This window comes from Lathyrus oleraceus, chromosome 4, assembly GCF_024323335.1.
Source record: "Lathyrus oleraceus cultivar Zhongwan6 chromosome 4, CAAS_Psat_ZW6_1.0, whole genome shotgun sequence".
In the NCBI taxonomy this organism is placed as follows: Eukaryota; Viridiplantae; Streptophyta; class Magnoliopsida; order Fabales; family Fabaceae; genus Lathyrus; species Lathyrus oleraceus.
This window is the reverse complement of record NC_066582.1, coordinates 279,488,201-279,560,289: the sequence shown is the minus strand read 5'-3', so window position 1 is coordinate 279,560,289 and position 72,089 is coordinate 279,488,201. Positions and strand designations below refer to the sequence as shown.

The 72,089-nt window shown below is 36.5% G+C and overlaps 1 protein-coding gene, 1 long non-coding RNA gene, 1 other non-coding gene and 1 pseudogene across 4 annotated transcripts; all 4 read right to left on the bottom strand.

Annotated features, from left to right (window-relative positions):
• Window positions 1-29,962: 29,962 nt before the first annotated feature.
• Window positions 29,963-32,075, bottom strand: LOC127075099 (probable xyloglucan endotransglucosylase/hydrolase protein 33). The gene is made up of 4 exons (XM_051016549.1): window positions 31,691-32,075; window positions 31,508-31,608; window positions 31,212-31,420; window positions 29,963-30,671 (listed from the first exon to the last, which is right to left on the bottom strand). Exons 1-4 carry the CDS (start codon window positions 31,929-31,931, stop codon window positions 30,272-30,274), a joined length of 951 nt encoding a protein of 316 aa, XP_050872506.1. The 5' UTR covers window positions 31,932-32,075; the 3' UTR covers window positions 29,963-30,271.
• Window positions 32,076-41,204: 9,129 nt separating this feature from the next.
• On the bottom strand, window positions 41,205-43,450 carry LOC127075098 (uncharacterized). 2 transcript variants are annotated; one of them, XR_007786207.1, is made up of 3 exons: window positions 42,217-43,450; window positions 41,539-42,094; window positions 41,205-41,446 (listed from the first exon to the last, which is right to left on the bottom strand). It is a non-coding gene; the product is annotated as an uncharacterized LOC127075098 (long non-coding RNA). The 2 variants fall into 2 exon arrangements; XR_007786206.1 differs by lacking the exon at window positions 42,217-43,450 and having other exon boundaries at window positions 41,539-42,170.
• Window positions 43,451-45,114: 1,664 nt separating this feature from the next.
• Window positions 45,115-45,221, bottom strand: LOC127077689 (small nucleolar RNA R71). The gene has a single exon (XR_007787473.1). It is a non-coding gene; the product is annotated as a small nucleolar RNA R71 (small nucleolar RNA).
• Window positions 45,222-55,107: 9,886 nt separating this feature from the next.
• LOC127077232 (uncharacterized) lies at window positions 55,108-55,207 on the bottom strand (annotated as a pseudogene).
• Between the last annotated feature and the right edge of the window lie 16,882 nt (window positions 55,208-72,089).

The following is a 72,089-nucleotide window of genomic DNA, read 5'->3' as shown; positions in this document are numbered from 1 at the left end:
TTTGAGGCTTTTAAAACCTAGGTTACAAACTGCTATTTATAACCTAACCACCCAACTGGATTTGGGCCTTCAGAAATCGCAGCAAATCTTTCCTTTGCTGTTACAGAGCTGGCAGAATCCTTCTGCTACAATAAGGGTCTTCAATCTTTTATTTCCTAAAAGATCTCCATATTTGGAAACTGTATTTTCACCAAATATATTCACCAAATATTCTGATTGAATCTTCAAGATCTTCACATAGGAGTTAGGATATTCACGAGATCTCCTAATCGATCACAAACCAAACCAGAATTAACTGATTCAGTTTTATACACATGTGAGATGTCACAGTCCCGATGTCGTGACATCTTACATGACATGTTGGTCCAGATGTTGAACTTCTTCAACCCAACATATTAAAACAACAGAGGTGATTACATTATTTGTTTTACAAAATTAATGCCAATCTTAAGGTACTAACAAGATGCTCTTATGATGTTGGCTTCAATGATTGTGGTGAAGTATTGGAATGAAGTTCCCAATCTGAGTGTGATGCGTCTTGATAGGCCAGCGCATGTGTTTGCTGTTGAGGAGATCAAAGACGAGAAGCCGTGGTATTTTGATGTCAAGTGTTTCCTCCAAAGTCATATTTACCCGCCTGGGGCATCTTTGAAAGATAAGAAGACTTTGAGAAAATTAGCTGGCAACTTCTACCTGAATGGTGATGTGCTTTACAAGATAAATTTTGATATGGTTTTGCTCAGGTGCGTGGATAGACACGAAGCAAACCTATAGATGGCTGAAGTCCATGAAGGTTCCTTTGGTACTCATTCCAATGGACATGTTATGGCTAAGAAGATGTTAAGAGCATGTTACTATTGGTTGACAATGGAATCTGACTGTTGCAAGCTTGTGAAGAAATGCCACAAGTGTCAAATTTATGCAGATAAGATTCATGTTCCTCTGAAACTGTTGAACGTCATTTCCTCCCCATGGTCATTCTCCATGTGGGGAATTGATATGATTGGCATTATTGAGCCCAACGCGTCGAATGGACATCGTTTCATTTTGGTGGCTATTGATTACTTCACAAAGTTGGTTGAAGCGACATCGTATGTGAATGTAACTAAGCAAGTTGTTGTGAGGTTCATCAAGAATCAGATTATATGTCGTTATGGTGTGCCAAGTAAGATCGTTACTGATAATGGTTCAAACTTGAATAATAATATGGTGGAAGCTCTTTGCAAAGACTTCAAGATTGCACATCATAATTCTTCTCCATACAGACCTAAGATGAATGGGGTTGTTGAAGCCGCAAACAAGAACATCAAGAATATCATTTAGAAGATGGTTGTGACGTACAAGGATTGGCATGAGATGCTCCCACTTGCTTTGCACGGGTATTGTACATCCATCCACACTTCAACAGGGGCAACCCCGTTCTCACTTGTTTATGGCATGGAAGCTGTGCTCCCGGTAGAGGTTGAGATCCCATCATTGCGTGTGCTGATGGAAGCCAAGTTGACAGAAGCCTAATGGTGTCATACCAGGTATGATCAGTTGAATTTAATAGAACATAAGAGGTTAACTGTCATGTGTCATGGTCAGTTGTATCAGTAGAGAATGAAGAAATCTTTTGATAAGAAGGTCAGACCTCATGTATTCAGAGAAGGTGACCTTGTGCTCAAGAAGATCCTATCTTTCAAACCAAATTCTAGGGGAAAATGGACTCCTAATTATGAAGGTCCATATGTTGTTAAGAGAGCCTTTTCAGACGGTGCTTTAATTCTTACAACTATGAATGGTGAGGAGTTCACTCGTCATGTGAATGCCGATGCAGTCAAGAAATACTTCGCCTAAAAAAAGAACAGCTCGCTAAGTTAAAAACCTGAAAGGGCGGCTTAGGAAAAAATGAGCACCTCGGTGGATTGAAAAACCGAAAGGGCGATCCAGGCAAAAGTTAGAGACATAAAACAGAAGATAGTTATCCCGATAAATTGAGTACCCCACCTTGGGGAAATTTATGCAAAAATTAGGGATTATGGCAAGTAACTGCAAGCTGTTGATATTCAATCTTGAAGACTTTCTTGAGCACAATGTTCAATTCTGATTCATCTTCAGCCGAAGCTAAGAGCACAGTGGATATTGAAGGTGGTAGAAGGATTAGTGATCATTGTATTCAATGTAGCCCTTTTCCATGTAAATTACCACTTTTCAAACTTTTGTAAAGATTTATGGAGTCTTGTCATTTACAGACTACCATCCTATTAAATAAAGTTGAGCTTTTTATCCAATTGTTTCTACTCTTATTTATTAAGCTAAATGGAATTAAATTTTATTGTGATCATTTTGAAATTAAAGTTTTAAAATAAAAAATCATGTTTTCTTAAAATAATAAAAGCAAATACTTTTTAAAGAGCAATCGATATCATTAAAGGATGTCCATAGCGGTCCAAGGACAGGTAAGCCCTAAAATGTGAAGCATTGTTGTTTTTCCCCAAGCTGTTGGTGTGATCTCTGTTTCTTCCCCAGCAGCTTTTCAGCTTCCAATCGAGTTTTGATGGTTCCCTCAGCTGAGTTCGTAATTGCCTCCCTCGAGTTGCAGGCGCGTTATCGCAGCAGGTTGCATAGATTCAACAATTTTGTCTCCCCTCAAGTCGCTAGCAGAGTTACCCATGTCCCCTGTTAGCCTTGATTCTTGAGCATTATTTTCAGTCTTCTGCAAGGTTGTCGCCTATTTGATATGGTGTTGACCTAAAATTCCCCTTAGAGTTGATAGTGCAAGTTTTCGGTAAACCTTTTCCTTCTCCCCAGCCAGGGTTGAGCCTTTGAGGTATATGATTCCTGTTTGTCCTTCGCTACCCTTTTTCTCCAGTAGACGCTTCCCTCCTGTAAGGATTGGATGAGTATATATTGATGCGGACCAGTGACATTTGTATCCTTTGAGATCGTTTTGTCAGCATAATCATCATATATATACATATACATTCATAGATTTCATCATTGCATTAATAATGCACTTTATGATTCACTATTTCTCTGATCCTCTGCTACGGTGGTATCCTTTCCCTCCATGCAAATTTGGTGCGTCTGTCCTCTTTCAATTATAGAGTGTCATCCCCTTAATCAGAAATAATTTAACCTTTCTCTTTCCCCACTGAGTTACTTCCTCGTGGATGATCATTATTTCAGTTTCCTCCCCAATTGATTGGCGGGATGGAATCACTCCCCCTGAGTTATATCCTCATTGGGTTGAGTCTTTGATTGACCGTTCCTTTCTAGATCTTACCTAGATAGATGCTTTTGGTCCCCTGAGAGTCTATTACCCAGTAACTGGTAATATTCTTCTCAATTTGCAAGTATTTCACTTCTTCCCCAATACCAGGAAAAAGTAACCTTTTTCTCCCTAGCGGATTCAGTTTCATGTCTCCCAGGAAGTTTATTCTTGATATGTTCATCTTAACCAATGACGAATACTCTTTCCCTTCTGAGTTTATCCTTGATATGTTCATCTTAACCGATGACGGATATTCTCGTTTTGGTATTCTACCTAGTAAAAAGGGTAGTTGTAATCCCTATTTTATTCCCCAGAAGGTTAATCCTTGATATGTTCATCCTAAACAATGACGGATTTCCTTTTCTTTGCGGTCTTCTGCCCAATAACCGGTAGTTGTAAATCCCGTTTCCCCTTTCCTGGAGTCTATCCTTGGTATGTTCATCTTAAACAATGACAAATATTCTCTTTTCGGTATTCTATCCAGTAACTGATAGATGTAATTCCTATTTCTCCCCTCAGAGTCTATCCTTGATATGTTCATCTTAACCGATGATAGATATTCTCTTTCAGGTTATCTATCCAGTAGCCGATAAATATAATTCCTATTTTTTCCAGCAGTCTATCCTTGATATGTTTACCCTAACCGGTAACGGACATTCTTCATGATGTCCCCAGGTGAGTCTATCCTTGATATGTTCATCTTAACCGATGACGAATATTATTCCCTTTTAGGTTAATCCTTGATATGTTCACCTTAGTCGGTGACGGATATTCTCTTTCTTTGTGGTCTTCTGCCCAATATCAGTAGTTGTAAATCCTATTTGATTCGGCTCTTTCCTCAGCGAGTCATCCTTGATATGTTTACCCTAACCGGTAATGGATGTCCTCTCTAACAGATTATGTTATCCCTTTACCCAGTAACCGATAATGGATATTATATTGTTTTTACTCCCATGTTGAAGTTCTTTCTTCCCCAGTTGGGTTTGTGCGTATTTCCGCAGTGAGATCGCCATTTTTTGCCCGGTTTGAGTATTTCAGTTTTATTCTGATCTATCCGTTTCCCTGCATATTGTTCCTTTTATTCCTTGGCTGAGTCTTTCCATTAATTTATTTTCATGGAATCCCTCGAGTCCCCCAACAGTTTTTAAAGTCATAGCCTGGCCTACACACAGACTTTTATCCCCCAGGGTCTCTGTCTCCCCAGTGAGTTTCCCTTGCGGAATGCATTATACTCCTGCGGACTTTCGGTCTCTCTGGATTCTTTTCCTTTGTGGCAACATTTTCCCCACAAAGATTATTTTAACATTCATATCATATGCATCATGAGGTCTATTAGGGACCAAAATTTGTTTCTATAGGTTGTTATTTAAGTACATTCTACTGAGTCGATATGAAGATTTTAACCTTCATCTCCTCAGCTAGAACATCCTTAAATAGGGGAAGCTGTAAGACTCCAATTTTGACCCTAAGATCCCTCATGCTATTCTCATCATATGCATTAGCATTGGGATCACAACTTGGCATCCTCCTTACCCCTCATTCATTGGGTTTGCATTGGAAGAGATCACCAAACACCATGTGATTGTATCATACTTTGTTTTTCTTTATTTACTAACCAAAATACCAAAAATATGTCGTTGTATAGTTTAACTGCTTTTGTAGGTAATGTGCATGCTCACATATTCTCTATCAAGCTCATATCTAGAGTTTGAGGCCCTCAATGCAAGGAGCACAATCAAGAATTGGTCTACATTATCTCTAATTATCATATATTGATCCTAATTATCTTCACATGTTATTTTGATCTAGAAATCATCAAGAGTTTGGAGTTTGTTTGCCTTGGAAACCCTAATTCATCTGGGTATCTTGTGTGACTTTTTAACAAGTTTCTTAAACAATTGATCAAATATTTCAAGGGATACTTCACATTTCATCATATTATGCATATATTGTCCTCCATGAGTCCCAAAAGTCAAGATAATATCAAGCTAGCAAGTTGGTTCATGATGGTTGACCAGAGGAATTCAACTAGTCAAAACTGGGGTTCCCTAGACCCTATCTCCTACAATTTGTATCATATAAAAATTATTACAAGATAAAAGTTACTCTAAATTAGATTCCGAACAACTTTCATGTTGAGGTCAAGAGCTAGTTTTGCTTGGAAAGTCATTTTTTATGGTGAAAGATTATATGTCATTTTGTCTAAACCCTAGTTTGGAGGTCAACTTCCCAAGACCATAACTTGCTCAATTTTTATGCGATGATAGCCATTCAAATTGCATGATCAAATTCAAGATGTCTAATTCAACTTTTATGTTTGGAGGAAGTGCAAATTCAACTTGCAAATACATGTGATAAGAGTAAACATTATAGGTCATTTTGGGCCAATACCATTGAACAAGTGATTTCCCTCAACTTCTAAAATGCATAACGACTTCATGCTAAATCAAAATGAGGTAACATTTGTGACCTAATTTAAGGGATTTGAAAGAGATACAACTTTGATGAAGGAACATTTCTCATTTGAAGTCCACAGAAAAAGTTACTCAAGGTGGAAGAAGTGAACATATAGCTTGGTACTTAGATTTTTTTTGATATGTTTGATTTTCCAAACTTCCACCTCAAAATTCATCATGATCCAAGATTCAAATGAAAAAGTTTTCAACATGAAAGTTTTTCCTCTTGATCTAACCTTTCCAAAAAAGTCCAAATTCATCTCATTTGAACAAAGTATGGATGACTTGGCATAAAGTTGAAGGACCATTTGGATAATTTGAGGTTCCACTTTTGAGATTGAAAATCCAAGAGTCCTTCCCTTTCCTTGATCCATTTCCACTCCATCAAGCATCTGAAGCAAGGCCAAGCATAACTGAGAGAAAGATCGTGCCAATCTGAAGCTACATTGAAGGTGATTTTCAGAATTTTTCATCGCTTTGATTCTCACTCAATTCTCCACTATTCTTGTTGATTTTTGGTTGTTTGAGTCCTACCAGTATAGGCAACAATATTGAGTTATTTAGAGGTCAAATCGAAGCAACTCAGATCATGATCCTCAAAATTCAACTACCTGTATCTTTCTATATACTTGGAGTTAGACAAAATTGAGGCCATATTCGAGCTCCTGGGCATTTTTTCTTTAAATTCATGTCCTCCTTTTTCATTTTGGTGATGGTTGAAGGTGGACCAGTCCGGTGAGGTCCACCGGAGCTCTGGCTCCGGCGATGTGTTGGCACGCTTATGAACCACATGATCCTTTCAAATTGTTTTAATCTCACGCGTTGGTTGTAATTACCATCCCTGCTGCGCTGTTGACTAATGACCTTGTGGAACGCGCGCTTGGAGCCACTTGATTTGCCACCTCAATTAATGAGGGAGATCAAGTGGTCCACGTTTTTTTTTTATTTTTTGATTTTCTATTTTAATTGCTTTATTTTCATTAATTCATATTAATTTTAATATTGATCCAAAAAATATGGGACTTTCACAAAAAAAAAATCAAATATTTTTCTCTTTCATTTTCTGAATTAAATTGTTTTTATGCATATTTTTAATTGGTTAAAAATACTTTTAAGTTTCCAAAAATTATGACTTTTTTTGTCCAAGGTCCTTTGACCTTCATTAACCTAGGATAAATCTCTTGGCCATTTATTTGGTGTTTTGGAGAGATTTTAGGTTTTTGATTAAACATATTTTAATTTGATGTATTTTTTAATTGATTTTAATTTGTTTAATTGTGAATAAATTGTGTTGAGATATTTTTATTGACTTGTTGAGTTTGACTATGTTGTTTGGGCCTTGGTCAAGGTTGATTTGTCTTTGTTGGATTAAAATTATTAGATTTAGGGGATTGATGGAATGTACATTCCATCTCCCAAAATGAATGAATGATTTTAATTTGATAAAATCCTTCCCTTTCCGAATTTGTATCTGTCTCATTTCCCCTCCCTCTTCATCTTCAATCCCCTTTTTATCCCATTCATTCCACTGACCTATGATATCTCTATATCCAGAGGTTAATTGGTTGATAAACCAATACAAGTATGGATGAGATTAAGTCCACCCTTTTGCCATTTTATTTTAAGTGTGGTATGTTTTAGGAGTATGGTTCATTACACCATATCTTTAACATGCATTAACACTAAAATTTCTATTGCCCGACCTCAGATCGTTGTGACTTCTACATAAGTCCAATTACGATTGCTTAACATAGCACTAAATTTTGACCCAAAGGCATAACATTATAGTAAGTGAGATTGTAAGTCTCCCCCCCTTTCATGGTATTGTATGGAAACTTGGCCTTTTTCCCTTCCTTTGAAAGATGTCTTGATTCAAGGATTCATGCTTGTGAATAGAGGGTTAAATATTCTCCAAAGAATGAGTTAAACAATTAAAAATTAAAAACAATACTAACATCTAATCAATTAACATTTGACTAATTTTTAATTTCAAGTCATTTACCTTATGCACTTTAAATTCAAGCCATTTATCATTTGTCATTATACATATCATTTAACTTGTTTATTTTAATGTCATTTTTACTTTGCTCACTTGAGCCATATGCTATTAATATATTGTGATTGTATATACTTGTCTTGTACCTTGTTTGTGTTTGTGGTCTTAGGACCTTAATGTACATAATAACAACAAAAACCCATAAAAAATGTTTGTGAGGACTGTTGGATTTGATCTGAGACTTAGACTTAGAATTAGGCAACACTTCCTATGCAAAAGGACTTGGCCAATGCCAACTTTTCTAAAGCCAAGCCATTGTGAATTGAACTTTCATCTGATGCAAGTATTGGGATCCACTTGAGTTCATTTGCTACATGGTCTTGATGCAAATGTTACTTTGAACCTGTGTCTAATGCCTATTTCTGAGCCATTCAAGAAGTATGTCATCTGATACATGGGGAAGATTATGAAGAAGACTATGGAGTTGTTAGCTTGGATGTGGATATCTTTATTTGATGCCTTGTTCTTCTTTTTGCTTGCTTGTTGATATTGCTTGATTTTAAAGTCCAAGGGAAAGTGAGTTTTCTATATGAAATTCTTGTCTGTTGGATTGCATCTCATTGGTCAGATCTTTTCAACTATTAACTTTTAATTTTATTCTTAAGATTAGTCTCTTCATCTCCTTCCACTTCTTAAATTTCAAATCTCTCCCCTCTTTCAAAATCTTCTTTGCTTGTTTTTTTCTTTTAAAGCTTAGACTTTATTGCAAATTAGAAACTTTGGCCTTATGCCATTGCATTTTGAACTCTTTTTCTTAATCAAACTGGTAAATGAACTTAACCATACTTGACTTAAAATTTCAAAAGATAAAAAGAACTAACACTCATTCAAACTCTTTTAGGCCTTTTATGCCTCTTCTAAACTTAAACTTTTGTTAAAAGCAATCAACTCACTTTGAAATTGATACCACGAACTACGAGGTTTTGATCCCTCATTTTATGTTGGTACGTAGGCACAAGTCCGAAGGTCTTGTCAAACACAAAAATATAATTAATGAATTCTTTTTCTCATCCCCACACTCTATTTATTGCAAACATCATTTTATACCAAAACACATGTACACACAAAAAAGGGCTCCCTAGGAGTACCTATGACACTTTGGATGCTAACACCTTCCCTCTGTGTAACCAACCCCCTTACATATAATCTCTGGCATTTTATTAGTTTTGATTTGAAAACTTATCATCTTTGGGTTTTGTTCGTACTTTTCCCTTTTCCTTTGGAAACAATAAAAGCGCGGTGGCGACTCTGGTTTTATTGACGTTAAGTTTATCCATAGCTTAATGCTCATGAATTTACCGCTACACAATGGTTGCCCAAATGCAACCAAAGTTTCACTCATAGACAAGGACCCAATGAAAATTGGGTACCTCATTCCCTTGTTTAATTTATAGGTGGAATGTCTTGAGACCACAGAGAGAACATGGTTTCTCGACAGTGGATGCTCAAGACATATGACGGGTGACATTTCCTTATTCTTTGACTTTGTGGCTAAGAAGAAAGGATTTGTAACCTACGGTGATAATAACAAGGGAGCTATACTCGGAAAAGATAGTGTAGGTAATCCCTCATATACTACTATCTCAGACATCCTTTTAGTTGAAGGCCTTAAGCACAATCTTATTAGCATTAGCCAATTATGCGACAAAGGATATAAAGTATCCTTTTCAAAAGATTGTTGTATGATTGAACATAATGATACAAATAATGATGTGTTTAAGGGCTTGAGGGCAAATAACGTATACATGCTTGACTTGAATGAAGCATCTTTGACTAGTGCTTAATGACTTGTCTCCATGAGTGAAGACTCTTGGCTTTGACATAGGCGATTAACGCATGTCAACTTTGACTTGATAAATAAAGTTATTGAAAAAGATTTAGTAATTGGTCTACCCAAAATCAAAATTTCAAAAGATCACTTATGTGATGCGTGCCAAATGGGAAAGCAAACAAGGATCTCTTTTAAATCTAAAAACATTGTTTCTACAACGAGACCCCTTGAACTTCTCCATAGGGACCTTTTTGGGCAATCTAGAATTAAAAGTATAGGTGGAAACTACTATGGTTTTGTTATTGTAGATGACTACTCTAGATTTTGTTGGACAATTTTCTTAGCAAGTAAAAGTGACACTTTTTCTGCTTTAACTTTTCCATGATTTCTCAAAACAAATTGAACACTAGCATAGTTACTATCCGAAGTGATCATGGAGGTGAATTTGAAAACCACCTCTTTGAGGAATTTTGTGAAACAAATGGCATTGATAATAATTTTTCCTCTCCAAGAACTCCATAACAAAAATGGAGTAGTGGAACGTAAAAACCAAATTTTAGAAAAGCTTTGAAGGGGTATGATCAATGAGAGTGGCCTTCCTAAATATTTTTGGGCCGATGCCATAAATACGGCTTGTTATGTATTGAATAGGATACTCATTCGTCTTATTTTAAACAAAACTCCTTATTAATTGTTAAAGGGAAGGAAACCTAATATTTCACATCTTCATGTCTTTGGATGTAAATGCTTTGTGTTAAATAATGGTAAAGAAACCTAGATAAATTTGACTCAAAAGCTGATGAAGGTATCTTTCTCGGATACTCTCAATCTAGTAAAGCATATAGGGTATACAACAAAAGGTTACATATCGTTGAAGAATCCGTGCATGTTTCCTTTGATGAATCTTATCCGAAAATTGTCGGAGAAGGTATTTTTTTTGATGGTGCAGGTGTTCCTTCAGAAAACATAACAAAAGATCAAGAAGAAAATAATGTTGAACCCAATCTGCAAAAAGTTGAGGAGGAGTTAGATCATATATATAAAAATAAAGAGGAGGATCATCCGATTAATAACAATGATCTTCCTTTGGAATGGAAATCTTCTAAGGATCATATCATCGATAATATTCTAGGAGATATCTCAAAGGGATTCACCACACGGTCAAAGATAAGTAACTTTTGTTATCATTTCGCTTTCGTCTTTAAAATTGAGCTTAAAAACTCCAAAGATGCATTACTCAATGAACTTTGGTTTTTAGCAATGCAAGAGGAACTTAATCAGTTCAAGAGAAATGAGGTGTGGGATCTTGTCCCCCCTCCGTGAGGCCATCGAGTAATTGGTACTAAATGGGTGTTTAGGAACAAGTTAGACGAAAACGGAGTTATAACTTGCAATAAGGCTCGCCTTTTTGCTTAAGGGTATAACCAAGAGGAAGGCATCGACTATGAGGAGACTTATGCTTTGGTCGCTCGAATCGAGGTTATACGTCTTTTGCTTGCCTATGTTTGTTCTTAAAACTTCAAGTTATTTCAAATGGATGTTAAGAGTGCTTTTCTAAACGGATACATTAATGAAGAGGTCTATGTATCTCAACCTCACGGTTTTGAAAACTATGAGCATCCTAACTATGTTTATAAGCTTAAGCATGCTTTGTACGATCTCAAACAAGCCCCTAGGGCCTGGTATGAGCGTCTTAACTAGTTTCTACTAGAATAAGGATTCTCAATAGGGAAAGTTTATACAACCCTTTTTATTAAGCGTCAAGGAAAACACTCTATTTTAGTTCAAGTTTATGTAGATGAATTATTTTTGGATCTACTAAGATAAATTTGGTCAAGGAATTCTCTAAGTTGATGTAGGGAGAATTTGAAATGAGCATGATGGGGGAGTTAAATTACTTCCTCAGACTTAAAATCAAGCAACTTGAAGAAGGAACTTTTGTGAGCCAAACGAAGTACTGCAATGAGTTACTCAAGCGCTTCGATATGGCAAACTCTAAAGTAGTCGACACCCTAATGCCTATTGCGGTAAATATGGATCGGGATGAAAATGGTAAGGCCGTAGATATGAAAAGGTATAGAGGTATGATAGGTTCCCTCCTCTATCTTACCGCATCTCATCCAGATAATATGTTTAGTGTATGTATGTGTGCTAGGTATCAATCATGTCCCAAATAATCACACTTAAAGGCCCTCAAGCGCATACTTAGATACCTTTGTGGTACTTCAAAGTATAGGCTTTGGTTTTCTAAGGGAAGTGATTATTCTTTGGTTGTCAACTCTGATTCCGACTTTGCTGGTTACAAATCAAATAGGAAAAGCACTAGTGGTACTTGTCATTTTTATTCAAATTCCTTAGTGAGTTGGCACAATAAAAAGCAATTTTTTGTTGCTTTGTCAACAACTGAGGCGAAATACATTACAACCGGTAATTGTTGTGCTCAAATCTTGTGGCTCAAACAACAATTACTCGACTTCAATGTTCAACTTGAACGTATTCCCATTTTTGTGATAATACAAGCGCCATTAATCTAACAAAAAATCCTATACTACATTCATGCACTAAACATATTGAAATTCGGCATCACTTCCTTAGGGATCATGTTGAGAAAGGTGATGTCGTCTTCGAGCACATTGATATAAAAAATCAACTTGCCGACATTTTCATAAAACCACTTGCGACAGAGCCTTTCTTCCACATCCGTAGGGAACTTGGTATTCTCGATATCTCGGATCGCTTTTAAATTTATATACGATGCTTGCTTTATATCTATGCATGTCTATTCTTTGATTAATCACATTGATAAGCGCGGGCTATGTGAGGGTATTCATCGTCTACTGTCATTGGAGGTAATTCCGTTCCTATCTATTTGAACTATCTTGATCATTTATATATATATGTACTTGTTCTATATAATGCACTTTCTTGATGTTTATTTTATGGCTTGGTCTAAGCTTAATCTATTCCTATGTTTGAAATATGTGTAAACTTTCTTAGGAATCATATTTAACATGCATTCATCATTAGGACCATTGTTGCATTACATGTTTTCGAATCATTAACTTCTGGTCCCAATAGGTCGACCCATGAGTCAACTCTTCACTACTCAGAGTCCACTCATCTGCATTTTTAAACAAGGATATGTCGACTCATTACCTGTATGAGTCGACTCTTTGCTACGAATTCTATTGTTGCATCATTAACTTCAGGTCCCAACAGGTTGACCCATGAGTGGACTCTTCGCTACCCAGAGTCCACTTATCTGCGGTTTTAACAGGTATGTGTCGACTCGTTTCAAATGCATTTCTCTTCACTTGCATAATCAATCTCCTAGTTCTTCTCTCTCTCTCTCTCTCTCTCTCTCTCTCTCTCTCTCTCTCTCTCTCCCTCACACTACTTGGTTTATATGTTGAAATATAAGCTAAAGGTTAACTGGCCACACTACATTGCAAGCAAGATTTTTGCCCTAAAGGAGTCAAATTGAGGCATCGCTCTCTACTATCCTTCATTTATTCAAACTATCCTTAATCGGACTGAAGTTTTTGTTCCAGGAGTTCAATACACCTCTATGACTACTAATCAAGAATTCTGTCAAAAATCACTAGGTTTAATGGGATATATTTGGGATCCTATAGCGCGAGTATACAAGGTCCGTACTCAAGCTTCAAGTTCTAGTATTCAGCATTTGGAAGATGATGAAGATGATTAAAATGAAGAAGAGAATGATGATGACGATACTCATCCCATGGAGGATGATTAACAAGTTGATGATCATGGTGATTGGCTAGGTGCTACACCTAGACAAAGTCCATCTAATAACCAAGGCTAGGGAGAGTGGCAACACACCGGCTGGACCAACCAACGATCTTCCTATATGCCTCCACCTCCTTCTCAATCTGATAATTTTGAAGTAATGGAAATGTTTATAAATATGCAAATTCATCAGCAAAAGTTTTCCACACTTCAAGATGAGAGATTTACGACTTTGCAGGATCAGCTTCAGATTCAAAGTGACGACTTTGCCTCTTTTGCAACTCTCCAAAAGGAACGGTACTTAGCCTTAAGGGGTCATATTCAAACCCAAAGAGACAATTTTAATTCATTTGCCTCCACAATTATACAACAGATTGATTCCATTGGTTCCAATCATCGCTCTCTCACTGGATCTTTTAATACTCTTAACCGGAACTTCATTGAATTCACTGACCTCTATGAACAAGATAGACCTCCATGTAACCCTTCTGTTTATAGAAGCAAAAATGAACTGTCACAGGAGAGAAGACCTTAAAAGATTGATTCATTCATCTTTCGTCCATGTAGTGCATTTCATCTTCTTCATGTTTGCATATTATATTTAGTTATTTGTATTGGAGGTTATGTTGAACAAATTTGGCTATGTAGTGTACTAAATTTCATTTTCTAGCTTCATGCCTTATTTATGACTATATTTCTTACATTAACTTCATTTTATGTGAATGGTTGTTGATGTTAATCTGTTGCAAAATGGTTTATTACATGCTTATGAATATATTTTATTTCCGGTTGACCTTGTCCTTGTCTCTTTTTGATGTTGTCAAAGGGGGAGGAGCAATGGAAATACAACTTATGATTATGATATCATATTTTTAAAGGAATGCATAAAATCAGGGGGAGGATGTCTATCAAAGTATGCGATATATGAAAGATTATGCCACGATTTTCCATCATAAAAAATGGGGAGTATGTGAGGGCAAAGGTTCTTAGTACTTGTTTTAATGATGTCAAACCTTTTAGTAGCTCATACTGTGTACTTTGGATGGTGTCATCATATCGTATAGTGAATTCATTCTCTAACATGCTCAAAGTATAAATTTAATGTATCTATGTATATAGGGACATCTCATATATGTCAATATTTCACTTGATCATTGTTGGTACCTTAGGTCCATATGAGAATGGTTTGGATTGACCAAAATACATCTTAAAAACTCATTTTTGACCATTTAAAAACTTTGAGTCGACTCATGCCTTGGAGCGGTCGACTTATTCATGCATATCATTTTCTGTGTAACTCACGGGTCTGATCAGGTCGAGTCATAGGTCGACTCATTTCTGGAAAAATAAGCTGAGTCAACTCATACACCTGTTGCATCGACTCATAACCTGTTTTATTTGAATTATGTTGTTGCGGGTCTGAACAGGTCGACTCATTTCTGGAAAAATACGATGAGTCGACTCATCTTCTATTTGAGTAGACTCTTTGTTGGTGTAAGCCCTAGAGGCCAATACTTTTGGTACTTGTATCGAATTATTTATTAATAATAAAAGGCTTTTTCTTTATTACGTTTGTTTAATAAAGTCCCTAGAATAGCTAGTCTGTTTAATGTATCAAGTATGACTTAATCATGAGATCACATTAAACATAAGGACATTATTCTTAAAGTATCCGTAGTCGAGCTTTATTGTGAAGTGGGATGACATTAAAGCATTAAGACTATTATGTATATAGACTGATGATCACATCTCATGGATCATGGATAAGGAGTTATCAAGTCTTAAACATAGGTATGAATATTAAGAGTAATATTTATACCGGATTGACCCGCTATGAGAATACTATATAGAAAGTTATGCAAAGTGTCATAAGTTATTCTCATGGTGATAATGGTGTATACCACTCTTCGACCTGAAACCACTATGGACCCTAGACGTATAGTCGAGTGCTTTATTGTTGATCAAACGTTGTCCGTAACTGGATAACCATAAAGACAGTTGATGGGTACTCCACGAAGCATGCTGAGGGACATGAGTGACCTAGATGGAATTTGCCCATCCTGTATAACAGGATAAATGTCTATGGGCCCAATATTGAACTGGACAAGGATGACACGTTTATGCCTTGTGTTCAATATAGACATAAGGGCAAAAGGGTAATTATACACATAAGTATTATCACAGAAGGAATTGTCAGATCACATGACATTTTCGTGTCTTGGGTAGTAGTGATGTGTTGCTAGATACCGCTCACTGTTTATTATGTTAAATACATGATTTAATATAATTGCCAATATCACGAAAACCTACAGGGTCACACACAAAGGACGGATTGATGAGAGATAGAGTAACTAAGGAACACCGTAAGGTACAGTGCCCTTAAGTGAATTGTAGAACATCGTAAAGGTACGGTGTACTTAAGTAGAATACGAAATATGGTAAGGTACCATGAGCTTAAGTGATTTTGGGCATATTATAAGATATGGGCCAAAATACACTTAAGTGGGCTTTTTAGCTTGAAGCCCACACAAGTGGTTCTATAAATAGAACCCTTGTGCAGAAGCATTCTAGCGGTTGCATTATTTTCGTTTTCTCTCTCTCTCTCTCTCTCTCTCTCTCTCTCTCTCTCTCTCTCTCTCTCTCTCTCACTCACTCAAAGCCTTCATTCGTACCAGCTAGCATTGTGATTGAAGGAATCCGTTCGTGTGGACTGAGTAGAGACGTTGTCATTGTTCAACGTTCGTGATCGCTCCGTGGATCTGCATCAAAGGTTTTGATCGTCACAAGAGATCTGTACCAAAGGTTTCAATCGTCACAAAAGGTAAATATTCTATCACAGATCATGACCATTCGTAAGGATCTCTAAAGGAGAAAATTTTAATTTCCGCTGCGTTTTGGATCGCAATTCTCCTTAAGTGGTATCAGAGCCACTTACGAAACCATGACTCGGATAGCTGTTTATTTTCTGTATTAATATGATTAAAAGACAGAATGAATCAATTAATTAAACGGGTAATTAAATTTGGCATCATGAGTGTACGAGTTGGATGATTGATGTTGACTATGCTTCGGAACCGACATTAGTATGGTGAAGCAACGATACATCGATCGTCCATAGGTTACGCAATTGAGACCGATCAACTTATATATGATATAAGTAATCCTAATGCAAAGTACGGTATATGTGATATATTGTTTCTGTTTCGTTCATTCAAACACTAAGTGGTTGTTTTCCTTTGAGGGATCAATGGTCATTTGCTTCGGAATCCGACATTAGTATGGTGAAGCAATGACCTGTTGATCAATCATACTGAATCAACAATCGAGGTGTGTTTGACGGTCTGAAATTGGTGCATTAGGGTTAGTGACGGCGCAGGGGTTGTACCGTCAAGGATTTGTGAATTTAGGGCTTGTTGGAACAGGTCTGTTGACTGTTTCAAAGCGCTGGTTTTTTTTGGCCGCGTGACGATCGTCATGGACTTGTGACGATCGTAACAAGCTGGACGTGACGGTCGTCACGTGCTTTGTGACGGTCGTCACATTCACAGATCCAGAATTCTAGGCGTTTCTGTTTTGGCCGCGTGACGTTCGTCATGGGCCTGTGACGGTCGTAACATGCTTGTGACGGTCGTCACACTCACAGAGTCAGAATTCCTCGGCTTACTCTGCGTAGTGTGATCGGTCGCCGAAATTTAATTTGGTATTAATAAATTAAAGGAATTAAAAATTAATAATAATAATAATGTGTTTATCATTATTGCCTTATGGTGATCAGTTATGGCCTTAGTCTTCCTTCATTTTGTTTTGGGTTTTTAAATACGACCTGCGTGTCGTGCCTCTCCTTTTAATCTCTTAATGTAACTTCTTTTCTCATCTCAATCCCTCGTATGTAAAACGAGTTTCTTCTGTAATGTAATGTTATGAAGAAAGAGAAGAAGACAATGTTATGAAGAAAGAGAAGATTTCAATATCAAAGGAGGACAACCTTGAAGATCAAAGGAGGACAGCCTTGAAGATCTTGCTTGGAGAAGCTTAGATCGTTATTAGGTTAGCTTAGGTTCTCTCATTGGCTTGGGAGAACAATTGCGCTAGGGGCCATAACTGTTTCATTATGTATGTTGATGCATGTGTATGTATGTTGATGCATGTGAATATATGTTGATGCATGTGAGAGACGATTTATATGATAAATAAGTCGGTGAGATCATAACAATTACAATTCCCTCAAATTAAATGATAAGTTTATGCTTTCCAAGTTTTAGCACTCATCAAGACTAGTATCGGATAATGTAGGTTTCGCCTACGCGAGGTGCATGTTCTATATTAGTAAGGTGCGATGGGATAATTGTAATATCCAACTGCTAAGACAATGGGTCAAACTTAACTAAACAAATTATAATAATATTATATATGTTTGCTTTCCAAGTTTTAGCACTCATCAAGACTAGTATCGGATAATGTAGGTTTCGTCTACGCGAGGTGCATGTTCTATATTGGTAAGGTGCGATGGGATAATTATAATATCCAACTGCTAAAACGATGGGTCAAACTTAATTATAATAATATTATATATGTTTAGAAGCAAGAGTTGGGAATGATCCATATGATGGATTGGAATAAGGAGTTATTCACCCAACTGAAATTTTCGAGAGTTGTATGAGATACAATTGGAAGGAGTTCCTACCTAAATAACCTAGTTTTGTGTAATCCGCCTACGCGGACTTAGAACGAAGTGAAATATGGATCTCGACCCACTAGAAAATCTTCCAACGGGATTTTCCGAATCAAATGATGAGGGTCATTTGTTTTGAGTAAAATAGTGGGAGCATATTTAATTAAAGGCCTAATTAAATATGTCAATGATACTTATATTTTCATTAATCTCAACAAACACCTCTAACAAACATTTTGCAATCAATCCTTGACAAAGATAAATTGTCTGGGACAAATTTTCTAGATTGGCACCGAAACCTGAGGATTGTCCTCAAACATAATAGAAAGTTGTATGTCTTGGAGAAACCTGTTCCTGAAGAGGAACCTCCTAGTTCTGCACCTAAGGCAGAAAGAGATGCTTATAAGAAGCATGTCGATGATGCCAATGAAACTGCTTGTCTCATGCTGGATGTCATGAACTCAGAGTTGCAAAAGCAACATGAGAACATGATAGCGTTCGATATGATAGAACACCTGAAGATGCTCTATCAAGAGCAAGAAAGGCATGAAAGGCTTGAAGTTTCAAAAGCCCTTTTCAAGATAAGTTAGCTGAGGGAGCCCTTGTAGGTCCCCATGTGCTCAAGATGATTGGGTATATGGAAAACCTTGAAAGGTTGGGTTTTCCCCTCGGAAAGGAACTTGCGACTGATTTGATCTTGCAATCGTTGCCAGATAGATTCAGTCAATTTGTCCTAAATTTCAATATGAATGATATGGATAAATCTCTTCCTGAACTGCTAGGCATGTTAAGAACAGCTGAGCAGAATCTGAAGACAAAAGGGAAGTCCATTCTGATCATCGGAAATGGAAAGAGACAGAACAAAAGGCCCACCAAGCAGGGTGATAAAGGGAAGGGCAAGGAAGTTGCCAAACCCAGACCAACTGTTGCTTTGAAGCCTAGTGGAGGCATAGCAAAGGCAGACACCTGCTTCCATTGCGGTAAGACCGGACACTAGAAGAGAAACTGCCCAAAGTACTTGGAAGATGACAAAATCTCCATTCACAGGAAAAGGTGAAAGAGCTGATGATCTTTTGGCCCTCATACATACTGATGTATGTGGACCACTGAACATACCAGCCCGAGGAGGGTTTCAGTACTTCATCACATTCACTGATGATTTCAGTAGATATGGTTATGTGTATTTAATGAAACACAAATCAGAGTCCTTTGAAAATTTCAAGGAATTCAAGAATGAAGTACAAAACCAACTAGGTAAGAATATTAAAACTCTTCGATCAGATCGAGGTGGTGAGTATTTAAGCCTAGAGTTTGATGACCATTTGAAAGAGTGTGGGATCCTATCCCAACTTACTCCTCCTGGAACACCCCAATGGAATGGTGTATCTGAGAGAAGAAACCGAACCCTGTTAGACATGGTCCGATCCATGATGAGTCACGCCGATCTTCCAAACTCCTTTTAGGGACATGCACTATTGACAGCAGCTGACACACTTAACCGTGTTCCATCCAAAAAGGTTAAGAAGACACCATATGAGATATGGAGTGGTAAGAAACCACATATGTCTTACATAAAGATTTGGGGTTGCGAGGTTTATGTGAAACGACAAATTTCAACTAAGCTTGAGCCCAAATCTGAAAAATGCTTATTTGTGGGGTATCCTAAAGAAACAAGAGGGTATTACTTCTACAATCCTTCTGAGGGCAAAGTGTTTGTCGCTCGAACTGGAGTTTTCCTAGAAAAGGATTTTATTTCCAAAGGAACCAGTGGGAGGAAAGTAGAGCTTGAAGAAATTCAAGAATCACAAAGCATAGATACACCTATGGAGGAATTAGAGCAGGAAACACAAGAAGTTGTGGAAGAGCAACCTGCTCAAGTAGAACAAGACCAGCGTAGGTCAAGCAGGATACGTCAACTACCTGAGAGATATGGATATCTCATAACTGATCAAGGTGATGTATTACTCATGGATCAAGATGAGCCTGTGACCTACCAAGAGGCCATAACTGGTCCCGAGTATGAGAAGTGGCTAGAAGCCATGAAATCTGAAATGGATTCCATGTACACAAACCATGTTTGGACCTTGGTAGAGCCTCCTGTAGGAGTTAACCCTATAGGATGCAAGTGGGTCTTCAAAAAGAAGACTGACATGGATGGTAAGGTACATACCTATAAGGCAAGACTGGTTGCAAAAGGATATAAACAAATTCATGGGATTGACTATGATGAAACCTTTTCACCAGTTGCAATGCTTAAATCTGTTCGGATTTTACTTGCTATCGCTGCATATCATGATTATGAAATATGGAAGATGGATGTCAAAACTGCTTTCCTTAATGGAAATCTTCTTGAGGATGTGTACATGACACAGCCTGAAGGAATTGACATACCAGAGGAAGCCCAAAAGATATGTAAGTTACAAAGATCAATCTATGGATTGAAGCAAGCTTCCAGAAGCTGGAATCTTCGTTTTGATGAAACAGTAAAACAATATGGATTCATCAAGAACGAAGATGAGCCTTGTGTCTACAAGAAGGTTAGTGGGAGCATGATCGTTTTCCTGGTATTATATGTAGATGACATATTACTCATTGGAAACGATATCCCTACCCTACAACAAGTAAAGTCTTGGTTGGGGAAATGCTTTTCTATGAAGGACCTAGGTGAAGCAGCCTATATATTAGGAATCAGAATCTATAGAGATAGATCACAAAAACTGCTTGGCCTAAGTCAGAGTACGTACATAGACAAAGTGTTGAGACGCTTTAATATGCATGATTCCAAGAAAGGATTCATACCTATGCAACATGGCCTGTGTCTATCAAAAACACAATCCCCTTTAACTAAGGAAGAAAGGGATCGCATGAATAAGATTCTATATGCATCTGCAATAGGATCTATCATGTATGCCATGTTATGTACTCGACCAGATGTCTCGTATGCTTTAAGTGCAACGAGTAGGTACCAATCTGATCCTGGTGATGCTCACTGGGTAGCTGTCAAGAATATCCTTAAGTATTTAAGAAGGACTAAGGACTCATTCTTGATATATGGAGGTCAGGAAGAGTTGGTTGTAATTGGATACACCGATGCTAGCTTCCAGACAGATAAGGATGACTTTAGATCGCAATCTGGTTATGTGTTTTGCTTAAACGGTGGCGCTGTGAGCTGGAAAAGTTCAAAGCAAGATACAGTTGTTGATTCTACAACTGAGGCCGAGTATATTGCTGCCTCAAGTGCAGCAAAGGAAGCTGTTTGGATCAAAAAGTTCATTAGTGAACTTGGCATAGTTCCTAGCATTGTGGATCCCATTGGTCTCTACTATGATAACAATGGTGCTATAGCACAAGCCAAGGAGCCTAGATCTCACCAACGATCCAAACACATACTTAGGCGTTATCATCTCATTCGAGAGATAATAGATAGAGGAGATGTGAAAATATGCAGAGTACCAACACTTGACAATATTATTGACCCACTGACAAAGCCTCTTGCGCAGCAGAAGCATGATGGCCATACTAGATCTATGGGTATTAAGGGTATGCCTGATTGGCTCTAGTGCTAGTGGGAGATTGTTGGTGTAAGCCCTAGAGGCCAATACTTTTGGTACTTGTATCGAATTATTTATTAATAATAAAAGGCTTTTTCTTTATTACGTTTGTTTAATAAAGTCCCTAGAATAGCTAGTCTATTTAATGTATCAAGTATGACTTAATCATGAGATCACATTAAACATAAGGACACTATTCTTAAAGTATCTGTAGTCGAGCTTTATTGTGAAGTGGGATGACATTAAAGCATTAAGACTATTATGTGTATAGACTGATGATCACATCTCATGGATCATGGATAAGGAGTTATCAAGTCTTAAACATAGGTATGAATATTAAGAGTAATATTTATACCGGATTGACCCGCTATGAGAATACTATATAGAAAGTTATGCAAAGTGTCATAAGTTATTCTCATGGTGATAATGGTGTATACCACTCTTCGACCTGAAACCACTATGGACCCTAGATGTAGAGTCGAGTGCTTTATTGCTGATCAAACGTTGTCCGTAACTGGATAACCATAAAGACAGTTGATGGGTACTCCACGAAGCATGCTGAGGGACATGAGTGACCTAGATGGAATTTTCCCATCCTGTATAACAGGATAAATGTCTATGGGCCCAATATTGAACTGGACAAAGATGACACGGTCTATGCCTTGTGTTCAATATAGACATAAGGGCAAAAGGGTAATTATACACATAAGTATTATCACAGAAGGAATTGTCAGATCACATGACATTTTCGTGTCTTGGGTAGTAGTGATGTGTTGCTAGATACCGCTCACTGTTTATTATGTTAAATACATGATTTAATATAATTGCCAATGCCGCGAAAACCTACAGGGTCACACACAAATGACGGATTGATGAGAGATAGAGTAACTAAGGAACACCGTAAGGTACGGTGCCCTTAAGTGAATTGTAGAACATCGTAAAGGTACGGTGTACTTAAGTAGAATACGAAATATGGTAAGGTACCATGAGCTTAAGTGATTTTGGGCATATTATAAGATATGGGCCAAAATACACTTAAGTGAGCTTTTTAGCTTGAAGCCCACACACGTGGTTCTAAATAGAACCCTTGTGCAGAAGCATTCATAGCAGTTGTGTAACACCCCTTTTTCTACCCCAAATTATTTAACATATAATCAGAGTAAATAAGCACGCATATAAAGAAAAGGGCGTCACATCGACGTTTTCGAAACTTAAAACTTTCAAAAACCAACAATACACCTGGCCATTCAAAATAACACATTTTACTCATCATGAATATTCAAGCAATATACGTTCGCAGCGGAAAATAAAGAATACTCATGTAATTCATAATATGATCCATGTCCCATACCATGATCATCTCTCAATAATCACTTCAAATAAAATAAAACAATTAATGACACAAAGCATATCAAAATAAGATATGAGTTCAATACCACTAATCTACTCAGTGTTACATGACCAGAGCATTGACTCATTATCTAATTTCAAACTAAATACGGAAACTCTCCAGCTAATCTTGAGCGAGCTACCGTCCACTTACTTCAGCAATACTACTCTGTAGTATCTGCACGATACCCATGTAAAGGTAACATTCAAACAGAAAGGGTGAGAATTCAAATCATTATGAAATAGCATAATAAGGCACAATGAATTAAAACACAATTTAAGAATTCATCACACTTTGTATAATCACATCAATAATATTAACCAACAATCATCTCACATATTTCAAACGTACATCGCATCCACATCAATACATGCATTCAATGATCACATAACTATAGACGACTCAATGCAAGACAATGTGACTCTATGCATATGGTACCTCAATATGAACTCAAAGTTTCACCGCTTTCCGATTCAATATCTAGAATCCAAGCCACGCTTCCGATCCGGACAAGACCAAAGCCCTACGTCTGTTTCCAATGAAGGATCACCGCTTAATACTACGCCTAATCCCAATTAAGGATTAACGTCTGCTACGTCTGTTTCCAATGAAGGATCACCGCTTAAATACTACGCCTAATCCCAATTAAGGATTAACATCTGCTACGTCTGTTTCCAATGAAGGATCACCGCTTAACCACTTCCACCATGAAGTCAACCATGCTATGAATGAATGCACACATACCAACATATATGCAATTAAGACCATCTATATACCGTCTTAACATCCCACATATCACCATGACTCACAATTGGTACATATACACATTCATCACAACACATCAATTACGATTACATATACACATCCATAACCATAAATCATTCACAATTCAATAATAGTATACATACACATTCATACAATATATTATTCACCAATATAGGCCAATCATCAAATGTGTACACCTAGATTTCATTCCAAAACACACACAACATTTAAATATCAATTTTTCACTTTTCAAACAGTGTTAACCGGTTAACGCCCTGGGTTAATCGGTTAACGCAAAACAGAATGCGCTTCTTGGTAATTTTTAACAGTGTTAACCGGTTAACGCCATGGGTTAACCGGTTAACGCAAGACAGAATGCAAATTCTTTAATATCGCAACAGTGTTAACCGGTTAACGCCCTGGGTTAACCGGTTAACGCAAGACGGAATGCTGTTCCTGCGCTAACACGAAACAGAATGCAGATTTCCCCGTATTTTTCATCGTTGGAGGACTTCCGGACCTCCGATTTCGATTCCGTAAAAAGCTACACGTTTAGAAAATTATGACTCGTCCAATTATATATTCATTCACAGTTTTAGCATAATTTAATCATCACAATTTAAGAGTATTTATCAAGACCTAATAATTCCAAAACCATGCCAATTAAGGATTTCAACCTAAAACATGTTCCTACCCATTGACCCAATCACACTAACCCATAATAATAAGGATTTCCCCCCTTACCTTGTCAATTTGATGGAAACCTTGACTCCTCTCGCTTTTCCTCTCCTCTTTCTCTATTGCCTTCAGTGCTCAAGTGAATTATAATTCTCACTTCCCTCACTCTTACTATTTATAATAGTATTCTAGTTGGGCTTAAATCATCTAATTTAATCACTAGGCCCAATAATACCTAATATTTAAATTTAAATTCAAATAATTAACCACTCACTATGCACACTAGGTTAATTATTAATTATTTAATTATATCTCATATCAACTAAATAATTAATTACCACACTAATTAAATTAATTAATCCATTATTATACTACCTCACAACCGCTTAATTACTTAGCACTCCAAATAATTAAATATAATGTAATAAAAATAATATAATAATTAATTCCTAAAAATTGGACTGTTACAGGTTGCATTATTTTCGTTTTCTCTCTCTCTCTCTCTCTCTCTCTCTCTCTCTCTCTCTCTCTCACTCAAAGCCTTCATTCGTACCAGCTAGCACTGTGATTGAAGGAATCCGTTCGTGTGGACTGAGTAGAGACGTTGTCATCGTTCAACATTCGTGATCGCTCCGTGGATCTGCATCAAAGGTTTTGATCGTCACAAGAGATCTGTACCAAAGGTTTTAATCGTCACAAGTGGTAAATATTCTATCACTAATCATGATCATTCGTAAGGATCTCTAAAGGAGAAAATTTTAATTTCCGCTGCGTTTTGGATCGCAATTCTCCTTCACTCTTCGCCTGTTTTATTTGGGTTATTTTGCTGCGAGTCTGAACAGGTCGAGTCCCTAGTGTGAACAGGTCAAGTGGTCGCTGTTTTTACTTATTTTTCTGTTGTGTATTTTTGCAAAAAAAATTGTTGTGTTTTTTACTTGGTCCATGCATCACACACACACACACACACACACACACACACACACACATATATATATATATATATATATATATATATATATATATATATATATATATATATATATATATATATATATATATATATATATATATATATATATATATATTCTAGAGTCTCCTTTTCACAAAATAATAAGAAAAGTGAAAGATATACACTAAATTTTCTCTTCATCTTTATTCTTCATTGCATGTTTCAACAACTACACATAATAATTTTTGTTGATCATAGTGCATTGTTGTAGTGAAAACGTCCAAATAGGATTGTGTATATTGGTTTTGGTAGAGGCTTTGAGTGGGTTTTTCTTGAATAAAATCTTAGGGTTTTGTCCTCAAAGAGTTGTTTTTTTTTGCACAAATCTTTGCTTCATAGATTCAACCGAGTGAAAGGTTTGAAGAACGGTGGGTTTATTTGAACAAGTAACGGTAACCGAAGGATTGTGAAGAAATGTTTGGGTTCAAGCGTGTCGCGATCAAAATCATCCGAGCTAGAGTTTTGGAGAACTTGGAGTACTTGCAATAAGGTAGCTATAATCGGAGGTTTGTTCGGAACGTTTGAAGCACTTGGTTCAACTCGAACCAAGGGGAGAGAAGTAAATAGGATCTGCAATAACACTTAGGTTTGCTTGGTGGTGATCATTTCTTATCTTGTATCAAATTTGCAATTTGATAATAAATATCTCAATTCTAGTTTTAGAATCGGGGGCAGACGTACCCTAAGCGAGAACGAAAGGGGAATTGCCTAAACAAATCTGGTGTTGTTCTCTCTTTCTCTAAATCTTTAAATTCTAAATAAATTGAATCTTGTGCGAAACTAATTGGAAACTTCATCTCGCTTAATTGTTGTGCATTAAAGTTGTTCGATAAATTGTTCCAATCACTTTGATTATAACTAAGGAAAATTCTGCACAATAAATTCTAGTGAAATTAAGACTTGGTGTAGTGTGCACACCAAGTGTTTGATAAAATTAACTTCACACAAGTTTATCAATATTTTTCTTGTTTTCTTATTGTTTTAATTCATCATTGGTAGTAGCTATATCAAGGATTTGTGTATTTGATCGATTAATTAAGATTATTTTTTATTTGCTTTATCTTAGTCATTCCATTAGGTTTCACGCATATCCGATCTTTCTAGTAACGGATCATTTAGACGATCGTGGTCTAGGGAGATTTCGCAACCATTAAAAGAAATTTTAAAAAGCACTAAATTTTTAATTAACTGATCTTATTCAATCCCCCCTTTTAAATCAGAACTATCGTCTAACAAAAATATGTGATCCAAATCATAAGCTTATGAACAAAACAAAATCATTTATCAACAAACAACACAAACAACATCATATATCTACAAAATCATAAACTACCATTAACATTAACACAACACATTTATCAAACATACCTCAACAACAATATTTATCAACATACCTAACAAAATAATAAACATATTTCAACAAAAAATATGTAAATCAAATCTTAAGCTTATGAACAAAACAAAGTCATTTATGAAAAAACAACACAAACAACAAAATTTATCTACAAAATTATAAACTACTATTAACATTAACACAACATATTTATGAAACATACCTCAATAACAATATTTATCAACATACCTAACAAAATAATCAACATACTTCAACAAAAAGTATGTAAATCAAATCATAAGCTTATGAACAAAATGAAATCATTTATGAACAAACAACACAAACAATAACTTTTATCTAAAAAGAAAACTAACATTAACACTAACACAACTCATTTATCAAACATACCTCCTCTTACAAAGAATTAAGTTTTGCAAAGAAACGGGTAGCATACATACCTTTACTTAAAATGATTTGTGGAAAACAAAACACAAAGATATCTTGAAGTTATGTTAGAGTTTCGTAATACCTTCCATTAATTCATACTAGTTTGAGAATTTATGTTAGAGTTTTATGAAGTTATGATGGAGTTTTGATAGATTCGGAAGAGGCAAGACAAGATAGGGTTTCTCACTTACAACGCAGTCTGTTCTGAAATAAAGTAAGTTAGCTTAAATAGGTAAAATATTTCACAATGATTTATAAAACCGACCGTGGTGGTATGTCCTGATATTTCACCATGGTTTTTAAAAAGGACTGTGGTGACAAGTATTTAATTTATATTTAAAATGATAAATAAAGGGAAAACACTTTTTTTACTAACGAAAAACATAAAAACTATAGGTGTTGAGTTTCAAAGTGTCACTCTTGACATATCATAATGGTTGTTAATTGTGATAGTGATTATAGATTGTTTAAAAATAAAAATAAAAATAAAGATGCGTAATGAAAATATATTACCTCAGTTGGTTCTACAGTTGTGGTAAGAGATTATTATAGAAGGTGTCTTTTGTAGTAGTGTATAAAATACGAGTACACAAAGAACTTTTTTTATCCAATTCAATCAAATTGATCTACTATGGGGGTTACAACATTTATCTGATTTGTTATACTTCTAAAAATTGTTTTAAGAGATTACAAATGAGTTATAAAAAGTAGTCTCTAAAGTTCCTAAGAACAAACCAACTTTTCTACTTAAGTGTTTATCAATCTCTCCAATTCTCTGCATATGAATCAGAAAAATCCTAGATGTTTAAAAGTATTTATGAATCCCCTTAGTTACCTCTAAAGGTCTCCAAAATTCCAAGAACTATAAGAAATTTTTACCATTGCCTCTCTAACTAGAATTAATACCTCCTCCACATGTCTTTTTCTCCTACTAACAAAAGTGAAGGAAACTCATATTTGTAATATCCTAAAACTCTAACATGATCGTCCCGTTAAGACAACTCAATTGATAGTTGTATAAGAACATTAGGTGTAGAGCGTGAGTTCAAATCCGCGACACCCCACTTATTCATTCTTAAAAGGTGAGTTCCAACCACTAGACTACTTGACAAAAGAAAACTCTAACCCAATCTGCAAACCTACTCAAGTCACCCATGGGTCAACCTAATTGTTGTCGTCAACCATTGAATGTTGATGTTTGATAGAGTCAATCAGTTAATCGTTGACCGATTATTTACTTTTTAACCAAAAGTCATATATGTCAGAGAAAGTTCTCCCATTGATCACTTGAGTTTTTGAGGCATACTTTAACAAATCCCCACCTTGACTCAAAAAGGATAGTGATGCCAATTTATATATCAACCATCTTGCTGCTCTTTTCAAAGTTGAATTATTAATCAACAAATATGATCATGTCCAAGCCACGCTTGAACTATGATCTTACCACTTGCATCCATTTGCACCAAACCATCCTTTCCTACTTAGGTAGTCTAACAATCCCACAAGTACGGTTATTCAACCATATTTGATGCATTTGCTTTCAAATGCCTCACTGAAGATCCTTACTTTTAAGTCTTGCAACCTTTCGGCCGCATTCAAAGTATAACAACCAAATATGCCTTCTTACAGGTTCATGTTTCAAAGTGTCGCAACCCTTCATCCACATTCAAATCATAATAAGAAAAGTCAACATAATTGTATCCCTGAGAAGGTTTAATCTCACTTCTTATCTTATCACGAGTCAAGTGATAATTAGAGGTTACTACAAAATTTCCCTCACTAGAACTAGGATCAGGAGCCTTAACTTCCTCCTTATAACTAATTTCCCTTGCAAGAATCTCCATCTCAAACTGAGTTTATTCACCATAATTTCTAATACCTTCATCTTCAAGTCTTTACTCTTCCTCCCTATACGAGGTTCACTGAATGTAACACAATTGCTTACGTTTGATCCTCCAGATTCCACTTTTTCACATATTATAATCCTTCCCACCTTCTGGACTACCTTGATTTGCATAAACGACAAAATTTTAAAGATCTTCAAATTGGAGTAGTTTGTCGATTTCCTACTCTAAACCTCCTTAGGTGCCTAGAAGTTTATCCTTGCGAATGGATATCTTCCCATCAGTTAAGTTGCTCTGTCATTAACCTTCCAAAAAATCTCTAGCAACTTAGCTATTAGCACCATACCAAGAACATTAAATATGTCTTTATCCCTTTGTTGTCCGTTCGCCTTAGATTCTTGTATACTTTTTCATATTGTCAATCTAATGAAAATTAGTTTTAGTTTTTTTATTTATTTTAAAAAAGTTAATAAACTATTTATTCATGCAAACACTTTATTTTGATCTTTTTCATGTTTGCAGATTCATTCTTAATTATGCACATGTACACTTTTAAAAAACAACTAAGATATATGCGAATAAAAATTCGAGTCATCTCAATTTTTTTTGGAGACCTTGTATAGATTAGCCGTAGTTTAACCATGGAAAATAAATAAAGACTCTATATAGCTATTGTCTAACCATTATAAATATTTTATGAAACCCTATTTAGCAACATATTAACTCTGACAAATTTAAAACCTTGAACAATAGTCGCCTTGCACACTCTCAAATACGATCTTAATAAAGATGATTCGGATATGTCTATTCGATCAATAAAATTTTAATCCATATAATACATTAAATTGTCCCATGAAATTTTATACCAAAAGTTATTAAAAAAGACTAATAGTTCAAATAAAATGTAAATATAAACAATCAATTCATACAAAATAATATAATGGACCAATACATAAAAATGTCAAATTTAAAGATCCCATGTGTAAAATTCCTAACCTCTTCATTAAATTAATAATTGGCCGTTGCCTATTTGAATATATCAACATCTATAGATACATAAAAGTACATTATATATTTTTAGTCCATATTCCAAGTCAAAGAATAGAACTTGTATACATATCTAAAATGTAATTTAAATAAAAAGAACTATTGTAACACTTAAGAAAAAGAAATTCCTCAAAAATATTTATCATGAAGAATAAAAGTAATGATTTTTTCCCTTCATGATAATTAATAAATACCTTTGAGAAATTCCTTGTTCTTAATTCTTTTCTCCTTTATATTATTAATTTAGTGACATTCTGCTGGCAAGACTTTGTATCTAGATACATCATTACAATAAGAATAAAACATGAGTTTCCTTCTAGCCCAATCCATAGCTGCAATCTGTTGTTGTGAGAGCTTGCTAAACTCTGCTCCATTAATAGGGTCTTGTTGTCCTAAAGGATTTGACTTAGAACATGAAGAAGTTGGTGAATTTGGATCAGTTATGCAGCCACTTAATTCCATTTCAGTAAATGAAACAACAAATGGTGCATATTTGTAGTTTACAGGGTACTTTCCTCCATGTGTAGCCCATTCTGAACCATCCCATATTGTTGCATATAATGACATTGGTTTTGATGGATAAATAAATGGGTATGTGTTTTTGTGTATGAATTCCCTCACTGGAATATTGTCAACAAAAAACCTACAAAATAAAAAAAAAATACATTTATAAAATGTCATAGTTCGAATTCCAACATATCAATATAAATGAGTCAAGTCAAACAAGTCAACCCAAAGTCAAACGTATGTTACTACTGACTAATACATCTTAATACGCATATAAAACATTTAAGTGTATTAACAGCCATAAATAGTCGATCCTAAAAGGAGACACCGACTAATTGGTCTAAGGCAAAGGAGGAGACATGAATCTTAATGATCCATCAATTGATCTTATAGACACCAATCATATATAAACTGACTATCATAAGAGAGAAAGATAGTCACTTTTCAAATACATATATACTCAAAGACTCGATTCGGCATTAATAAAGTTATCAATTAGTGTATCTGTATCTAGCCGGTACAACTTTCTCGGATTAGTTTGTTATTGGACGGAATACCGAGTATTTTTATAAAAAAAACATGATATGTGGTTTTCGTATTTAAAAACAATTTCCTCAATGATTGAGTGATTAGTCAATTATATTATGATGCAATTATTCAAGATTAAAAAGCTTACACAGTGTGATAACTATTCCACAAGATGCTATAATAATGGTGCTGCTCTGTTGGATCAAACCAGAAATAAAATTTCTCTTCTCTTCCTGTGCTAACACTTCCATTGGCATACACGTTTGTTTGAATAACCCAATCATTTCTCTTGTCATGACCAAGAATTTCAATATCTATCTCATCATGGTTGTGAGGAAACTTATCTGCATTTGACAACTAATAATATTTTCCCAAGTTAAATCTAATCATAAGTCATAACCCCAAAGATTGATCCATAACCATAGAATTATGAAGGTAGCTTACATAAAAAGCAACCACAACTCCAGGTGACAAACCAGCTGGTAATTTGATCGCAGCACTAAAGAATCCATAGTAGTATCTATTTTGTGACACCATTCCAGAACCTATAAAAACACAGGACATAGTTAAAACAGTTCAGTTGATAGTTGTGCAGAGACATCTGATTGAAGAACGCAATAAACATACCTGTGATTTTGTCAAGAGCCAGGGTGGCCATGGACCCATTACTAAGAAACTTAACATTTGAGGCACCAAAAGCATTAGAAAAAGCGGTTTGAATTGTGACATGAGGAAAAGAATCGGTTAAGTGTGAGACAGATGGAATTGTGTAAGGCCTGCTGTGTGAAGAAACAGAAACCAATGTTGTTAAGGAAAGGATTAGTAGAAATGAAAAGAGTAGGTTTTGTTGGTTATGAAAATGAGCCATGTTTGTGTTTAGTTCAAAGATGAAGTTAGATTAGGTGTATATATTGTGGTTGGTTTGTTTAATGGGGTTCATATACTTGATAATCTTTTTGCTTAGTTGTTCTCTAGCTGGCCAATGTCTACTTGCATTTCACTTTCAATTTATAGAAGTGATTCCTAGCCACTTTTATAAGTGTAGCTTTTGAGATTTTCTCATTTATTAATATGGAACTATTTTCAAATTTTCACACGCATTAATAAATTTTTTTGACTTAATTATTGACCGGTTCATGAAAAGATGACCCACTGTTGTCAGTTGAGACTTCATGTAGTCCCCTTCATGTTTAGACTTAGAGCCCCCCTTTTAATCGAATTTGCCAATCTATTGTAGAAAAACATCACTCAATTTTAATTTTTCTCTTACTTTTTTGATGTTTTTTTTATTTAAAAACAGTGGTGTATTATATAATATTTTAAATTTTGTGCGATACGAAGGTTTAGTATTTTAATATTTTTTGTAAAATTTTATTTTATTTCTTTTTTTTTTATAATTAAAAGGATATTAAGGTTTCTTTTCGCTATTGTATTTCTGTTTTTGATTAAAAGTCTATTAGAGTTTCTCTTTTATTTATTTAAACATTCTTGAAAGTGGTTGTCACAATTTTCTTTAATTTAATAAAATTCAGTATTTTTTTATATGGCGGATTCCAGAGTTTATCCAACAAGTTTTGCACTTGCAATCATGTGTTTTCATTCTAAATTTAGCGATTGCTAATCCCTAATGTTTTCGACTGCGTCAGGTGGAATCAGAGCAGACTTCTCCTGTTTCTTTTTGTAACTTGATCAGCCATGGGAGGCCAATCGGTGACCAGAGCAGATCTTGAGGGAATTATCGCGACTTTTACCGCGACTCTAACTGTTTTGACTGAACATATGACAAATTTAGCAAATCATGCGAACAACGCCAACAACGAAGAAACAGGGGAGGAGAACATGTTAGGGTTTCGCGGGGTGGAAACAATCATCGTGATATTATTGTTGAAAATCAAGTTCTAAAGAAAAAGAACTCTACGAGGAAGAGGTGGTTGATCATGGGAATCGACATAACCATGATTATCAAGTGAATGATGATATTCCATTATTCTATGGAACGATTGGAGTGTATGAGTTTCTAGATTGAAAGATCAACGTCAACAGGTTCTTCGACGTTATGGGTGTCTCTGAGAACAAGCAAGTTAAGATGGTGACGATCAGACTGAAGAATATTGCTACTGTCTGGTGGGATAAACTTGTCGTTCAAAGACAGCGACAGAGGAAGAGGACAATCATAACTTGGCGAAAAATGAAAAAGTTGATGTTGAAGCAGATTTTACTAGAGGATTATGAACAAATTCTTTATAAGATGTATATTTAGCATGTTCAGGGCAAGAGAATTGTGATTGAATACACAACTGAGTTCCTGCGTTTCTCTGAACGTAATGAATTGGGAGAATCAGAGAGCCAAAAGGTAGCTCGATACATCAACGACTTAAATGGATCTTTGTAGGAGAAAATGAGTTTACAAAGTATATAGACTGTGGTTGAGGCTTCCAATCTAACTTTGAAGACATACTTGATGGAGAAATCCCCTACAAATTTATCATATTTTAGGTATTTGCCCTAGAATAACTTTGAATCAATAGGCGACAGGGAAAAAATGCAACAACCAGGGATCCAACCTTGAGAATAAAGGGACTAACAATCCTAGTAATGTCCAGCAGGGTAACTCACAAGTTCATAGGCAGAATAATCCATATGATAAACCCAATAGCAACACATGTTATCTTTGTAATGGAAGAAGTCACAGATCAAATGTTTGTCCAACAAGGAAAGTCGCTGCTATTGCGGAAGAAAGGGAAGATGTGGAGGAAAGAGTAAGACATATAGTTGAGAATGATGAATATTCAGGGATTGAGTTTTCAGAGGAATAATCTGATGAGAGGGTAAATTTAATATTGTAGAGAACTTACTAGCATTCAAAGATGAAGGGCAGCAGAAGAATTTGTTTAAAACACATTGTTCTATCAGGAACAAGTTATGTAATCTGATTGTGGATAGTGGTAGCATGGAGAATCTGGTGTCATAGAAATTGGTAGATTATTTGATGTTGTTCACAGAACTCCATGAGAATCCATACACCCTCGGTTGGGTAAGCAAGGGCTCCCAAGTTCGAGTAACAATAACTTTTATAGTTTTTATCTCCATTGGAAAACATTACATATAAGAGGTAATTTCCGATGAGCTTGATGAGGTTGTTAAAGAAATTGAATTTTCCCGTCAATGGTGATTAAATGGATGACGAATGTTGTAAACGAGGAAACAACAATTTCAGAAGAAGTGGTAGGGATCCTAGAGAATTTCAAGGAGTTAACCGCAAATGAACTACAAAGCGATTTGCCTCCTATGCGTGAGAACCACAAGAAAGTTAAAGTTTTCAATGTGGGAGACAATGTGATGTTGTTTATGCATAAGGAAAGGTTTTCGATATGTACTTATAACAAGCTGCAACTAATTAAGTATGGTTAGTTCAACGTGACCTAAAAGATCAATGATAATGCTTATGTGGTAGCTCTCCAGGATTCCATGAATATATCTAATACTTTTAATATTGCTGACCTTCATGAATATCAAGAAGACGAAGCTTTTTATCAAAAAGAGAACTCGGGGTCGAGTTCTTCAGAGGTGGAGGAGACTGATACAAGAAGGCTTTTTAAGCCATTCAAATTTATTTTGGACCAAAAAATAGTATTTTAATATTTCCGCAAATTTCTTTTTCATTTCTTTATTTTTAATTAAAAGCACATTAAGGTTTATTTTTTCTATTGTATTTATTTTTTGGATTAAAGGCTCATTATGGTTTCTCTTTTATGTATTTAAACACTTTTGAGAGTGACCGTCGGGATTATCTTTGATTTAATAAAATTGAGTATTTTTTTATCAGATAGATTGCAGACTTTATCCGACATATTTTACACTTACAATCATGTATTATCAATTTAGATTTAACGTTTGTTAATCCCTAGTATATATATAATTTAAATTTAATTACTAATATAGTAATAATTTATCAATTAGAATGATTTTACTTGATTAAATTATATATTACGTCATTTAAAATATACTACATTACTATTTTGAGTCAAAAGAATGTGAATTAGAAATTAAAACTAAATGATTTTTAAATAAAATGATTAATTTTGTACATACAAAGTTAGAGACCAACATCGTAATTAATATTAACTTCTTTATAAAAATACTTAATTTTTCTATCTTTCATAATTTAGGATTTCGCAAAACCACATAATCGAGTGCGTTTCAAAATACAGTCTATTCTTGCATTTTAGGTCCTTCTTGGCCTATTTAAAAGGTGATTCCCGGCCCATTGGATGAGTAACACTTATGAACGAAATGGTGAAATTTAAAAAAAACAATAAAGAATCTTAAAGTTAAATATCAAAAGACATGAGATATTTCAATGTATTTAAGAAGATTGAGAAATATTTTTAAATATTTTTTATTTAATTATTCATACAATGAAAATTGGAGGGAATGAAAAATATTTAGTAAAAAATATGAGATGTTATAGAAAACTTTTACTATTTTCTTCTTTAAATTTTGGTTTTAATTTCTAATTAAAAATGCAAACTTGTTTTTTATTTTATTCTCTAAAAATATATTTAGTAAAAAATATTACGTCATTTATCAAATATTTAGTAAAAAATATGAGATGTTATAGAAAACTTTTATTATTTTCTTCTAGAAATTTTCATCGAGTCTTTAAATTTCATAAGAATAACTATTTAAATTTTGGTCAAAAATTATTTTAATTAACCATGCAAGCTCAAATTAATTTATAATTAAAAATGCAAACTTGTTTTTTATTTTATTATATCAATAATTATAAATATAATTGTAATAAACAGGTATTAATATATTTTTCAATATTTCTTATTACAATAATTTTTTTAATATTTATTAATTTTGTAAGTTGATCTTATAAAGTGATAATAAGTGAGGAATAAAATATATTTGTTTGGTGGGTGTCATGGATCTTAATGGCGAAGTTCCAAAGTGTCATGTGCAAGGTGATTTTATGGTTTGGCAGGGTTTGGGCAGTGGGGTTGGCCTAAAAAGTTAAGAGGTATGGAATAGAATGAACTTTTAGTTAGTGTTTGATGGGCAGTCTCAATCTTACTTTACATGTCTTGTTCCTTAATTCTAGCTGTAATCCTATTGTCAACAACTAATACACTTTCAAACCTATATAATTTAGTTTGGTTTGGACACAAATTTTGCATGGTGAATGAAGGATACAGATCAAGTAAATTAGCACTTTTATTCGTTTTAATACATCTTCTTGATGACTTGTATACTCAATAAGAAAAGTTTGACTATCTATCTTTATAGAATCATAAATGATATTACTTTTATAAGCTTATCTATTTGTGCAATCAATTTTAGCTTTGGTATTTATATTCAAATCTATTCAAATAAAAATTAAAAATCAATTTAAAAAATTAAAAATAGATTTTAAATTTTAAATTAATTTTTCAAAAACGATATAAATCAAATCTAATTGCACACATATACTTTAATAATTATATATTTTTATTAGTATTATATATTACATCAATTTACTATAAATTGATATTTATTTTATTTTAATAATATTTATTAGTTTTGTTTATCTATTTATTTTTAATATTTTATTTGTTAAAAAAATAACCGATCGTTTTCATTCTGCAATTTTAATTTTTAATATATTGTATATTACTTCAAACATATTATTTTATAGTATTTTAATGATGTTAATTAATATTGATAAAAAAATATTATAATTTGTAATTTAGACATTCAAAATCGATTCAAATTAAATCGTCTAAAATTTGATCGGATATATCAAAAAATATTAATTAGTCATCCATACTCAAATCGAACTACAAATAATTTTATATTTAAATCAAATAAAATTTTCTCAAAACTGAATCTCAAACACATATGACTTTATTGTTTAATCTTTTAAAATTGAATAAGATCATATGTATATCACGATAAAATTCTTTTAAAAAAAATTTAACATTTTGCATTTAATAAATCAAATCTAAAATAAAAATTATCTATTTTAAAACTAAAATAAAAATAAAAAATTCATGATCAGTTAAAGATCCAAAAAAGAAATTGAAAATACAATTTATGTAAAGAGTTCGGGAGTTCAATTCCATTAAACATCATTGTAGGTTTTGTCGGTATCTATTAGTCTAAAAGAAATTTGAATTAGATTCTTAAATGGGTTTAGAAAAATAATAACTATTTTTACTTTTTGTTAACTATTTTGTGGTTATAAGTTAGGGTATCTAATTTAGAGGCATTAAATTTTAATATGTTTTTTTGAAAAAAACTTTGTTTATAGAGATTATATATAATAATATGCATGGCCAGTATACTATATATAGTGTAACAAAATTTGGGCGGTGAATTGAAATGACATAAAAATGCTCTTTCACACTGATGAAGCAATATTAAATGCTCTAGAAATTTCAGCTTAAATGGTTAAGCTGAAAATAGTTAAGAGGTGGGTATAGTACAGTTATATGGCTTAATCAAACGAATCAAAATGAGGAATCTACAAACTTTAATTAATAAACTATATAATTATAATCTAATCATGTAAATGCATGCTAGGAGGAAGATGTTCAAGTATCTTTATGTATGAAAATGACCAAACCTGACAGGGGTTACTTAGCTGGCAAACAGAAGAATCTGATGCGACTGAAAAACAACACAAGACAAATCAGATATGCATGTTGGTTTTGTAATTTTCTTTTCATATTTTCTATTAGGAGAAAAATTTAAAAAGGTTGCATGCATATAATGTATCACATTAAGGAAAAGGATGTGCAACTTGGTGGTGGTGACAAGGAGTTTTATGGCACATAATTACTTCTTTTTAATATGTGGCATTCAATTGCTGACTGAATCTTAAATAGGGGAAAGAAAACAAGGAAGATATATGCTAGTAGGGAAGTTAAGCCATATCTCCGATTAATCCATCACTTGATGTTACTCTATTGGAACTTTGTGTTATTGAGCTCGAGCACAATATTGAGATTTATGACCTCTAAAAGTTTAAGGGTGTGGAGGAGAAACATAGAGGGAAGAAGGAAAAATATGATGAAACCCGTAAAATGGTCTACATCCAAGAGTTTCGTTGCAAGAAAAGAGTTGTAAGGAGGTATAACTCTCGAGTGGTTTCAAGAGAAATGAAAAAAGATAATTTGATATTCAAACATGTAGTAGAGTCTCTTAGAATCAAAAGACTACTATCCAATAACGAAAGACCTTATAGAGTAGGTGAGAAGCTATCGTATGACGCCTATAAACGATGATATGATAGTCCTCAGATCCTATAACTCAATAAATCTAAGGCACTACTACAATTAATGTTTTTTTAGTTAATAAGGTGAGGATATAAACTCCCATTACTTTTTTTTTTTTTGTATTCTTGATTCAAAATATCAATAAAGTAGTAAGTTGACAATCGTTGTCCTCGCAAGGATATGGTTTTTAACGATGTGTCATATTTACTAAGTTTGTCTTCTCTTTAACTTAATTATTGATCACATACAAAATCATGGCTTTCTCTGGGATATCATTGCGCACTTTAGAGTATCACCGCGTCCTACGATATATCATTTCGTCCTTTGAGGTATCATGGCTCCCTTTGCGGTATCATTGTGCCGTCTAAAGTATCATTGTGTCTGCAAGGCTATCATAACACCCTATAGATTACCAATATTTCTAAAGTTCACTGATCCACTGGTGCACACGAATCAAAAACGAGTTTAGAAAAAATATAGTAAATGGGAAGCGACATCTCGAGTCGTATCGCAAGGACTTTTGGCAAAATTAACCAGATAAGAAAACGAAATAGGGAGTTTTTATTCGATTAAGAATAACTGATTATAAAAAGTGATTCTGAAATAAGTGATTATGAAATAAGTTGATCTACTGATTCGGGTTCCTAACTTATCAATGGCTATTATAATTTTAATTCACTAAACGTATTTTAATTCCCATTCGATTACAGTAATAAATAATCAAGCACTAACGATATTGTATGAATTATGTTCATGTTTGCCGAATTAAACATTAGGTTAGAGATAACGCGAATTAACAAATAAGTTGAGTTAAAACGATTAAAATTAGGGAACGTTCATCAATCGAATTTAACAGTTTCTTCCCTATAACAACAATCGAATTAAACAAATAATTATACTCGAATTAAGCAAACAATTAATAGGAAGAATTTGAAAGGAAATCGAAATTCAATTGCATAATTATAATAATCTCAAAGTTTTGGAACCTGAATACAACAGATAAACTCGAGAGTGTTAGTTCTCTATAGGTTCGTACAAAGCGTTTTATTTTTCGTGAAAATTCATAATAGAATTACAGTAACAGCGAAAATCCTTATAAAATAAAAAGAAAATTCGAGCCCTTATGGGATCTGACCCGAAATTACAAAATCCGACCCAAACTAACTATTTTAATTAAGTCTGGAAATTCAACGTATTGTTCGACCCTGCTTCACTCCGGATTAGTTTTCAACTTCAACACAAAACATGTAGCTCTTTCTCCTAGCTTTCTAACGTATATTAGAAAGTGTCAATCTATTTCCCGTAGCTCAAGTTATGGTTTGCACAGTGAACAAGTATCAAATAATTATTAATGCTGAAAATAAAATACGAAATTAAAATAAAGGCAAAAATAAACTTAAATCTAAAAATAAAATAAAATATTAAAATTAATAAAACAAACTAGAGAAATGCTTAAGTACAATAGTAGAAGAATATACATCGAAATGCACTAATCACTCACCAAGACCAATCTTGTCTATATCGTAAATTGGATGGTCAAAACAATGTTATACTTTCTAGGACGCATCAAAAACACAAACATACAAGAGCATATAAGTATGATGAAACTCTAAAGTCAATTACTCAGCGTGGACAAAAAATAAAGTTTCATTAATGTTAAAACTCTAAATGGATTTGATTAAAAGTTATATGATTATAACTAAAACAATTACACAAAACAACATTCCATTTTCTAACCCAATGGGCATGGTTTCCTTGTCGAGGGTGGGTTCGGTCACATCTAGGATGTGTTATACCCCAAAATTCACCCTACCCTTCACAAAGTTCATCTAGGTCACTAACTGTAATCATATGCATGGTCTTATAGATATTTCATTTCATTTGCATAAATTATGGTCCAATACAAGAGGATAGATATCTTGGATTCCAAGCTTTGCGCTTGCACCTAGTGGAAAATGGGGTTTCTCTGCAACTAAAGGTAGCTTAAGCAATCAAACCCTAATCCATTGGTGTATGCCATTGGTGAATAATTTCATTTGCTTTGTAAACTGTCTGACTTTGAGGCATTTGATCAGCATGATCATGCCTTGATCATTATTTTGTTAATCAGGTGGCCATGTGGTTTTATATCTCATCTGAGTCCTGATCTATGACCATTCTTGGTTAGCCGTTTGGTTCTTGGTCAGGTGTTTTCGGTGCATAATTGGATCGATATTTGTTCATTCATTTGGTTGTGGTCCGATCTGATTTACAAGTCGTGTCAGTTGGATTCACCAATCCGTTGCATATGCAGTCATCATTTTGTCATCGTGTTGTTATAATTGTTCAGATTAATTCTAACCTCATATTGATTTCAACTTCAAATTAACTTTTGAAGTTTAAGTTGATTTCGAGGTTAGATTTGATTTTTGAAGAGGAATTTGGTTTTCTAAATCATTTCGCTCTTTCTCAAATTAATTTTAGCAGTTCAAGTTGAGTTGGACGATTCAAATTGATTCTTGAAAAATCGAATTGATTTTGGAAAATTAATCATTTTATTTTTGTTAAGCTCATTCCATATTTTTTTATTGGGCCCATATCAAATCCGTTTTAAGTCAATTTGCCACTAACCAATTCTCTTATCCATTTTTCAATTAATCATTATCCAATTTTCATTATCCATTTTGTTAAATCCGATTTTCATAATTCATTTTGTTAAAACCATTATGCATAACCAATATCACATTCAAAGTCCAAATCAAATAAGCTATTCAAATAAGACTAGTGAGCTGGAAATATACAGGTTCCAAAATGCAGGTGAATAAGCAGTAAACGGCAACGCCAACAACAAGCGAATTTGAAAGCCAAGGCTAAACGAAGGCTGAAATCCAAACTCCAAATAATCCCAATATGCATTCAGTCAATACATCACATTTCTATTCAAATCCAAGAATACACCATCTCATTTCTATCATAACCATGCCATTAACATTCAAGTTTTCCATTTAATTCCAAATTCCCAAACATTTCTATTACAAAACAATCCCAAATTCCATTCAATTTACATAATTCAATTTACATTCTAGAACATAAATCATACACCTAAAATTTTTTAAGAGAACCAAATTCCTCGAGACCTATCCTGCAGCCATCAATATTAACAGCAAGTTGTCATTTTTGCTAACTACACTGGCATTCCAAAACAAGAAAAAGGAGATTGTGGTTGTTACTCACAGTGGTTTTCCGTTTAGTGTTCGAAGTGCTTTTGAAAGGGGTTGTCATCCAAACGTGAAGAGTGAAACCTGTATACACTTTCCTATATTACGAGTTGCGGTTATCATCGATGGAGGGATGATTGGATTGAATTACGAACCGTCCTAGCGAAATCTCACACGACCTTGGCCTTCCCAGTGAGGTTGCTGATGAGAAACCTTCCGCAAACGAACCAACATAGTAATAGGATGGTGTTTTCTTCAGCCATACGGTTTCCATAAAGAAGGCTAGGCGTCGAATTCTCAAGGTGATGACAACAACGGTTTGCTCCAGTTTGGCATTCCTTAATGGCTATGTAGGACAAAGGAAGGTTGAGTTTAACCAACCTGCACAAAAACAGAACAATATTAACTTCACTAAAGACCAAACCCTTCAACCTTATTAAAAACCAACCAAACCTGCAACGGATAAAAAACAAAAATCATTCTACCAAGGCCTTTCACAACCATTATAAACCATGGGTAAAACCCTGTGACAAACCGGCTTCACGACTACTTCTCGCATCAATTCTTCAAACCTACAAAATGAACCACCTACATCATTTGGTTCAAGGTATAACATACAACAGCCAATGGGTCTCGTGCAAGCTAAGCCATAACATACCAACAATATATTAATAGGGCAATAACCATTCATTACCATCCTACCGACGAAATATAGGAGTCCTGCAGCAGCATCTAAAACAGTTCATCACACCAATTCCAACCTCCGACATGAACACAACAGTTAATATTCACAAACCAAACATGATTCCTACTAACCATAACTGATAACTAACCAAAACCGTTTAAAAGATTTCCAAATTGACTCTGACTTTTTCTAACTAACTTCATTTCTGCCAATTATCAAAACACAACCTCTAACAAAATTAGAACTAACTTCTAACAACCTCTTAACTGATTTCACTCCAACCGAACGGAATAGCTGAGTTCCTCCAACTGAATTTTCATCTTCAGAACAAATTCAACCTCTTCAAAACTCAAAAAGAACCTCCTCAAAATAGCCAACTTAACCTCCACAAACTGAATTCAGTTCAGAAATAACAAACTCCAATCTCATATAACTGATATAACCAACTTCTCAAACGCCGCCGAATTTCCAACCAAGGACTGTCAAAGAAAGGCCTAACAGAATTTCTTATAACCAGTTTTCAACAGAATTTCTAATAACTCCTATCAAGCACTGAACCAACTCACCTTCCAAAAATTTCCCTTCTGCAATCAGAACCTGCCTAAAAAAACCTCTAACCCGCTTCCAACCATGAACTAAAAACGGAATTCAGTTCAAATCCTAACAGAATCCCTTATAACCCTCTGATAATGCGAAAATACATCGTATATTTGCCTTGATTTACACTCAAAAATCGTAACACTTTCATTTATATTCTGATTATTCCGCAAGTGTTCGAGTTATTTTTGCAGGTATTTCAATCCCCGTCTTAAATGAGTAAAGTATAAAAAAGGAAGGAAAAGAAGAAGAAAGCAGAAAAACAGGGACACAAAAATTGTGGATGTGACAACCGTCACAAAGCATGTAATGACCGGCACGCCCAGCCTGTGACGACCGTCACAGGCCCATCACGAACATCACGCGGCCAAAATCAGCGCCTTGAAACAGTCAACAGAAGTGAGCCAACATGCCTAAATTCTCGTTCCACAACCACTTTCTCGTGGATTCCTCACTCAACCAAGTCATCCTTGTTTCTCTCAACTGCCATGACCTAATGGCGGATATAGAAAGACAGAAGTTGGAAACCTACGAGGACGCTTAATTTTTCTCTGCAATTTATTTTCTACAGCAATTCTGCTTTCTAGTATTATTTTTCTTCAGCAACATTGTTTCCTCTACCGCAATTTAGTTACCGTTCCGTTTAGAGTTTCCATTTTCCCTTTCCCTTTCCGTTTTTGATTTAGCCAAAGTAGTAGTTTCGTACAGTGAGGAACTACTGCAATTTATTTAATTTAGTTTAAGCAATTATTTCGAAGAGGCAGCATCCTACCGACCGTGGAGGACTGCTCAAGTACTTCAAGATTCGGCGTATTCTATTAATCCAATTTCCAGGTTTTTATTCAATTGTAATTGCTTTATTATTATTGTAATCATGTCTATATTATTGTTGATCTGTTTATGTTCGTCTGTGGTTGCGTTGTTTAACATGTCTGGCTAAACTACCGGTATCAGTATGTAACAATTTAATTAGACAGGATTTAATAATAATCGGTGAAAAATTTCTTGTCTCAAACAATCTTTTTGGATGTGGTTTTTAATTTAAATTTAATTAACTTTGTCACAAGAGTGAGAAGCTATTTAATACGATTTTGCCACGAGAGTGGGAAATTAACTAAGGTGAGAACCGACAATCGCGAGAGCGTGAGGGTCGAACTGGATAGTAAAAACTAGGCATTGATTTTAAAAACAGCGAGAGCACTTTAAAAGCAATTAGAACTTATCTATTTTCAAAAAGTATTTTTAACTTCAAATGGGACAGCGAGAGCGTACATTCTGACTTAAAGGTATAGTCCGAATCAACAATCACGAGAGTGTGAGATAAGACCTTTTAAATAAGTATTTTCTACTGAAAGATATTTGGTACTTAAATTATATACCGATGACTTATCGAGTCCCTGACGATTAATGCGTTGCATACTGATATCCTCTTATTAATATTTTCTTAAAACTCAACTTCCCTTAGATTTAATTTTCTTCAACCAAACTTCTAAAAATCATTCCCTTAGCTAAACATAGTAACGTCAGTAGCATTAGTTTGACCATCGGTCCCTGTGGGTTCGATATCTTTTAAAACTAAAATGACTGGACTGTGCACTTGCAGTCAAGTACCCAATAAACTATATTCTATATACAGTCACGAGACGTATCAAGTTTTTGGCGCCGTTGTCGGAGACCTGATTTAGTCAAATAGTGCGATTCTTTCGTTGCACGGTATAGATTAAGGTAAAAAAAACTAATCTCCTTTCCATTATTTCCCCCGATTGTATGCCAAGTACTCGCTCACAAGGCGATAACTTAGCACCGCCAATCGCTGAATTAGAGTGTTTCTTATATATAAGACGCCGAATACTAGAGTACCAACAAAGGTACAATATTCCCGATATCTTCTCTCCTACTGTTGAACTAGTCGAAAAACCAACCATGGCTGCAGTAGGACCACAGAATCGTCCTCTTAAGTTCTACGCTACTCCGTCCCAACAAGAACCTCACAGCAGCATTGATGCCCCTGCTATCAATCGAAACGATTTCGAGCCGAAACCCTCATTATTACCAGCCATCCAACAACATCAATTTGCTGGAAATCCTACGGACGACCCTAATGAACATTTGACCAAGTTTGTGTAGTACGCAGACACTGTGAAGGCGAATGGTGTATCTCAAGATGCGATAAGACTACGCCTCTTTCCTTTCTCACTAAGAGACAGAGTTTGAGCTTGGTTGCAATCCTTGCCATCCAACTCAGTTACAACATGGGAAGGACTGAAGAACGTTTTCTTATCCCGATATTTTCCGCCGAGCAAAACTGCTATGCTGAGAGCTCAAATCAACGGATTTCAACAAAAAGATGTAGAATCTCTCTACGAAGCGTGGGAGAGATACAAAGACATGATGAGGATATGTCCACATCACGGTCTCGAAGACTGGGTGATCATTCACACATTTTACAATGGGCTTATGTATAACACAAGACTGACAGTAGACGCTGCCGTAGGCAGTGCACTTATGGACAAGCCATACAATGAAGCCTATCAACTCATTAAAAACATGGACCAAAACCATTACCAATAGGGAGGTGAAAGAACTCTAGTAGAAAAGTCCCAAACGAAAAGTGGAATGCACGAAATCAGTAGCCTTGACCATGTACATGTTAAGGTAGATGCCCTTGTTCAAAAGTTAGACAACTTGACCATACCACCCGCAGCCACCGTGGCTGCCGTGACTCCAAACTGTAAGTTATGTGGAACCCCTGAACACACTGCACCAGAATGTCAGATATTAGCAGGAGTCCCAACCGATCAAGTGAATTACGCACAAGGAAATCCTTATTCGAATACCTACAATCCAGGTTGGAAAAACCATCCTAACTTTTCGTATAAGAATAACAACACCTTGTATGCACCTGGCCAAGCACCCGTTGTTCCTCCTGGATATCAAAAGCCAACTAATAATGCTCCTAACATGCCTAGGAAGTCAAACCTTGAACTAATGATGGAAAGCTTCATAGCTACCCAAGCTCAGACAAACAAAGACTTCTTGAACCAAAACATACATACTAGCGAGCAACTTAAACAACTAGCGAGCAAAGTAGACGCCTTAGCCACCCACAACAAAATGCTTGAAACGCAGACTTCACAAGTGGCTCAACAACAAGCATCTACTTCCGTTCCCGCTGGAACATTTCCTGGACAGCCGTAACCTAATCCAAACAGATATGCAAATGCCGTTATACTGAGGAGTGGAAAAGAAATAGACGGACCCATAGATCCAAGACTCCAAAATCCTGCCATGTACCAAAAACCAGATAAAACCACCACTGAGGAGGTAAGTGAACTGAAGGAGAAGGAAGATAATACCTGAGAGGCCGAAGAGAAATAAAAACCTTATGTGCCTCCACCACCTTATAAACCACCCATTCTGTATCCTCAAAGACTCGCAAGTTCTAAAACTGCAGGGCAATTTAGGAAATTTGTTGAACTTCTGAAGCAACTAAACATTACAATTCCCTTTACAGAAGCCATCACACAAATGCCCTCATATGCCAAATTTCTTAAGGAGATCCTATCCAATAAGAAAAAGATCGAGGATAACGAAACAGTTATACTTACTTTTGATTGTAGCGCAATAATCCAAAATAACATGCCTCCCAAACTAAAAGACCTAGGTAGTTTCTCCATACCCTGTATCATTGGAAAATTCGTCATAGACAAAGATCTATGCGACCTAGGAGCCAACATTAGTGTAATGCCCTTAACCATTTGTAAAAGGCTCAATATGGGAGAACTAAGACCAACCAAGATGTCTATTCAATTAGCTGACCCCTCAATCAAATATCTTGTCGGTATACTAGAGAATGTCCCAGTACGTGTAGGACAATTCTACATTCCTACAGACTTCATAATCATGGACATCAAAGAAGATGCCAGTACACCTATTATATTAGGAAGGCCACTCTTAGCTACCTCCGGAGCCATAATAGACGTAAAGAGAGGTAAGCTAACATTCGAAGTTGGAGAGGAAAAGGTTGAATTCATCTTTACACAATTCTTACAAGCGCCAGCTATAGACGATACATGTTATCTACTTGATGTCATAGACGAGTGCGTAAGAGAGATGGAGATGCAAGAAACCACATACTCTGATATAATGAAAATCCAAATCCCTCCAATCTTTGAAGATTATAATTGGCATGAACCATACCAAAATGACAGTCTAAGCGAATGCTTAGCACTTACGCCCAACCACATGCCATGCCCAAAGAAACCAGACTTGGAATTAAAAGCACTACCAAAGAACCTAAGATACGAATTCCTAGACACTGAACTCAAAAGACCAGTAATAGTCAACGCTGACTTGGGACAGATGGAAACTTAAAAGTTACTAGATGTCTTAAGAAAATATCCAACTGCGTTAGGATACAACATCGCCGACCTAAAAGGGATAAGTCCTTCTATCTGTATGCATCATATTATGCTGGAGGAAGATTGTAAAACCTCTAGAGAACATCATAGGAGGATCAACCCAATCTTAAGTACGGTAGTCAAGGATGAAGTAAAGAAGTTACTAGATGCTGGAATCATATACCCGATCTCTGATAGTCAATGGGTTAGCCCCATTCATGTAGTACCCAAGAAAGGGGGTGTTACAGTTGTTAAGAATGAGAAGGGTGAATCTATATCACAAAGAGTTGTGACCGGAAGTAGAATGTGCATCGATTATAGAAAACTAAACAAATCCACTCGGAAGGATTATTTTCCTCTGCTTTTCATTGACCAAATACTTGAACGATTGGGTAAGCATTCCCACTTCTGCTATCTAGACGGCTATTCAGGATTCTTTCAAATTCCAATCCATCCTGACGACCAAAAGAAGACAACCTTCACGTACCCTTATGGTACATTCACTTACCGACGAATTTCATTTGGATTATGCAACGCTCCCGCAACATTCCAAAGATGCATGATGTCGATCTTCGCTGATTTTATAAACGACATTATGGAAGTCTTTATGGACGACTTTTCTGTTTGTGGGAAGAGCTTCGAAGGATGTCTATCAAACCTTGAAATGGTACTTGAAAGATGCATAAAGGTGAATCTCGTTTTGAACTGGGAGAAATGCCATTTCATGGTCCAACAAGGAATCGTGTTAGGTCACGTAGTATCTGATAAAAGAATTGAAGTAGACAAAGCTAAGATTGAAATCATAGAGAATCTTCAACCTCTGAAAACCGTACGAGAAATACGAAGCTTTTTAGGACACGTCGGTTTCTACCGACGTTTCATCAAAGATTTCTCGAAAATTACCAAGCCACTTACGGGTCTATTAACGAAAGACGCTGATTTTATCTTTGATGAAAAATGTTTAACAACGTTCGAGCAATTAAAAACATCTTTAATCACCGCACCTGTCATGCAACCACCTGACTGGAGATTACCTTTCGAAATCATGTGTGATGCGAGTGATTACGTCGTAGGCACAGTACTAGGACAAAGAAAGGATAAGAAACTTCGTGCTATCTACTATGTAAGTAGAACACTAGATCCAACCCAAATAAACTACGCCACCACTGAAAAGGAACTTTTAGCCGTTGTGTTCGCCTTAGACAAATTCCGTTCCTACTTAGTAGGGGCGAAAATCATTATCTATACTTAGTTGTTGGAGTACTTCCACCGGACCTATCTTACCAACAAAATAAGAAATTCTTTCATGATCTAAAACAATACTACTTGGATGAACCTCTTCTTTTCAAAAGAGGTACCGACGGTATTTTCCGTTGATGTGTTCCTGAGGATGAAATAGATGACATAATCTCTCATTGCCATTCTGCTCCCTATGGTGGGCACGCAAGTACTTCAAAAACCTGTACTAAGATCTTATAATCGGGCCTCTTTTGGCCTACTCTATGGAAAGATATCCATAATGCGGTTATAAATTGTGACCGGTGCCAACACACTGCTAACGTCTCAAGACGCGATGAAATGCCACAAACAGGAATCTTAGAAGTGGAAGTCTTCGATGTGTGGGGGATTGACTTCATGGGACCATTCCCATCTTCTTTTGGTAATAAGTACATACTCGTTGTTGTCGATTATGTTTCAAAATGGATCGAGGACGTAGCTTTTCCGATAAATGACACATGAGTAGTGATTAAGGATTTCAAGAACATCATCTTTCCTAGATTCGGTGTGCCAAAACTAGTCGTTAGTGACGGTGGCTCCCATTTCATATCAAATATCTTTGGAAAACTTCTTCTGAAGTATGGAGTCAAACACCGTGTAGCAACACCCTCACCCACAAACCAGTGGGCAAGTCTAAGTTTCGAATCGAGAGATCAAACAGATTCTAAAAAAGACTGTCGGAATATCCAGAAAAGACTGGTCATCTAAACTAAACGAAGCTCTGTGGGCCTACAGGACAACTTACAAAACCCCAATAGGGACCACACCCTTTAAATTAGTATACGGTAAATCATGTCATCTCCCTATGGAATTAGAACACAAAGTTTATTGGGCAATTAAGACCCCAAATATAAATTATACTTCCGTAGGTGAGAAACGAATTTTGGACATTCACGAATTGGAAGAACTTCAACTAGACGCCTATGAGAATGCCAGGATATATAAAGAGCGAACCAAAAAATGGCACGACAAACGTATATCTAGGAAAGAGTTTAATGTCGGCGATATAGTACTACTATTTAATTCGAGACTTAAGCTTTTTCCGGGAAAACTTAAATCTAGGTGGTCAGGCCCTTTCGAAATCACAAAAGTCCTTAAAAGCAGTGCGATAGAAATCAAAGGTCGGAATAGTGAACCATTTATGGTAAACGGGAAACGATTGAAACATTACCATAATATTGACAACAGAGATTATTCTAACAGTCTAAACTTATAGAGCTTCTTGCTCAACCCCAAAACTAGTACATCACAACGTTACTATCGAACTTACGACGTTAAACAAAGTGCTTAGTGGGAGACAACCCGCCTTTTCTTTTACTTGTTATCTTTTTTATTAAGTATTTTCCTTCTTTGACTCTCATCTGTATTTTTGCTCCCTTTCCTTGATTCTGTGCAGTAATACTTGTTGCTTCTAGTTACTAACTTAGAAACATTGGATACTGATTAACAGGCGAATTTATAACTAGTTAGTCACTAACTTTCATCATGCAACCAGTAGACACAGTTTTCAGAGGCAGAGTTCAGAGAAGGCGCTATGATTATTTAGCTCAAAAGGATATGGCTTTATCCATATATTATGATGGACCTACCATGGATAGGTTAGGTATCCAAGACATCATCTTGTTTATGTTTAACCAGCTAGGATGGGAGAATGCTGCTATTAAGAGAAGGTTTGTCACTTACCGTGAACTCACCCTAGAATTCCTTAGCTCCCTAGTTTACAACCCCGAGCATGGTTACGGACTCAACAAAGGGTTGATTTCCTTTAGGATGTTTAGTATGGACTTCACTTATAATCGTAGAGACCTTGCTGACCTCCTAGGATTTCCTAGTGGCCCATTTGTTTTCACTACCCGCCAGGGGGAATTAATCGATGACATCGACCTAGATTACTTTTGGGGTAGTTTAACTGGAGACTGCCACCCTAACCCAAACGAGATGCACTCCCAAATGATCCACAACCCTGCTATCCACTACTTCCATAAAATACTAGCCCACACCCTGTTTAGAAAGGAAGCTAACAACACCATAGTGTCACGAGATGAACTTTTCATCTTACTCTGTGTCGACCAAGGTCGACATGTCAATGTTGTGACATTTATGATGGAGAGATTCATTCACCTTGCAAAGAATAATCGCACCTCAATCATAATAGGCGGCCTAGTAACCATGATAGCTGATGCCATTGGACTTAGACGCCCACTTTACGAGCATGTAACGTTTGGACACATCCGACCCATGGACATTGAATTTTGATTTGACCGTAGAATCATAGGAAACCTTGGGTCGGATACTTTTGATTACCTAATTAATAACGAAGTTGTCCAACTGTTTACCCTACCTAACCTGAGAGAACAAGTGTTCATAACCAAAATAACTGGATTTATGATTTAAATGAACACCCAATTGAGCCACCTTCACCTCCTGAGACACCGCCTATATATGAGTATTTAGATGACCATATCCCTGTTGATGAATCTGACCCTGAAACCCCTCCAAACTACTATAACATAGATGAACCGGGACTTCCATCCTATGTAGAAAATCTTGCCATACTCCTTACCCGTCTGGATGATTTCCATACTGACATTACCTCTGTGAAAGAAGAAATAAAGAGCATGCGCCTCGATGTCTTAGGCCTAATGGATGTCGCCGTCGAACAGTTTTATCACTTGAACCAGGCTGTAGCTGCATTGGGACAGAATCGTGGCTGATTTCATTGACCGCTGACCTCTCCTACTCATATTAAGCAATGAAGACACTGCTATGTTTTGGTGTGGGGAAGGAGCATTTTTATTACTTTTATTTATTGCTCTTATTTAACATTTTTATCGTTATTATTTCTTTTAATATTACATTTAAATTTAATCTTTTAATTTTAATTTAAATAGCATTGCTATTTATTTATGCTTCTACAATAAATTCAATTTTCCAGTCATTTTATTATACTGCTGTTGCATTTACTTTAAAAATTTGTGAACGTGCATGTGACGACCGTCACATGTAGTGTGACGCCCACCACACAGGCGTGACGCCCGTCATGGATGCACCACGCCCGTCACACATCATGCAGATGACCGTTACACATAGATGACCGTTACACAACCATTATCTGTGACGACCGTAACCCCCCTGTGACGACCGTCACGGATTCAGAGGGCAAACCTATAAAAACAGACGCACTTCCTCTCTTCTTCCTCATCAAATCATCCTACTTTCCCACTCACACCACTCTTTTCTCCATTAACCATTTATTTACATCCTTTTAAGCGAGAAACGTGTGAGTACCTTTTAACTCACGAAATCCATATCTTCCACCAACACCTATATTTTCATAAACCACACTAATGGCCCGTCAAGAGAGAGCTGCTCCTGACCTCTCAACTATCGTATTCATAAATGGAGAAGTCGGCGAGCGACAGAGAGACAACTACCTCAAATTCTATCAACATTTAGTCCAAGCTACGAGGTATGTTGATAACGAATGTCTGACGGAGCTGGGACTTTCAGATGGTGTGGGTTGGATGCTGACCAACTCCAGCTTTGCACCACACCGCAACCAACTTACGAGACACAAACCTTGGAATTCCTGAGTTCTTTCTCCTACATTACCCCTCATGGTGCAACTCAGTTCACCACCGGAGTCGCCACATTCAGAATGTTTGGTACCAAGTATTCCCTGAACCAAACTCAAATAGCGCAAATGCTTGGCTTCCGACATGGAGAGGGAGTTCACTGTTGTATCCTTGACAGATGGTCAGAAATAACATTTGGAGTGTGGCATAGCCTTACCAATATAAACGCCACAAGCTGGGATACGCTCAACGCAACTTACATCCACAACCCAGCTATAAGATATTTCCACCGAGTCCTAGGGCACACGGTTTTCGGAAGAGTCAACAATCACAAGGTAAACTCTAAGGAACTCTTCTTTCTTCACTGTGTGTTCACCCTGATCGCGTTCAATGCCACCCTATTCCTATTGTCCAACATACAGGCTGCATGCATGAGAGGCAGCCAAACGTTCTGTTTTGGAGGAATCATCACCTCCATAGCACTAGGCATGAATCTAGGGGATAGGCTTGCCGACTTGCTAGTCTTGCCAACCGAGTCCCTCGACATCGACTATCGCCATTCTTCACACCTCATCAAGGCCAGAGATGACGGGAAGTATCATCATGTGGTTACAAACAAGATAGTTTGAAGTGATAACATGAAATTATATCACATTTTAAGACTTAATTTAATTAGATTATATTATCATTTACTTTAATTTATCCCATTTTATCAGATATTATGCAGTATTTCTTTTCTATTTACATCAGGTACCCATTTTGAAGCAAAAGTGAAAAAGGGAAGAAAAGGAGGTGTAAAAAGCAATAAAAAGGAAACAAATAACCAAGACCAAGCCCAGCCCAAAAGAAAGCGCACGTTGCCCCTGTGACGGGCGTCACAAGGGTTGTGACGAGCGTCACGCGAAGTAGCCTTGTGACGGACGTCACACATGGTGTGACGAGCGTCACACCAGTCCACTAGCTTTTTGGCGCAAGTTACGCTCTCAGAAGAATGGAAGTAACGTTGAGGACTTCGTGTCCTATTCCCAAGCCGTGTATTTAGCCATGCTGAAGACTCGTAGGGAACGGAATGCAGTTACCAAGGCTATTATAAATAGCCATCTCCTCTCTTTGCCGTAGGGAGAGTTTTGGCACGCTCAGTTTTGCGGAAGCTCTGCCAAATTTTCCTTTCACGCCTTTGCTTATTTTTCTTCCTTTCCAGCATTGTTCATTTTATTTATTTCTTTTGCAAGCTTTACTTTCTCTTTTCCCTTGCAATTTATCTTTCCCGTTTTTAGCTTTTAGATATTTTTCGCGTAATAGTTTCTACACCGGAAACTACTGTGCAACTTTATACCGGATTTAACCTTACGTTATATTCGAGTTTTATTTCCTTGATTTATTTTACTGCTTAATTGAAGAATCGAAGAACAAATCCTACCGGCTTGTGGTGGAGTGTTCAAGACCATTGTATTACGCATTCAGGTTCTTTAATTGTTATTTAATTTTTAATGTTTTATTCTATTGTTTATTCATATTGCCTGCCTGGAATGAGTCTGTTTATGCATGATATAAATTCTTGTTTATTTAGCATGTCTGGCTAATTTGCCTAGGTATCGGTATGTAAAGTAAGCAGAATAAGGGATCGAGACTGAGTCGGTCTATCTAAACTTAAAATCAAAATCAATCTTTTTATGGTCTCAACTTACAGGTTTAATAACAAGATTTTTTACAAAAGTAAAAGACATAAAGAAGTTAAAATCAATAGAGCGAGAGTTTGAGATTTTAACTGGACAGTGTAAGTTAGGCATTAATTCTAGATCAGGGCGAGAGCAAGTTTTAGAGTTAATTAAATTCTGACCTTTTCCAAAAGTATTTTTAAAGATTGAATGTGAGGACGAGAGTTAAGCATTTGGATTTAATTATATAACCTAAGTCAACAGAGCGAGAGTTTGAGATAAGGGTGTTTAAAACGGTCAGTATTTTCTTAAAAAGAGTTTCTGCAACTTTATTGTTTTCAAAATATGGTTTTTGACTTAATTATAAGTGACAGCAACATTAATATAAAATCATGGTTTATTCAACAGAGCGAGAGTTTGAGATAGAACCTTTAACCAATAAAGTTAACCGAAACGATTCATTTTAAAACCAAGAAACCGACAAGGACTTGATTCCCTAGTTTTGACGAACTACATACCGATATCCGTTTTATTAATATTTAATCTAGACATTAGTTTAGCTCTTAGTTTTTCCCCAAACAATCAAACATCTTCACCTTAGATTTACGTAGTAACTTTAGATAACGGTATATCGATTCATAAGTCCCTGTGGGATCGATATCTTTTAAAACTACGCGATAGAACTGTGCACTTGCAGTTTGTATCCCATTCTCGACTCACCCAGTCGAGCGATCAAGTTTTTGGCGCCGTTGCCGGGGACTTTCATTCAATCGATATCGTAACTCTTCCGTTACGCTGTAGAGACTAAGGTTTCTTTTTCTTCTATTTTCTTTCTTTCGTTGATTTGTATGCCACGCACTCGCTCTCAAGGCGAACCGCTCTATTTACGAATCAACGACATCGAACTATATCTCCGAGTCTTACGATGAATTCGGGAATATCGTGCTGAAAACAATCTCCCTCCTATAGACCTTCCTGATCTCAAAGATTTTCCTTCTTTAACCGAGATGGCAGAACCAGCTCGTGCTCTTAGAGATTACGCCGCTCCATCGCAAGATGAACCGCATTCAAGTATTGCTCCGCCCGCAATCGAAGCAAACAACTTTGAACTTAAACCTTCGTTGTTGCAGGATGTGCAACAGAACCAATTCTCTGGAAATCTTACCGAAGATCCAAACCTTCATTTATCCGTATTTGTCCAATACGCTGATACTGTTAAAGCTAATGGTGTCACTTCAGAGGCAATTCGACTTCGTCTTTTTCCTTTCTCATTAAGAGATAGCGCTAGAAGATTGCTTCAATCTTTTCCTTCCAACTCAGTCACCACATGGAACGAGTTGAAGAAAGTTTTTCTTGCCCGATATTTTCCACCAAGCAAAACAGCTATGTTAAGAGCCCAGATAAACGGATTTAAACAGAAAGACAACGAGTCTCTTTTCGAAGCATGGGAAAGATACAAAGACATGATGAGACTTTGCCCACACCATGGTTTGGAAGACTGGTTAGTAATTCACACATTTTATAATGGTCTCTTATACAACACAAGGTTAACAATAGACGCCGCTGCAGGTGGTGCACTAATGAACAAACCTTATGCTGATGCTTACCAGCTTATCGAGAGCATGGCCCAAAACCACTATCAGTGGGGAACCGAACGAACAACAGTGGAAAAACCTCAACCGAAAACTGGCATGTACGAGATAAGTAACCTTGATCACGTCAATGCAAAAGTGGATGCTTTAATCCAAAAGATTGAAAGTTTAAACGTATCACCTCCAGCAGTCGTGGTTGCTATAACTCAGAATTGCGAGGTCTGTGGAATCCAAGGCCACACTCCTGCGGAATGTCAACTCTTGACTGGAATCCAAACAGAGCAAGTAAACTATGCTCAAGGAAGCCCCTATTCGAATACCTATAATCCAAATTGGAAGAACCATCCAAACTTCTCATATAAGAGTAATAATGCTTTATACGCACCTGGACAGTCTCCAAATCAAGCCCCATCTATACCTCCAGGATATCAGAAACCGAATCCTAACAATAATACCCCTAGAAAATCCAACTTGGAAATCATGATGGAAAACTTTATAGCTTCCCAACAACAAACCAATAAAGATTTCTTAAACCAGAACATACACACTGGCGAACAACTTAAACAACTAGCAAGCAAAGTAGATGCCTTGGCTACCCATAACAAAATGCTGGAAACGCAAATATCTCAAGTAGCTCAACAACAAGCACCTACCGCTGCACCAACTGGTACATTCCCTGGACAGCCCCAACCCAATCCGAGAAGCCAAGCTCATGCAATTATATTGAGAAGTGGAACGGAAGTGGAAGGACCGTCTGACCCAAGGATAGAAAACCAAAACCCTGAGAAATCCACTGAGGAAAGTGAACCTAAGGAAAAGGAAGAGAGTAATAAGGAAACCCTAGAAAAGAAGGAACCTTATGTACCTCCACCACCTTACAAACCACCTATACCTTACCCTCAAAGGCTTGTTAAAACCAAAGATGTAGGCCAATTTAGAAAATTTGTTGATCTCCTTAAACAATTAAACGTTACAATTCCGTTTACCGAAGCTATTACGCAGATGCCCTCATATGCTAAATTCTTAAAAGAAATTCTTTCTAATAAGAGGAAACTTGAGGATAGCGAAACCGTTACACTCCCTGCCGAATGTAGCGCTATAATCCAAAACATGCCCCCTAAACTCAAGGATCCGGGTAGCTTCTCTATACCCTGTCACATAGGAAAATTTGTCATCGACAAAGCCTTATGCGATTTAGGAGCCGGAATTAGCGTTATGCCCTTGTCCATATGTAAGAAACTGGAGATGGGAGAATTAAGACCGACCAAAATGTCTGTGCAATTAGCAGATCGTTCCATCAAATATCCTGTAGGAATCCTTGAAAACGTTCCCGTACGCATAGGTCAGTTTTACATTCCCACTGACTTCACAATTATGGACATTAGAGAAGATGATACGACACCTATTATACTAGGAAGACCATTCTTAGCAACTGCCGGTGCAATCATAGACGTAAAACGAGGACGACTCACCTTCGAAGTAGGTGAAGAAAAAATTGAATTCATTCTTTCCCAATTCTTGAAAGCACCTGCAATAGAAGATACATGTTACTTCATGGATATCATCGATGAATGCATAAAAGAAGCAGAGTCAGGAGAAGACATATCATCAGACTATCTTTTAGAGGACAAATCTAAACAATGCCTAGCAATAACACCAGATCCTACGCAGTGTCTTAACAAACCAACCCCTGATTTGAAAACACTTCCCAAAAATCTGAGATATGAATTCCTAGACTTAGAACTTGAACGACCTGTGATAGTTAATGCAGATCTAGGAAGACTCGAAACAGAAAAACTCCTACATATCTTAAGAAAATATCCAACTGCACTAGGATACCACATCACCGATCTTAAAGGAATAAGCCCTTCTATTTGTATGCACCGCATCATGTTAGAAGAAGACTGTAAAACCTCTAGGGAACACCAGAGAAGACTAAATCCGATCCTAAGTGAGGTAGTAAAGAAAGAAATAACCAAGTTATTAGAAGCAGGTATTATATATCCTATATCTGATAGCAAATGGGTTAGTCCTGTACACGTTGTACCCAAGAAAGGAGGCATAACCGTTATTGAAAACGAAAAAGGAGAAACTATAACTAAACGAATCGAATCGGGATGGAGAATGTGCATTGATTATAGGAAACTAAACAAAGCAACCCGAAAAGATCATTTCCCTTTACCATTCATTGACCAAATGTTAGAACGATTAGCTAAACATTCACATTTCTGTTATTTAGACGGTTATTCAGGCTTCTTTCAAATACCAATTCACCCTGATGACCAAGAAAAGACAACATTCACATGCCCTTTTGGTACCTTCGCGTATAGACGAATGCCGTTTGGTCTGTGTAATGCCCCTGCAACTTTTCAAAGATGCATGATGGCAATATTCGCCGACTTTCTCGAAAACATCATGGAAGTATTCATGGATGACTTTTCTGTATACGGACAAAGTTTCGAAGAATGCCTTGAAAACCTGGAAAGAGTTCTGGAGCGATGTGTAAAAGTAAACTTAGTACTTAATTGGGAAAAGTGCCACTTTATGGTACAAGAAGGAATTGTTTTAGGACACATCATCTCGAACAGAGGAATTGAAGTAGACAAAGCCAAAATAGAGGTAATCGAAAATCTTCAACCCCCAAGAACCGTGAGAGAAGTACGAAGCTTTTTAGGACACGCCGGTTTTTACCGACGATTCATCAAAGACTTCTCTAAGATAACTAAACCCTTAACCGGACTGTTGATGAAAGATGCTGAATTCATATTCGACGATAACTGTTTAAAAGCATTTCAAACTCTTAAACAAGCATTGATCTCCGCACCCATTATGCAGACACCAGACTGGAATGAACCATTCGAAATAATGTGCGATGTCAGTGATTATGCTGTAGGTGTTGTTTTAGGACAAAGAAAGGATAAAAAGCTTCACGTTATATATTACGCTAGCAGAACCCTGGATGAAGCGCAGATGAATTATGCCACAACCGAGAAAGAACTCCTAGCAGTGGTATTTGCGCTAGATAAATTTCGTTCTTACTTGGTAGGAGCCAAAATAATAGTTTACACTGATCACGCTGCTATCAGGTACCTTTTAACAAAAAAGGATGCTAAACCTAGACTCCTAAGATGGATCCTGTTACTACAAGAATTCGACTTAGAAATCAAGGACAAGAAAGGAACTGAAAACGTAGTAGCAGACCACCTCTCTAGACTTGAGAACCTTGAACCAGAAAGAACATCCATTAATGATGATTTCTCGTATGATAAACTCATAGCTACTTTGGAAGAGAACAACTCCGACATGTAAGTAGAAACCACCGTAGCTATATCTGTCATACCATGGTACGCTGATCTAGTCAATTATTTAGCTGCCGGAATAGTTCCACCTACTTTATCTTACCAGCAGAAGAAACGATTCTTCCACGACATAAAACACTATTACTGGGATGATCCCTTACTTTTCAAAAGAGGCCCCGATGGTATTTTCCGTCGATGTATACCCGAAGAAGAGGTAGAAAATATAATCCAACACTGTCACTCTGCGCCTTATGGTGGTCACACAAGTACATCCAAGACCTGCTCTAAAATCCTACAAGCTGGCTTTTAGTGGCCAACTATATGGAAGGACGTACATGCGGCTATTAAGGAGTGTGACAGATGTCAACGCACGGGAAACATATCTAGACGTGACGAGATGCCACAAAAAGGTATTTTGGAAGTAGAGATTTTTGACGTGTGGGGGATAGACTTCATGGGACCCTTTCCATCCTCTTTCGGTAACAAATACATACTCGTGGCAGTTGACTACGTATCAAAATGGATCGAAGCTATAGCTTCTCCAACAAATGACACCCGAGTAGTAACTAGACTCTTTAAAAATATAATATTTCCGAGATTTGGCATCCCAAGAATAGTAGTCAGTGATGGTGGATCACACTTTATATCCAAGGTACTCGAAAAACTACTACTTAAATATGGAGTGAGACATAGGATAGCAACACCTTACCACCCTCAAACCAGTGGACAAGTGGAAGTATCTAACAGAGAAATCAAGCAAATACTAGAAAAAACGGTCGCCACTTCAAGGAAAGATTGGTCATTGAAATTACCAGAAGCTTTATGGGCATACCGAACTGCTTATAAAACTCCCATAGGGACGACCCCATTTAAGCTCATTTATGGAAAATCCTGTCACCTCCCGGTAGAATTAGAACATAAAGCCTATTGGGCTATTAGAAATTTAAATTTGAATTATAAAGCCGCCGGTGAAAAGAGAATCCTTGACATAAACGAATTAGAGGAACTCAGAAGAGACGCCTATGAAAATGCCAAAATCTATAAAGAAAGAACAAAACAATGGCATGACAAGCGTATATCAAGGAAAGTCTTCAAGCAAGGCGACGCAGTACTTTTATTTAACTCTAGACTAAAGTTATTCCCGGGAAAACTACGATCCAGATGGTCAGGACCTTTTCATATCACTAAAATCTTTCCCAGTGGAGCGGTAGAAATAAAAGGACAATCTACAGAACCGTTCACCGTAAACGGGCAACGTCTGAAACATTATCACTATGCGGAAACCAACGAGGATTCGCAAATTCTACACTTAGACGAAACGCCCCCAGGACTCATAGACTATATTTAACAGTTTCTTTGTCGAGCTTGCGACATTTAAACAAAGCGCTTAGTGGGAGACAACCCACAAATTAATCTGTTATTTTATTATTCTATTATTATTATCATTTCTCTATTTTTCTCTTAATTATTCTTTTAATTTCTATTTAGTATTCATTATTGATTTATTCAAAAAAAAAACAAAAAAAACAAAAAAACAAAAATATATCTATATATAATAATAATAATTCTTTTCTTCTTTCGGCATTTGGCCAAATCCTGACTTAAACTCATGTTTCTTTCCTCTAGTTAACACTAACCAGATGGGACATTTTGATCGTATGGGTATCAAGTTCAGAGGAATGGCTCAGAAACGAAAGTTTGAAGAACTAGCCGCTAGAGAGATGCTACCTAGTTTATATGCTGATGATTGGGCTATGACTGCCCTTGGACTGAGACAGAGTGTCCTGTTTTTGCTGAATCAGATAGGATGGGAGACCTCCCCTATCCTGAGACATTTCACCACCTACCGGAGACTCACATTAGAATTCCTTAGTTCATTAATCTATCTACCTAGCCATGGAAAAGGAATTAGCAGAGGTTTTATCCAGTTCAGAATGTTCAATATGGAATACCAATTTAATATTAGAGACTTCACCAACCTTTTGGGTTTTCCTACCTCCTTTGATACATTCACTGTAAGCCAGGAAGAACTTTTTGAATATAGAGAGCTTGAACACTTTTGGGGTAAGCTGACTGGAAATGATGAGCCCGAAGAACATGAGTTTCTCTCTGGAAACATACATAACCCGGCTTTTCGCTACTTCCATAAGATCCTGACCCACACTTTATTTGGGAAGAAGCCAAATAGTACTTCAGTTTCACGTGATGAACTCTTCATCATATTTTGTGCTTCCCAGAACCGTCCAGTAAACGGTGCTACTTTTATGTTAGCTAATTTGGACCACCTTATCCAGGATGAGCGAGCACCCATTAGAATAGGCGGTTTGATCACTATGATAGGTAATGCTATTGGACTACGTCAGCCTATGCTTGACCTTAACCTTTTTTGTGGCATTACTACTATGAGTATACCCTTCCTCTTCAACACTATGTTTATAGCAAACATAGGGTCTGATGAGTTCGAGCTTATTATTGATAACCAGGTTCTCTGCCTATTCACCATGCCCGATCCTAGAACTAGTGTTCATAATCAAAGGAACTGGCTCTATAACCTGAATGAAACCCCAACTCCGGCTGGATCCACTGAATCCATCCAGGATTATGAGATTTGTGACGACTATGAGCACTATGTTGACCATATCTCTCTTGCTGAATCTGACCCTCAGACACCTTCCGGCTACTATGATATTGATCCTCCTCCTCAGCCTGTCCTGACCGAAGAATCAGTCATGCCTGATCTCCGACATCATATGCCAGGAACAGATATTAAAACAGTCATTGAAGCCTTGATGTCAGAGCAAGACGCCCTCAGGGAAGATTTCCATAACTTGAGACTTGAAATCCTAGAATACATGAGCAGCACGGCAAGTCAGTTACGTATGTTACGGCATCATGTTAACTCTTTTGCTCCTCCGGCCAAAGATCCGAAGATAGATGGAATTTAGTTATATTTCTTTCTAAGTTATTTAGTTTTAGGCTAGATTTTTTCATTAATGTTGTTTGAATTCATGTTTATTTCTATTTCATTTCATTATTTTCCTTCCCTGTAATACATTATGATCATTTTTATTGAAGCTGTTTAATTAATTTTATTATGCAATGGCTATTATGCTCTACTGTTGTTACCTATTATTATTATTATACAAAGCAAGTAAGCGTGCACAATGCATTAAAATTGCATACTAAAAATGATCATAAGCAAAATGAAACATTAAAATACGCTACCAAAGTAATTCTGTGAAGCGCCACTGAAGCCTTGCCAAAAAGGAGGTGTGACGAGCGTCACACACTCCATGACGAACGGCACGCAAAACGCCTGTTACGAACGTCACACCCCTGTGACGAGCGTAACACCCTTCAGACAAGTGAACGTTAAGGAGCCGTTGGAGACGAACGTTACACTTTAATTTTTCACATTCCCCATTCATTTTTCATTTACCACACTTAATTACTTTTCAACCACTTTTTCTTTCTACCTTCCAATCCTTCTCCTATAAATACCTACCAAAACTTCCTTCATTCACCACAAAACAATTCTCTCATATCAAATACACTTCTTTTCCTTTCCAAATCATCCCTTCAAAAATTCATCACAATGGCGGGAAATCAAAATTTCGGAAATATCATCTTCCGATCCGGAGATGACAACTATCAGCAAGAGCAATTCGAGCGCTTCCAACAGCGAGGCGTCGCTTCCACCAGGTACCCCGATTTAACTTGTTTACAACAATTGGGCTTACTCCAAGGTATCGAGTGGATGCTCCGTAAAGCCGATTTAACCTTCCTTTGCACCCATAACCAACCCACATACCCTTCCCTAACCTTAGAATTCCTAAGTTCTTACGACTACACCACTCCCGCCGGTGAAGGTGAATTTCTGACCGGTACCGCAACCTTCCGTATGTTTAACACCGAGTATTCTCTAACCCAACGCCAATTGAGTGCCATGCTACAATTTCCCACAGAAGGTCTGCTGCATGCCAGAATCCCTCCAACCTCAAACTGGAACATAGTTCTAGTTTTCGATCTTTTTAAGAAAATTTCCGGTATAAATACCTACAACTGGGAAGAACTCCTTCTCTCCCACATCCATAACCCCACCATCCGTTATTTTCTCCGTATCCTGCAAAACACACTTTTTGGAAGACCAAACAACAGTAAGGTCAACTCAAAGGAGCTATTTTTCCTCCAGTGCGTTTTCGAATCGGATGCTCAGGTAAACGCCGCCTCTTTTCTCTTTCATCATATCCGCACCTTATGTGCTAGAGGCCGGCAACCCTTTATAATTGGTGGATTAATAACCTCCATAGCACTTGGCCTGAACCTAGGGGATAAACTCCAAACTTTAGAATCCCTACCTCCCCTGTCTATGGATATCAGCTATTGCCGCTCCAGCCGCCTGATTAAAAACAGAGTAGGCGGAGGCTATTATCTTATGGTGAACAACCAAGCAGTCCCGAGTGTTGTGCTACCCAATACGACCCTAACTGATGTCACAAACCCCGACCGCCACCTCTACGATCTTAGCGCTCCTGAAACCACCGAGCCTTCACAAACAAACCAGCAAACAGATGAGTTTGAAGAAATGGAACAAGGTGATCATCCGCCAACACAACAATCAGTCCCGCTAAACCCTTCCAGTAATGCAGCCGGCCCATCCTCCCAACGTCGTCGACGACGAAGGCCTGCGACCAACGATGACATTATGGATGCTATCGATGGAATGCAGGCACAGAATACAGAGATGATGCAGATGATGCGTCAAATGCAACAGCAACAGGATGCTCGGAATGCCATAACCGACCAGCGATTTACTGAGTTGTTTAGCAGGTTCGACAACTTAGACATACGTCAAAGATCACCAGGTCCAAGAACCAGAGGCGGAAGGCAGCCTTAGTTGTTATTTTCTTTTTCCTTTCCATCTTGTATTTCATTTCCTTAAAACATTGAGGACAATGTTTAGTTTAAGTATGGGGGGGAAACAATATTCTTTCCATTCTCATTTTTCAAATATGTACTCTCCCTTTCATTGTTATTTCCTTTTTAAAAAAAAAAAAAAAAAAAAAAAAAAAAAAAAAAATTATATATATATATATTTATTTTAAGTTAAGTCCCTAAGTGTGAAAATTTTCTATTATCTATTCCCCTCAATTTCCTGAGCCATAACAAAAATTTTAACACACCCAATAAGTATAAAGGTTGCTTACTTTATAAAACTTGAGTGAGATCAAAACAAAATTATTACCATAACAACGCTCTGAGAACCTCAATATGTTAGATCAGGATAAGTACCTATTATACCAATTCCTTGAACTTTTAGTTCTATGGCAACCCCAAGTAGTTTATATAGAAGTCAGCACCATCTTAATAGCAAACTACGTGGAGAGCCGATGAATATAAGTGAATGATCCCCAAAGTAACCTAAAATATATAAATATACCAAGAAATGCACTAATTAAATTAGGTGATCCTTACCAGATCATTTAATCTAAAGGTTGCAGATCATGCAAAAGCACAATACGAAAGATCCATTATGAGTTGGTTCAGTAGGAATCTGGTACTGAACTTGGTAGGGCGGACTACGGTTCAATCCCCCGCAATTTGCAATGGACTGAATAATGAAGTTATCCGACTTATGTACCAGAACTTCTAGCTAAAAGCGGATCATAATCACTAACCGGTTACTCCACTATGTGCGCGAAAAGATAAAGGGCTTAATGTGATTTCGCTAGAATGAAAACGGGTAAAATAAGACTAAAGGAACCAGGATAGCTATCATAGTGTACTTGAAACTGATTGGCATAAAAGTAGGGTTATCTAAGTTGTAACGGTGGTTGTTGATGTCAAGATTAAACTCAAGTCCTCCTAAACAAAAATCAATTCGCAACCTAGTACGAATTGATGTGTGCTTTGAAATTTCATCTGGCTAAAACTTTTAACAAGTTCTATACTGAATTTTGCTTGAGGACAAGCAAAGATTTAAGTATGGGGGAGTTTGATAACATGAAATTATATCACATTTTAAGACTTAATTTAATTAGATTATATTATCATTTACTTTAATTTATCCCATTTTATCAGATATTATGCAGTATTTCTTTTCTATTTACATCAGGTACCCATTTTGAAGCAAAAGTGAAAAAGGGAAGAAAAGGAGGTGTAAAAAGCAATAAAAAGGAAACAAATAACCAAGACCAAGCCCAGCCCAAAAGAAAACGCACGTTGCCCCTGTGACGGGCGTCACAAGGGTTGTGACGAGCGTCACGCGAAGTAGCCTTGTGACGGACATCACACATGGTGTGACGAGCGTCACACCAGTCCACTAGCTTTTTGGCGCAAGTTACGCTCTCAGAAGAATGGAAGTAACGTTGAGGACTTCGTGTCCTATTCCCAAGCCGTGTATTTAGCCATGCTGAAGACTCGTAGGGAACGGAATGCAGTTACCAAGGCTATTATAAATAGCCATCTCCTCTCTTTGCCGTAGGGAGAGTTTTGGCACGCTCAGTTTTGCGGAAGCTCTGCCAAATTTTCCTTTCACGCCTTTGCTTATTTTTCTTCCTTTCCAGCATTGTTCATTTTATTTATTTCTTTTGCAAGCTTTACTTTCTCTTTTCCCTTGCAATTTATCTTTCCCGTTTTTAGCTTTTAGATATTTTTCGCGTAATAGTTTCTACACCGGAAACTACTGTGCAACTTTATACCGGATTTAACCTTACGTTATATTCGAGTTTTATTTCCTTGATTTATTTTACTGCTTAATTGAAGAATCGAAGAACAAATCCTACCGGCTTGTGGTGGAGTGTTCAAGACCATTGTATTACGCATTCAGGTTCTTTAATTGTTATTTAATTTTTAATGTTTTATTCTATTGTTTATTCATATTGCCTGCCTGGAATGAGTCTGTTTATGCATGATATAAATTCTTGTTTATTTAGCATGTCTGGCTAATTTGCCTAGGTATCGGTATGTAAAGTAAGCAGAATAAGGGATCGAGACTGAGTCGGTCTATCTAAACTTAAAATCAAAATCAATCTTTTTATGGTCTCAACTTACAGGTTTAATAACAAGATTTTTTACAAAAGTAAAAGACATAAAGAAGTTAAAATCAATAGAGCGAGAGTTTGAGATTTTAACTGGACAGTGTAAGTTAGGCATTAATTCTAGATCAGGGCGAGAGCAAGTTTTAGAGTTAATTAAATTCTGACCTTTTCCAAAAAGTATTTTTAAAGATTGAATGTGAGGACGAGAGTTAAGCATTTGGATTTAATTATATAACCTAAGTCAACAGAGCGAGAGTTTGAGATAAGGGTGTTTAAAACGGTCAGTATTTTCTTAAAAAGAGTTTCTGCAACTTTATTGTTTTCAAAATATGGTTTTTGACTTAATTATAAGTGACAGCAACATTAATATAAAATCATGGTTTATTCAACAGAGCGAGAGTTTGAGATAGAACCTTTAACCAATAAAGTTAACCGAAACGATTCATTTTAAAACCAAGAAACCGACAAGGACTTGATTCCCTAGTTTTGACGAACTACATACCGATATCCGTTTTATTAATATTTAATCTAGACATTAGTTTAGCTCTTAGTTTTTCCCCAAACAATCAAACATCTTCACCTTAGATTTACGTAGTAACTTTAGATAACGGTATATCGATTCATAAGTCCCTGTGGGATCGATATCTTTTAAAACTACGCGATAGAACTGTGCACTTGCAGTTTGTATCCCATTCTCGACTCACCCAGTCGAGCGATCATGAAGCATCATCATGCCCAATAGGAACCGTACAGATCCGCAGAATATGGAAAATTGGATTTTTGATTTGAACGCCCCTGAGGAAAATGAAGGAGATCCTAATAATGAAGCAGATGAAGTCAAGGAGGAACTTGAACGAGAAATGCCACAGCCATCTCCTAAGTATGCTACGGAGACATCTTCCCGAGGCCAGTGAAGAAATGAGCGACGATTCGCCACCATGGAAGACATCTACGCTGAGATGTTGTGACACAACCAGAGGATGGAGGAGTGCCAGACAGAAATGATGCAAACAATCCAGAAGATACAGAGGGATTAACATGACTATGCAAATTGGCACGACCAGGGGATGGTGGAGATTTCCGAAGAGATGAGTTCCCTGACATATCGTGTTGATGTCATCCAGGAGTACACTCAGCATGTGGGGTTGGATCCTACCCAGCGAGGAAGAAGTGAGCATGCACGAGCAAGATCCAGAGCGTGCAGAGGCCAACATCGTGACGACGAGTAGTGATCTTCGTGTTTCTTCCCTTTTTCTTTATATTGTCGCATTGAGGATAATGCTTTGTTTAAATGTAGGAGGAAATCCTTATCTTTCCTTTACTTGTTTCTATTTTTAGCCATAACAATTTTTTTTGTCTTTATTTAATCGTTACCATCGTTCATTCATTTATACCTAATTTGACATAACAAAATTTTTTTTCTTGAGATTAAATGCATACTCGACAAGTATATAGGTTGTCTTACTGAGGTTCTGTTAGGAAACTGAGAAAAATCTAACAAGATTGATACCGTCCCGACACCTTAGATCCCTCACTTCTCCGAGATCAGTTTGAATACCCATTATACCTGTAACACCTCAAAATTTGCCCTCCTCTCCTGGGACTAGCATTAACATGTTACATTTCATTTTTTAGGTCATTAGGCATTGCATATTGCATATCATGTGGTTACATTGTGCAAGTCATCCTCCCAAGTCTTGATCAGAAGATGAGGAGGTCATGTGCAAGTTAGGGGGTTTTATTGGACTGGTCATTAATCATCTGAGGATGTGGAGGTTCAAATTAGGGTTTCATGATTCTCAAAGGATATTGGTCTTCATCTTGATTACAATGATTTATCATCATCATCATGGTTTGATATCATCAAGTGTTGAAGCTGATTCCTTGAGATTAGGGTTTTGACCACTGGTCAACCCTAATCAATTGCATTGGGCCAGTCAGGGCATGATCAGGAGATGGGGTCTGTGATGGATATGGGGATCATTCTATGATTGTATGGAGATTATTGAGGCTAGGGTTTCACCCTTGAGCCATTTCATCAGAGAATTGGGGCTCAGATTGATCAGTGCATTGCCAAATTCATCTATCAGTTGGAAAAGTCAACTGTGGCCAACTGTGCATGATTTAATGGATTTGGAGGTAGAAATGAGTTAGATACACTTCATTCATGTTGAAACAAGTGTTATTTGACATTTCAAAGCTCAAGAATGGAGAAAATCAAGTCAGAACAAAAATTACCAAAAATAGAAAGTGACTTGTAATAGAAGTTTCCAAAAATGGAAAGTTTTTGACCTCAAAATTACATGTCCAAGGAAGCTTCAAATGAAAATGTGTTCAACATGAAAGTTGTAGATCTTGTTCTCACCTTTCCAAAAAGTCCAAGAACTTGAAAATCCCATGTATGGTTGGCAAGTTATGGTCCAGTCAATTTCAAAAATGACCCATAATCAGAGGGGCATAACTTCCACATGGAGTGTCCAAATTGAGTGATCTTTTTATGCACAAACTCCATTTGACATGTACTTTCATGGTGCATAATTGGAATTCATCAAAAATGGTCAATGCAAAAAGTCAAATTTCAAGTGCACAGTTAAAAAACCAGGGGCAAAATTGTCCAACTTGAGAAATATTGGGAATTTTTGAATGGGGATTTTTGCAACACCTCACAAATGTCATTTGGAAATGGTTTGAATCATCATAATAGGCCAAGGTGCAATAGTTGAAGATTTCACTTTTGAAATGAACTTGAAAATGCATAACATAGCCATGACATAGTGAAATTGCAAAATACATATCCAATCAACATGAGACAAGTTGCAACAGCTCACACATGTCATTTTGAGAGTGTGTGAGTTGTCAATGAGCTGTCATTGGCTGGCATATGAAAGTACTATTTTGCCCTTGGTTTGAAAATGACATTTTTGTTAAACACATTCCATTTGGTTAATTAAGGTGATTAAGGCTTGGTTAATTGGAGGTATAAGTTCTTAATCCTAACAAACTTGTAACAGAATTCACAATTTCACAAATCACAATCTCTTTTTCCCTCCAAATTCACCAAAACCTCTCAAGAACACAAAAGCCAAAATCCTTCAATCTCTTCCAATTCTTGATCATTTTGCAAATTTCTTTTGGATTCGATCTCCATTCATCATCCACTTCAACTGTTTTGGTAATTCAACATCAAGAGAAGCATCATTCGCAACTGTCCAAGGAAGGTCCATCAATGGTGAATTGAATTTTTGTGCATCAGAAGCAACTTCAATCGAACCTGAGCATTGCATCCAACTTCTTGAAGCTTATTCCTCATCTGTTTTGGACTTTCACGAGCAAATTCATCAAAATTCAGTGCTGTCTCCAAATCAAGGTACCAAATCGAATCTCGCCATTGTGTTAATTGCTATATGCTTCTTGTAGTGTGTGCAACGTAGATGATCATGATACCTTTGGTTTTTGAAATGGATGATTGTAGAGAGAGATATTGCGATTAGAAGAATTGATGCCAAAACCTAATGTGTTCGATTCAGGAAATTTAGGAACAATTAGGATTATTCGTGTACATATTTGAGATCTACGCATTGAGACCTTTCCAACGGATATGAGTTTGTAAATTTTCGTTGAGTTTTGATGTTTGAGCATTCTTGGTGTTTCTGGAAAAAATGCGTGTAGAAGAGAAAGAATTCTGGAAATAGTCTCAATTTGATCCGTTTTTGCTGGTTGGGAATTCGAATAACATGTTTACCGCGCCTGTATCGAGAAAATTACCATACTGCCATTAAATCATTTAACTAATAATAACAATTGAATAATTATTTTTAAAAATCACATAAATCTGAGAAAAATCATAGAAAAATAATGGTTAATCAGAAAAATATGAGGATTTTTTCTATAGTTTCCAAATTCCCTCTAGAATTTTATGGATATGATTTTCAAGGTTGTGCATGGTGAATAATTGACTTGGCCTAGAGATGTTTGACTTGTGTGTATTTTTGACATGTTCTACCATTTTCATTGAGAAATACTCATGCTTTAAAAGAAATTCTTGAGATTTTTTATGGTGATTCTAGACATGTTGCTGGTGATTTCCATATAAAGTTCATGATTTTTGGATACCTGTGGAGTGAGATATGATTTTTTGAACTTAGGTGTGACAATTTGTGTCACACCTAACTAGGGCAACTTCATGAAATTATTTGCCTGGCCTATGATTGTTGGAATGGAGTGAAATTTTGCATGAATGATTGTTGATGTGTTGAGATGCCATGTGAATTTTTCTGGATTTTTATGTGGCATTTTCAATTTGATTGATATTTTTCATCTCTGTTGGTCAATTATGCAAGTTCATATGACACATGTTTGTATTATCTTTGTGAAATTCTCATATGGGTTTAGATGGAGATGAAATTTGGTATGCTGGTTGTAGACACATTGTAGGACCTCCCTGTTTTGGTCCCATTCATTTCTTAATTGATTTCATTGACTTATGAATTTTTGAAGTGAATGCTTGTGTTGATGCTATGAATTGGCTTGAATAATTGTGTCTGTTTTCTTGATTTTCATTAGCCTAGTTCCTTTTGTCGAATTGAGCTGAAAATTGACATGCTATACCTTGAATAGGTCCTGTTTAGGTGTGAATTATTTGAGGATTTTTGGAATTGTTTTGGTATGCTTTTGATGGAATTCATTCTGTTTGGACATTGGATGTTGTATTTGACCTAGTTTGACTTGTTTTGGTCATGAAATGGATATGGTGAATGATATGAGCATGGGACCAATTGCATTTGCTTTTGAATTGTTTTAATTTGATTTTGGTTGAAGATCCCTTGCTGTTTAGAATTTTTTCTCACTTTTGGACCCTAGGCTTGGCCTAGTGGTCTTGTTTCTCACATTTGCTTGATTTTTCAGGATGAAATGCATAATGCCTAAAAGGATTGAGCCAAGTTGATTAAATTGGATGTGTTTGATGTTGAGAGCTAACATGAATTTGTTTTGTAGGTTGTGAAGCTTGAGTTTGAGCTTATAGCTTGCCTTTGTGTGCATTAATCTGTATAGTCTGACTGATTAACATTTGCTGTTTATTGTTGTCTGTCTGAGTACTGATGATACTTGATTGTTTTCAGGTACATTTAGTCGCTTACAGTTCTTTAAGAACTTGCTTGCTGCTGCTTGGTTTTTAAACCACTTGAGGTAGGACTTCTATTCTTCATGTAGTCTGGAAGACCTGGCCTGTTACTTGGCCAGGCAACTGTCTGAAGTCCTCCTTAAGAGGCAATGATTGTGGTTGTTTACATTTGTGCCAAGCAGGTAAAGACCTCTAAGAGGCAATTGGTGGAAGCCAAGGGATATGCAATCTATTCCCCACTATTCTGTGAGTCGTCCCTCTGCTCACACGGCTGTGTGTTGATGCATTGGGACACAAACCCAAGATCTCGTGCTGTTGCACAATCGAGTCAGAGTCTTTGAGCGTAGGAGGGTCCCTCCATTCTGGACCCACGCTCCTTTGTCTGAAGCTCTCCCTGGTCAGGGATAAGAGCTGTGAGGTCTGATCCTCACTTCACCTTTTCATCTGCTTCACCTTAGCCTCGTAATGGCAAGGTTAAGAGCGAATAATAACCATGTACAGATGAATTGCTTCGGCAGTTAAACCCATTGTGTGAGCCCACTTGATTGGTTATAGTGTGTGCTTTGTGAATATTTGTCTGACATGTTTGATTGAGATGCTTGTTTTGTTTGTATGCTTGTATGCTTGCTTTCTTCCTGGATAGGATTAGCTTGCAGTTGTGCAAGTAGGTAGAAACCTGAACGTAGGGTAATGATGCATGACAATACTAGGCTCGAGTCCAGCTCCCTGGTAGTGTGTCTTCCCTCGGTTTCTGGCTAGTTTTTCTTTCCCTTGAGGGGGAACTACATCGCCCTGATCCTCGTGCCAGACGAGGTATGTAGGCAGGAGGTCGTGTGAGACCTCTCCGGGCCTTTTTTCTTTTTTTTATGTGTGTTGTTTGACAAGTGCTAGGCTCGAGCCCCCGACTCCTTGGCATGTTGTTGTTTGTTTGTGCTTGTTTGGTTCGGATGCTGACGTAAGTCCAGTGATTGGCTGTCGGGCTCCACGTTTGCCCCTTTGAGTGTGTTTTGGTTTGGATGCTGACGTAATTCCATCGAGTGGTTGTCAGGCTCCATGTTTGCCATCTGTTTGTATGTTTTGTGTTGTTTGGCGTGCGTAAGCCGAACTACAGTGGCTCTGATTCTTGTTTCAGACAAGATATGTAGGCATAGGATGCGATGTCCTATCGAGCTCCCTTCTCCTAACCCCACCTGCGTTCCCTGTGTGTGTGTGTGATGTTTTAGCAACCTATTCTTTATTTTAGAACGTGGATCCCGTCGAGTACGACGGACGTGAGGGGTGCTAATACCTTCCCCTTGCGTAACCGACTCCCTTACCCTTT

Excerpts from the sequence above, each read along its gene's own strand:
- LOC127075099 (XM_051016549.1), bottom strand. The coding sequence starts at position 31,931 with ATGGCTCATTTTCATAACCAACAAAACCTACTCTTTTCATTTCTACTA. Across the intron at positions 31,421-31,507 it reads GAGTTGTGGTTGCTTTTTAT|TTGTCAAATGCAGATAAGTT; the intron begins GTAAGCTACCTT and ends AAATATTATTAG. Across the intron at positions 30,672-31,211 it reads TGGAATAGTTATCACACTGT|GTTTTTTGTTGACAATATTC; the intron begins GTAAGCTTTTTA and ends TTTATTTTGTAG.